The 72,089-nt window shown below is 40.7% G+C and overlaps 1 long non-coding RNA gene across 1 annotated transcript; it reads left to right on the top strand.

The window, feature by feature from the left end:
* The first annotated feature begins 29,526 nt into the window (after positions 1–29,526).
* LOC135966102 (uncharacterized) lies at positions 29,527–52,186 on the top strand. The gene is made up of 3 exons (XR_010579205.1): positions 29,527–29,649; positions 37,933–38,061; positions 52,065–52,186. It is a non-coding gene; the product is annotated as an uncharacterized lncRNA (long non-coding RNA).
* Positions 52,187–72,089: the final 19,903 nt, after the last annotated feature.

The raw sequence follows: 72,089 nt of genomic DNA, 5'->3' as shown, positions 1-72,089 counted from the left end.
CATCCATATCCAAGCCAAAAACAATTTCTTCTTGATCCATAGTCCTTTCTTCAGAAATTGCCAGAGACACTTTTCTAGCTTCTTATTCTTATATCCTCTAAGAATATACACTGAATCTGACCAATGCTATAGGATCTCATTACTACTCATCCTATAATTAAAATGACTAAATCTGAATATATGTAAAACAGAAATATTCAGTTTTATAAATATAACCAAACAGGGTTACCTTTTGGTACAACAAGAAATATCATTTTAGTTATAAATGTACATACATGTACATATGCCTGCATACAGGTACTGAAACACCTCATAATACACAGTTCACCTTTGCCATTTGCAATTCACTCTGAACTTTTCTATTCTATTCTCCTTCATCTTAAAAGCACTGATTGGGGCCCACCATCTTGATTTCATAATTTACTTCTAGGTCACAACCCCCAGATTAAAAAAACATTCTCTTAATCCTGGTTCCCCCCACCAATTTCATAGTTTTTGGTTTCACTGTTAATGCATCCTTGGACTCTCACAATGATGTAGGTATTGTCATTGATTTTTTGCTAATTTTTGACCCACAGACACAAGATGAGAGAATAAAGAAGAATAGTTGGTGACACAAGCAACTTGATGAGGATGCAGTAATGTGTGCATGTACGTATATCTGTGCACTTGTCGCAGGCACAGTGAACTTGTCACTTCATCAGCACTAAGGAGGCTGATGGTTTTGTTCACTGTATCACACATGCACATTTAGGAGAAATTCTTGCCTGGGCTTAATTACAAGAGGAGTTGTGCTTCTGTCGAGCAACTGCAAATTTTTTTTTAATTTAAGAACACATTACCTTGCGAGAATGACCAGGTTTCCATCTTCTTGTTGCCTGCCACAGACCTTCAAGTTAAACACAAGTATATACATTCCCTTCATTTCTAGATCTAAGTTCCATTCTCATCCTTATTTTTTCTTCATCTCTGCCTATATGCCATGTTATATTTCATATGTCTTTGGAAGTTGCCTCAGACTTTTTTCTAATCTAGAACGTTAGAAGATATTAAAAAAACGAGGGCTATAAACAAAAATGGGACGCAATCAGGTAGTAAGACCATGAGCTCTACAATTAGGCTGCCTGAGTTCAAGTCCTGACTCTTTCTCTCACTAGTGGGAACTTGAAAGAGGGCATGTTCCCTGACCTCTTTAAATATGGGTTTCCTCTCCAGTTAAATAAAGGAAATAATTGTGAGATGTTAGTCAAAAGATGGTATAAACCAATGAAGAAAACAAACAAAATGAAAAGAACTGATATTTTAAAATAAAACTAAAATAAATAAATAAAGGAAATAAGAGCATCTTCCTCAGAGGGTTAGCGTGAGGATTGTGAGGTAATGCATGTGAAGTACTCACAGTTTGTCACATGTAGTAAGTGCTCAACTAATGTTATAGTAAAAACAAATATACGTGAGCTTGTATGTAACTGTTACATGAAAACACACATAGACATGTACACACACACAAACACACAAAACATCCCTCATCTAGGCAGGCATGCAGTCGGAAGAAGCATTAACAACTCTTTTGTTATTTTTCAGACTCCTGAATCAGAGACAATTTTTTTGAAATAGACAGGAAATGTTATTTATTTATGTGTTTATTTTTAGAGAGAGGGGGTCTCACCATGTTGCCCAGAGTGAACTTGAACTCCTGGGCTCAAGTGATCCTTCCACCTCAGCCTTACAAGTAGCCGAGGCTACAGATGTGTGCCACCATGCCCAACTAACACCTCTTTATCGATCTGAATCTACCAAAGAAATAGTATTTTTGTGACATCCTAGTGGCTTAGGAAGGTTCACATGACATTTTTGTTAAGTAGCTGTATTAGTCACCTTGGGCTGCCATAATAGAATACCACAGATGGTATTAAACAACAGAAACAACATATATCTATTTTCTCAGAGTTCTGGAAGCTACAAGTCCAAGACCTAGGTACCAGTAGGGTTGGTGTCTGCTGAGGCCTATTCTTGGTTTGCGGATGGCTGCCTGCTCCCTGTATTCTCACATGGCCTCCCCTCTGTGTGAGCTCAGAGAGAGATCTCTGGTGCCTCCTTCTCTTCTTGGAAGGACTCCAGTCCTATTGATTAGGGCCTCACCATTAGGACCTCATTTAACCTTAATTACTTCCCTTAAGGACCCATCTCCAAATATAGCCACATTGGGGGTTAGGGCTTCAACATATGAATTTTGGGGGACTGTCATTGAATCCATAACAGTAGTCATTGGTAGAAAGGAAAGAGAAAAAAGCACAAACAACCGGAGAGTGAGATTTTTGCAGGGTGGAAAGGGGAGGAGAAAGGGGAGGAAATGGGGTCACCTAGGGGAGACCCTTGTCTATCAGAACAAACAATTCAAAGGGAGACAGGGCTGCCAGTTGACACTTACACAGGCTTTGCTGAAAATGTCCTGGTGATCCCAGATTTGAGAATCACAGCTTCAGATAATGTGAACTCAGCTGGGGCATTTCATGAGAAGAGGCATTTTCCCATGACTTATATAACTGTTTCTGGTCAGGCCAGAAATGCCATGGGAACTATTTTTTAATGGCTCTGCTTGGCTTAGGATCAGTAAAGTATTCAATATATCCTCAAACAGTCCCACCTTGTCATTTTCTCTTGACCATTTGTCATTAGGTAGGGCACTTTTTTTTTTCAAATTTCATTTGTAAAAATCTCTAGGTAATGTCCTTGGTTTGAAATGACAATAGGGAGGAGAGAGTGACTCTCAGCCAGCAACCTGCCAACTCTTACAAAACCAGGCCGGAGTGTGTGAGTCTACATGTGTCTTGAAAAGCAGTCAAGTTTTATTATAAGAAAATCCTCCAACCAAACACCTTACTTAGAATGGGTCAGTAGGAAAGCTGATATGAAAAATCTGAGTTCAAAATATCCTTAGATTCAAACCCTAGCTAGAGCTAAGATGAACTGGCATTAAGGTACGACAAATGGCTAAATCTTTGTTTACATAAATATCACACAACAATTTAGCTGTTTCTGCCTTAACCAACAATAAAAATATAGAGAGAGAGAAGACAAAGAAGGCAGAGGAAAAATGGAAGAGGGAGAGGGAAGAAGATGAACCAGAGGAGGAAGAAGGGAAGAGTAAGAATAGAGAGGAAGAGAAATAAGAAAAAGAATAAGAGGAGGAAAGTGATGAAAAGGAAGAAGGAGAAGAGCAAGAAGAGGGCAGAGGAGGGAGGGAGGAGGGTGGGAAAAAGGTGGCAAAAAGAGTTGTGGACAAAAATCAGGTGAGGTCTAGGTCCAATTGTTATCCTTGAACTTATGGTCTTTGAACATAAGTGTGAATTTTTGACACTTCTTGGCCTCAGTTTCTGTCTGTGTATACCTACTGGCTATCTCGTATCCGAATTTTGAAGGCTTCGCTTTTGTTTATTTTTTGTTGTTCTTTTATTTCAACTTTTTGCAACAAAATTCTTTTTACTAAACAAAAGGTTTTGGATATTCATTATGGAATTCAGATGAAGACAAAGCCCAGAGGCTCACCGCCCTAGGGAGCTACTGCCCCAAGGGACCCCAGAGGGCATTGGCAGACATCTGGATGTGTCTAAGCCCTCTCCAAATGACTCTACCTTTGTTATGGTCCTTTAACAATTCTATAACAGGAAGTCTCATTCTTATGCCATTCACAGAGCCCGCGTAGTAAGCCTGCTTTCTAGGTGACTGGGCTGCCTAAATGAATTTCTTTGGATGCTTCAAGGCTTAAGATCCCTTCAACAGGAAACCAGCAGCCCACTCTATGCTGGAATTTACTGTCTAAGAAACAGCAAGATTACAGTGCAATTTCAAATGTTTCCCAAAATGTTAACAAATTAATATCTAGATGCTGAGTGTAAAATGCCCCCAGTGTGGCAGATACTTTGTCATCAGACATCATAGCAAGCCACCCATCACGGCTTCAGCTGCGACTGCTCCATACTGATGCTCTCTACCACTGCACAGCCTGACTCACCATCATATAGAAGACCCACACTGAAAAATCTGTCCTGAAATGAATGCTGGAACAGTCCTGGGAACGATTCCACCAGCACCATCGTGCGTATGCACAGCTGCTGCAAAGCCTAATCGGAATTCAGAATGCTGCAAGAAGGGACCCGCCTAAGAATTCTGTAACTCGAACCTCAGTCCAGGAGCCAAACCATTTAACCCACTGGCAGTAAACAGAAAATGATCTAAATTTAGAATGTCCAAGTAAGCACTGAAGTTCTTTCCTTCGCGTTTGATTCCAAAGAGCTATTCTGGACATCATACCATTAAACGAAGCAATGTAACTGACGAGCAGCAATGGCCAAAGTGAACTCAGTTTTGGAAATGAGTGAGGTTCTCAGCTACTCTATAGATGAGCCCTGCAGCTGCCACTCTCTGGCAAGGGACAGAATAGGTTGTACACATGAACACACATTTGAAGGGTAACTTCAGGACTCCCTGCATTTGGCTACTCTTGTTCACAGACTGTCAGAAATAATCTACTTGGGCCACTTAAAAAAAAAAAAAAAAAAGAACCCACATCAGATTAAAACCTTGTTCTCCAATAATTTACTCCAAGCACAAGGTGTTTTCAAATAAAAAGCAATTATGTGAAATCTACCATCAGGCCACAGAAAATAGAGTAATGTAATTAGACAATCATGTCTGTATTTTTCTTTTGTAGTTTAAAGCAACTCACCGACTTCAAGTATTTCAGCCCTAACTTTGAGTAGCTGCAAATATGGGAAAAGGGTGTCTGCAAGTGAATTTTAATATTACAGAAAACCTCACAGAAAGAATCTGGTTCCTTAAGATAAGGCTGCAGAGGCTAACTTTCGTATCAAGGGTCTTTGCTTTAGGCTGGAATTATATCATCTTAATGCTGTAAATATTCTTTTTTAAATCTCAGCTGATCCAAAGTTTTGATAAGTAGTTATCAAAGTCTTTGGTTAATTAAAAAATAGTAAACTAAATTTCTCCATTCCAAATGTAGTTTGGTAGATTGTATCTTTCAAAACATGTGACCCAATAAAAGGAGTCCTTGAGGGTGAAAATATTGGAAACTACTGAGAAATTATTCTAAGAAAGTAATTAAGGAAAATGTAGCTATAATAAAAATTATTCTAGCTTTGCCTGTGATAAAGAGAAGCTTAAAGCAATAAGAAAGACTAGTAATAGCAGGGCTGTTGATAAATGAGGATGTACCTAAATAACAGACATATTAATCACTAAAAGGTGCTGCAAATGCTAATTTATTCAAATGGGAAAACATGTTCAAAATATTGTGCTAAGCAAAAAATAACAGATTATGAAGCAGTTTAATGAGTGTTTTTGTCTAGGTAGTAGGGTTGTGTGTATTTTATCATTTTCATTTTATTATAATTTCTAAATCTTCTATGTTACTTTTGTAGTAAGGAAATTTAAGTTCCGGGATACATGTGCAGAATGTGCAGGTTTGTTACATAGGTATACATGTGCCATGGTGGTTTGCTGCACCCGTCATCTAAGTTAAAAATGAATTTAAAAAATAAACATCAAGATCAGTAGAGGAGGGAAAATAATGATGCTGAAGAACAGGTAGACTTAGGGTCATCAAAATTGCAAATGAAATAGAGTAACATGTGGTGGAAATATGTAGTAGGTTTGAGAAAATCCAAGAGCATTTAATCTGGGTACCCCATGCCTTTGCTCCTCTGATCTAGAATTTCTTCCCCATAACCCACCTCTACTCCCATATGCTTAAAGCTTCCTCCTACTTCTCTAGCTCTGCTTTTGAAAATTCCTGTAATTTTCAGAATCACATTAAACATTTTATTATAACTTTTTAAAAGCAGCCACATTTTATTTTCCACTCAATGTTGTTCTTTTCTAGTTATTTCCCTTTTTCCCCCTTCTAGTTTGAAAACTCTTTGTACATAGAAAATATCCTTATAGCACTGTTTTTTTTTCTGTGTACTTTATCCCCATTTGAGTCTTGCCATAATAGGGAACATAATTAGTACAGTACCTTGCATGCAGTAGGCATTCAAAAAACACCTGTCACAATTGTCCACATGACCTTTTCCTTCTTTACCAGACTGTCAATTTCTCCCTGGATAAGTCGTGTCCTCCCAGTCTTTCTACCTCCTCTAGTAACTTATGATAGCTTACATATGCAATCAGAACTCAATAAATGGTTAACAAAACAAGTGATCAAATTCAGAGGTCTGATTCTGGCTTCTTCTATGTTTACTGGGCAATTCTAAGCCATTTCTGTTTCCCTTTTACTCAGGAGTTCTCAATGGGGGGCCAGCTTGACTGCCCGGGGAACACCTGGCGATGTCTTGAGATGTTTTTTGAAAGTCATGACTAGGGAGTGAAAAAACTACTACTGGCATCCAACTGCTGCTGGATAAAGACCATGGATGATGCTGAACATGCCACAATGCACAGGGCATCCTCCCATAGCAGGAATCTAGCCCAAAACGTCAGTCGTGCTGAGGTTGAGAAACACTGCTTTCCCTCCCACTGTACATCTAAATGCCATCAGCACATCATGTGAGTGTTTTTTTCTTCTCTTTTCCTGCCCCGTCACACACATACATAGCTTTTAGAGAAAGAATCTCCAGGACTAAGACTAGAAGTGTTCAAATCTATCTGGGCCCAATTTTGTCGTCTATTTACTGATAGATAAGTCCTGCCCCACCTACCTTTGAGGGCGATTGTGAGGATAAAATAGAAGAATAAATCTTCAAATCCTTTTAGAAACAGATGGAATATATTAATAAACTCTGCCAAGATACATACTGAGGGGGAAATGGGATATTTAGTAGAACATGAATATCATTCCCTCATCAATAAACACGTTTATTTTCTACTCTGAGTCATCCAACAAGCAGTTATTAAGCACCATCCATACAGAATAAAAAATGCTACTAGACTTTTGATGGAAAGAAATCATACAGTTTTAGAACATGAAGGTGAAATTGTAATTATTTCTGGGCTCCAGGCAACTAGAAATGTTTTCATTAAGCTGAAAAATGCTTTCCTTATTTCTCTATATGAGCATGAACCAGGGTTGCAGAAAGTATACCTGAATTAAAGCCAGAACTCATTATCATACTTATGTAATCAGACAGAAATCACTTTTGTTGAAGACTTTGCTGAAGTCTTATTTATATGAACTCTGCTTCCTTTGGTTTGGCTGCCAATATCTAAGGCTCTTGAATTCCTAATCTATACATCACATATGTTGAGAGCTCACATCCAAGGAGCTGCCCAAAGACAACACCAGAGTCTTCTGAATGAAGGGGCTTCTCAGAACTTAGGAATTCAGACCTTATACAGAGTGTTTGAACATAGAAAGGCATAAGCAATTGTTTGTTTGCTTGTTTGTTTTTGTTTTTAAGTTTTAAGTTCAGGGATACATGTCCAGGTCTGTTGATAGGTAAACTTGTATCATGGGGATTTGTTGTTCAGTGACATTAAGTACATTCACATTGTTGTGCAATCATCTCTACCGTCCTTCTCTAGAACTCTTGTTTATTTCTTTTTTTTTTTTCTATTTAACTTTTATTTTAAGTTCAAGGGTACATGTGCATGTTTGTTACATAGGTAAACTTCTGTCATGGTGGTTCGTTGTGCAGATTATTTTGTTACCCAGGTATTAAGCCTAGTACCTACAGTTATTTTTCCTGATCCTCTTCCTCCTCCCACTCTCCACCCTCTAATGGGCCCCTGTATGTACTGTTGCCCTGTATGTGTCCGTGTGTTCTCATCATTTAGCTCCCATTATAAATGAGAACATGCAGTACTTGGTTTTCTAAGTTAGTTTGCTAAGGATAATGGCCTCCAACTCCATCTGTGTTCCTACAAAGGACATGACTTCATTCCTTTTCATGATTGTATAGTATTCCATGGTACCAGATTTTCTTTATTCATTCTACCATTGATGGGCATTTAGGATGATTTCATGTCTTTGCTATTGTGAATAGTGCTGCAGCAAACATACATGTTCATGCATCTTTATAATAGAACAATTTATATTCCTTTGGGTGTATACCCAGTAATGGGATTGCTGGGTGAAATGGTATTTTTATTTTTAGGTCTTTGAGGAATTGTTGGACTGTTTTCTACAATGGCTGAACTAATTTACACTACCACCAACAATGTATAAGCATTCCTTTTTCTCCACAACCTCCCCAGCATCTGTTATTTTTTGACTTTTTAGTAATAGCAATTTGGACTGGTGTGGGATGGTATCTCATTGTGGTTTTGATTTGCATCTATGAACAATTGTTTTAAGACAAACCAGGTACATTAATTCTTTATTCAGTTTCCAAAGCATTGATTTGATATGTCTGGATGATCTAAAATACATATTATTGTGTCTCAAGAAATCTAAAACTCACTAATTCTGCTATGGCAGAACCATAATTGTATGTGCATGCTTAAGAGACTTATTTTTTACATTGTGTTCTCCAGTTTTTTTTCTCAATTTATGGCAATTTTTTTTTGCAAATTGAGTATTGAAAACAATAGCCAGTGGCAAGCTCTGGAGGAAGAACAGCTGTTTTTAAACATCTATGAGACAACAAAATGCCAAACACACTTATGACAATTTTGAGTCAAAAGGGTAGCTGAGTGAATTGATAGCTTTGTCATCTGTCCAATGAGTATTCATAGAATGACTTTTATATAAATATAGCAAAAGGAAGCTAGTGAGTTACAGGGAAGGAAATAAAGAAGAGCTTGTGATGTATCTGGGAAGATACATACATGCATGAAAATGTCATCTGAGTGGCTTCCAAGATGGCCAAATAGGAACAGCTCTGGTCTGCAGCTCCGAGCGTGATTGACCCAGAAGATGGGTGATTTCTGCATTTCCAACTGAAGTATCTGGTTCATCTCACTGGGACTGGTTGGACAGTGGGTACAGCCCATGGAGGGTGAGCCAAAGCAGAGTGGGGTGTCGTCCCTCACTGGGGAAGCACAGAGGTTGGGGGATTTCCCTTTCCTAGCTAAGGGAGGCTGTGACAAACTGTACTTGGAGGAACAGTACACTCCTGCCCAAATACTGTACTTTTCCCACAGTCTTAGCAACTGGCAGACCAGGGGACTCCCTCCCGCGCCTGGCTCAGCGGGTCCCATGCTTACGGAGCTTTGCTCACTACTATCACAGCAGTCTGAGATCAACCTGCGAGGCTGCAGCCTGGCAGGTGGAGGGGCATCTGCCATTGCTGAGGCTTAAATAGGTAAACAAAGCAGCCAGAAAGCTCAAACTGGGCAGAGCCCACTGCAGCTCAGTAAGGCCTACTGCTTCACTAGACTCCACTTCTGTGGGCAGGGCATAGCTGAACAAAAGGCAGCAGACAACTTCTACAGACTTAAACGTCCCTGTTTGACAGCTGTGAAGAGAGCAGTGGTTCTCCCAGCACGGCATTCAAGCTCTAATAACAGACAGACTGCCCCCTCAAGTGGATCTCTGACCCCCCTGTAGCCTGACTGGGAGACACCTCCTAGAGACAAGACTAGAGAAAAAAGAGTGAAAAGAAATGAACAAAGCCTCCAAGACATGTGGGATTATGTGAAAAGACCAAATCTACGTTTGATTGGTGTACCTGAAATTGACGGGGAGAATGGAACCAAGTTAGGAGACACTCTTCAAGGTATCATCCTGTAGAACTTCCCCAACCTAGCAAGGCAGGCCAACATTCAAATTCAGGAAATACAGAGAGCACCACAAAGATACTCCTCAAAAAGAACAACCCCAAGACACATAATTGTCAGATTCACCAAAGTTGAAGTGAAGGAAAAAATCTTAAGGGGATCCAGAGAGAAAGGTCGGGTTACCCACAAAGGGAAGCCCATCAGACTAACAGCAGTTCTCTCGGCAGAAACCCTACAAGCCAGAAGAGAGTGGGGACCAATATTCAACTTTCTTTAAAAAAAGAATTTTCAACCAAGAATTTCATATCCAGCCAAACTAAGCTTCATAAGTGAAGAAGAAAATGTCATCTGAGATATATCACCAGAAAATGAATGTGATATGTTTAGTGAACGGCAGAGTCAGTAATGTCTATAGATGAGAAGAAAGATTACGTGAGATTTAGAGCAACAGGAAAAAATTCATAGGAAATAAAAAACTTAGCCTTGACTTGGGTGACAGGTAGACTTTGGTCAGGTGAAAAGGAAGGGAAGGAGAAATATTTTTGAGAGGAGCACTAATGAAAAAAAAAGATGCAGAGGTAGAAATTGTTAATGCATTCAAATTAGGGATCATTAAGTTATTATGATGTCCAAGATGCTATGATAACTTTCATGGACACAAAATTGAATTAACCATACTCTGTACCTTTATAGAGTGCGCATCTAGTTAGAGGACACAATTATAACTACCAGTACTACAGTACAGGTTCTCCAAAGTGAGGGGCAGACTTTCCAGGAAATGTGGAAGATGATCTTTTGGTGTACAGAAGAAAATAATAGATTTTCCAGTTACATTGTTTTTTAATTTTTATCATTTTAAGTGTATATATGTTTTATGTATAAAATGTAGTACTATAGTAATATGCTTACATACTTTAAAAATAACAATACATATTTTAGTGATGAGTGCTCAGAAATATTTGCTGATAATAGGGCAAGACCAGAAACTACTGTCATGGACTGGATGGCCAGGTCATGTCAGGACTGGGTCCCTGCTGTCATGTTACACATGCCACACTGGTAGTGTAAACAAATCCTCTGAGAACCAGACTCCTGTCATGGGGGAACATCCACAGCGTACTGGAGGAGAGGGTGAGGAAGAAGTGACGGAGAGCAATGGATATAGGTCAGAGACTGGGACTACATTTAGAAGATCATGAGTAGCTTAATCGCACAAAAGCCTACAGGTCTTATAGATTATATGCAACTACTAAACCGGGCTGCCTTTCTGACAGTGCAAAGATAAATTGTCATCTGTAGAGGAGTCATACCTCATTCAAAAATGCTGTAGAAATTGTAGCTAGATAATTAGCCTATAGAAGGCCGATATTTTTTTTTTACAAGTTCTCTGATTCTAAACTAGGTATAAGGGTCCCACTCGTTACAGTAAGCTAAACCTTCATTATTCATATCCTTTTGAAGCTTATATCCACGAACTGTAATATTTTCTATTCAAGAAAGAAGACTTCCATTAAGAAATCCGTAAGGCTGAAGTCCTGCAGCCTGTTACTTCCAAATAAGCTACACTCTGAACAGAAGACACTGCCAAGGTTAAATCATTCCTGCTGTCTACCAAAGTCCCCTTAACTTGTCAGAGAAAAGACTACAGACATATTAATGCTCAATCTTTATACTCAATTTAGCTCTTCTCCAGTAGAAAGTCAAGTTCCTTGTTTCTGTGCTTTAGCCCTGATGTGAATGCGAATGAAAATCAATTTAAAAAACACTGCTAAATACCTTTATTTTGTTACTCTGGAATATGAGAAGCACTAGAAATAAACCCTAGTGACAGAAGGAGTTCATATAGTTGGAGATGCCATTGTACGGCAGAACATCATAGGATTACTGTAATTATGTTGCACTCATATACTACTGAATTTTAGGACACAGAAACAAATCCATGTCACTTGTGGCTGCTGTTTTGCATAGTTGCTAATGTATTAAATTTATTCTATTTATTGTGTTTTAATTTTAACCATAACCTACAAGCTCATAAGTACAATTAGAATACAGACTATCACTAAAGATTGTTTTATCAGCTACTATCCAATGAGATTCTATTGGCTGCTAGAGAAGAAAAGAAATTCCTCTTCTAAGAGAGGTAGGCTGCTAATCAGCTGTGACCTCAGTAAGCAAAATGCCAACAGAAAGAGAAAACTTCAAATTATTCTAGAAAGACCCTTTGAATTTCCATGATCTTCCATGAAAGGACAATATTTCCCAAAATCAGTGAAATGCTAATAAATCTCTGGCCATCACTGGAACATGGCTAAAACTTTTCCACACATGAGTCTGAGAGTTCTGCTAAGACTCTTCACCATTGCACCCAATGAAAAGCACTCTGAGCGTCATCAGAGTTTCCTGTAAGAATGGAAATTGTTCCAGTGGACTGATTCCATTTCTCAATGTCAAACTAGAGTGAACTAGCAAAACCACAGTGGAGAAAGTGGAGAACAGCCCAAACTAGCGTTCAGAGCTGAATCAGAGATGCTTCAAATTGGTTATGTAAAATGGGACCCCATAATTAGGAAAAACATACAGCTAGAAGGGTTATTTAATGCAAATTAAACAAAGTGAATCATCTTTCAGATTTAGCTAGTTAGCATTCTCTAGACAGGAAAGCTATATACTTAAATTTTAAAAAACTAAGGAAAAAATACATACATCTCTAAATGTTCTTACCATATTGACCCCAGAAATAAGATCTGGAAAGAGTCATTCTTTCCCTCAATTTAAATATCACTTTTGCTTCATTTATCACCTGTCTGAAATTTCTTGAATGTCTTTCGCTAAGTGATAACGTAGGAATCCATTACTGCTTCTCAAAGAGAGGCAGACCACCCTAATAATCCACTAGAGGACTCAAAAGTTATATTTAGTCAAATGTATGCCCCTCTGGAAAAGTTCTGAGTTCTGCATTAGAGCACAGAATAAATAACAGGCTAGAATTTGGCATTTTTCTTAGTGAAGTTTTCATACTGTAAATTCCTTTTTCCTTCTAGCCTCAAAGCAGTTTCTTCGACAATAGGATGACAATCTAGGTTTGCAGGCTGCATCTTTCTAAGCTAGTTGCACAATTACTCGCTATTTCAGAAGAGCCATCATTTATATTAACTAGGATGGAGGAACAGATGAATTGATAGATGAGAGTAGAGATGGATGAGTAAATCTGATGAGAAGCAAGACAGATCGTGCTCTTAACCAGCAGATGAACACCCACAAACTCGTTGTGTACATACCAATGATTGTAATTGTTAATAATGTGTATTTAACAACAAAGAATCCCTCAGCTTCATTTTTCCTTGTTAAGATAAAACTTAACCCCCACTTAAATGGAACATATCAGAAACACAGAGTGGTTTAAAATTTCCAAAAATATATCCCTTAAACACCATCGTGTGGGGAATTATATTATAACTAGTTCACGGGAAAATGTAATGTCCTTTCAGCTATGGGATGATAAAAAAATATCCAATGTAGGCTATTAATAGTAAATGTGTACTGTACGTGGAATCCACGAGCTGAAAATATCTGTGGAGATAATCTAGTCTAAAGTCCCACCCAGTGCAGGAATTCCCAGTAAAACATCCTGGACAGATGGCTATCCTGTCTGTCTACACCTACCAGTAGTCAGGAAATATCTTAGAAGGCAACTCATTCAGGGCAGAACAGTTTCAATTTTTGCAAAATTTTCTTTTTAGTGAGATGTGCTGCTTTGTAACTTGTTGGTTACCTATCAGGGTACCAAATCTGTGAAAATGTTTTTGAAGAGACCCTGGCTCATAAAATCATAGTGATTGCCACTTTCTTTCAAGTGTACTTTACCCATTAGATTATGAGGACAACAACAAAATGGGAGAGTCAAAAAAGATTCTGATATCAAAGTTATGGTACAAAAACATTTGAAACTCTTGTAAAGTATGTTGCTGTGACATTTAACAGGGACAAATTCAAGGCTCTAACACAATTCAATACACTGATTGCATAAGAAGTGATAGAGCAGATCTGACTTGGCAGAAACATATGTAAAACTCTGCTTCTCTTTCTACTCAAATTTCAAATACTGAGGCTATACCTAATTAAAAATAATTAATGAGAAACTACATGTGAGTCAGTAGTGAGACATGGCTAAAAAAGTCTGAATAATCTTAGCTTAATGTTAATAGAAACATAATTTTCTTGAAGGAACGATGTGAGATTGCTTTTCTTTCTTTCTTTTCTTTTTTTTTTTTCATCATGGCCAAAACATGTCTTTGAACTCTGCCTAGAGGTCTGTCTTAGTCCGTTTTCTGTTGCTTGTAACAGAATACTTGAAACTGGGTTATTTATAAAGGAAATAAATGTGTTTCTTACAGTTATGGAGCCTCAGAAATCCAAGTTTACGGGGGTGCTTGTGGTGAGAACCTTCTTGCTGGAGGGGACTCTAGCATCCTGAGGCAGCGCCTGGTGAGGAGGCTGAGCGTGCTAACATGCTAGCTCAGGTCTCTCTTTCTCTTCTTATAAAGCTACCAGATCCCTTCCCATGATATCCCATCAATCTCTCAACCCATTAATCCATGAATGAGTTAATCCATTCATGAGGTCAGAGCCCTGAAGACCCAATCACTTCTTAAAGGCCCTACCTCTCAATACTGCCATGTTGGAGATTAAGTTTCAACGTGAGTTTTGGAGGAGACATTCAAGACATAGCAAGGTCTTTGGACAAACTGAATATGTCTAAAAGTGATCAGGATAGCAAAGGATCTGAAAACCACGTCAGAAAAGAAAAGGAAACTGTGGTTAAGGAAGACTAAAGATTGTGCTATGGAAGAAGAGTTAGCCTCAGCAGCAGAGAAACAAGGACACGTGAAAATTACAGGGAGTCAGATTTCAGCTCACTACAAGAGAGGACTTTCTCAGACAGAGACAGGAAGGCTGTTTTATCAAGCATGAAACCTCCAATATTAGTGGTCCTCTATTGGACGTCCTTATGATAGAAACATGATTGAAGAAAATCAAGCACTAAAAACAGAATCAAATGTTTATTGAATGCCTATACTTACCAGCTCCTAGGTGTCCAGGATTTACTGAACAGAACAGACATGAGTGCGGTGCTCACAGGTTTACGGTCTAATTAGAAAGGGGTTGAACTAAGAATCTTTAAAATTTCCTGGTAGCTTTGAGATTCTTTGATACTGTTAGTCTAAATGTCCTCTATAATATTATACAGAGTTGGGAAAATGTGTCATATATGACTTCATAAAACACTTTGGGGGAGAAAACCTTTTTATTACATTAGATTCCTTTTTTTAACATTGGATTCTTAATGCAACATTTTCTGAGTGCGTGTTATGTTCTGGGTACTAAGGCACCCCCGTGAAGAATAACCTACCCTAAAGGAGGTCACTATCTGTCATCTTCACCTCCCTTTCAAGCCTCATTCTCTCCACTATTTTGGTCAGTTTGGAGTCCCAATGAAAAAGACAACTGCATAATTTATCTTCCAAATCAGGACATGTTTTGAAAGTGATAAGGGTGCTCTTAATAATTGTACCAGGACAACAGGTGTAAAAAGGGACTTTCCAGACAAATGAGGACATCTGGTCACACTATTAATACACCCTCAATCCTCTTTGAAGTTGAGTGTGCAGACTGGGCATCAATTGCTTTGTCAACCCAGCTCTTTCCACCCCCTTTTTTCTGTAGAGTGCTCTTCCCTACTTTGCCCATTCCAGAAATGTGATTCCTGGTCACTCTTCAGCCACCACAGGTGGTACCAGACCCAATCAAGTCTGTCCCTGAGGTATTTTTAGAACTGGCTCTCCCTAATGGTAAGATATAAACTTGGGTACTGTTGGTGAGGAAGTGGTTTATGTAGAGAGAATGAAGTTAACATGAAGAAAAGAAGAGGTGAGGAGAAATTGAGAAAGAGGATCCTAGCAGGACTTGACTCTAGTTTCCATTTTCCTGATGCTTACCTGCATACCATCATTTCTGTGATTTCATTATTCAATCTTTTAATTATATGAGATATCTCATATTCTTCCAATATTGCTCCCTTTTTACTTTAGCTAGTTTGAGTTGGGTTTATGGTACTTTCAATCCAAATTGCACTGACTAACCCAAGATGCAAATAAATGATTTAAGTAGAAAAGGTGGCTCCCAAAAAGCTTCCGTCATTTGACTGTCACCTGTAAGTTTGGCCCTATTCTAGTAATATATTTAAGTAAGTCTGGGACTTGGTGCCAATTCACCTATGCTTTTCACTGACCCCCAACCTTGAACATCTGTTTGATAAATGTGCTCTCTCCTGGTCTGAGACCAGCCTCATCTTTGCCACCAACTTGTGTTGTTGGGCATCTTTCTTGGTCCTTGTTCCTGAGTCTCTGTTTTGGTAAGTTGTACCTATCACAGGTCCTTCCTAGGTTAGGGTCCCTCCTTGATTTTATCCATCCACAAGACTGACTCCTTCAGCTGTAGATGTGGCCTTGTTACCTGCAGAGGATGCTTCTTGGTCCTTATTGTACTTGCCCTCTGTGCAGCATTAACACTGCTGCCCAGATATTCTTTCTTGTCTTTACTTCTATGACATTAATTTATTCCCATTCTCATCCTACTTTTGTAAGTACTTCTCAGTGTGTTCTCATACCACCTCTACTTTTGTCTGCTGCCAAAACATTAGTGATTTAGGAGAGTCTACGTATTCCCTCTTTTCCTCTAAATATTCTTCCTAGATGATTTAATTGAATCTTATGACATCAACCACCAACAACAGGCTGATGACTCCTGATCGTGTTTTTCCAAGCCAGTTCTTTCTTGAGCTCTTCATTCACAAATCCAACTGTCTGTTGGACATCGTCCACTGGGTGGCCCATTAAGTGCCTCAAACTGAAAGCATCAAAAACTGAACTTGCCTCTTCCACAAAACTGTTCCATTTCTGATATCCTCATTTTCTTCGAATAGCATTACTATCCACACTAGCAGTTAAAACAGAAACCATTCTAGCTCCTTCCACTTCCTGGAATACAGTTCAGAAGTCACTTTGCCCTCTTAATTCTACCTCCTAATAATTATTGAAGCTGTCCCTATCAATTCTCACTGCCAATGCCTTACTTCTTCTCCCTTCTCTTAGTTCCTTCTCCCTTTTTTCTTTAATTATTTCAAAGGTATCTTAAATGGTTTTTATTCATCCAGGCCAGCCTTCTTAAATAACTTTTCTTTGTATTACTATCATAGCATTTCTAGAATACTCTGAAATTCAAAATTCTCCAGTGACTATTATCTACAAAGCAATGTACAAACTCCTCAGCAAGGCCTGAGAAGTAAGGCCTGAGAAGTCACTCTTGATCTGGCCTGGCCATACTCGCTAGACCTTTGTTCTAACACTCTACCAGCCAGCTATGGAAGGGCAGCCACACTGAACAGTTGGCCTTTTTCTTAATGGCCATGCCATACTGTCCTTCTATTTAGCTTCTTGAAGAGTATGTTTTATTCATCTTTGTCCAATGAAGGTTTGACACGAAGATTTTTCAATACCTGCGCTTGATGGAATCTCTGAACTGTCTATTTGATTACTCATCACTGTGTCTTAGCCACCCCATGGGACCTTCCACAACTCTATCATTCACAGACTGGAGGAAGGTCCCAATTGCTGTTAGTTGCCCCAGGATCACCTGTGCCCCTCAAATTAAGTCCTTCAGCAAGCATTGCTCCAGAACTTTACCCAGTTTCTTGCCTACTGCAGTTGTCAGTCTAGTTTCAACCCAGCTTTTTCCTAGTGAGGTCTATGTAATGGGGAAAGGCTTGACATAGGTCCTAAGAAATGTCATGAATCCATGTCAGATGATATAAGGAAAAGTAAAGGAGGGAGACTTATCTGAATGCAACTATGTGTCAGGATTTGTGCTAGAATGTCTGCATATGTTATTTGACCTAATCCTCTCAGAAACCCTGTGGAATAGACATTACAATTTCCATTTTAAAGAGGTTCAGTGAGGTTCCATAATCTACATAAGGTCACTTAGTTGTTAATTGGCAGAACAGACGATCAATCCAAGTCTGCTTGCTCTAAAGCTTATATAATTCCTACATGCCATAATTTCCTCAAGAGGGCTGGTGAATAAAATTTCACAAGTCAAATTATATTTTGATGACTTTAACCACAAAAGAGACTTATCTACTGATAAAATGTAAAATACCTAAAAATAACACAATTAGTATAATTGATCAATAACACTTCAGGATAAGTGTGTTTATTCAAGGGCAGGTCTGACTAGGGAGGGAGCCAAGGAAGGGAGAGGAAGGAAGTGAAAGAGCACAGAAAGTTTGAGAGAGAGGAAGAAGTTGTCTCAAGGTAAGGTCAGAGGGAAATTGCAAAAGGGAAGGCCTGGAACCTAAGACAAAGGGACTTTCCCTGGAGATTTAGGTGGGGTCATCTCTTCAGGAAGATCAGAGGCTCTAAGACATCCTTTTGTATAATACCGACAGGAAGCTGAAAATTTATTTTACCTCTAGGCAAAGAAGCTTTAAAACTTTGTTAAACCAGACATATATGGGAGGAAATATCCAAGAATGCAACTAGGTAGGTAGGATTCTGTTTTTCAATTTTCATTTATGTTAATTTTTTATCATTCTTTTTAATTACACATAAATTGATTTTTTTCATGGCTGTCAAGAGACTCATGCACAGTAAAGTTGGGTTCAGTATCAATTTCTATGTCTCTTTTATTAGATCAATATATCTTAGTGAAGGACAATTGATCAATATTTTAGGGGGAAAAAAAGGCTCCATTCCCCTGGCTGATTTATGTCTAATGAATTACCAAAGGCCAGTCTCTGTTTTTTCTGTTGAATAAGTCCTGGGATCTTGGACCCAGCTGCCACATTGATGCCACTGGAAAATCAAATGAGTGTATTTTGGCAATCTGTAGTGTGTCTGGCATTCTCTACTTGTACCTTTCTTTCCAGGAAGCGTATATGTGTGTGGATCCAGGGAACTAGGAAATAAGATATCGTGTTTGAAATCTGGTTTCTTAAGTAAGGAGTTCAGAGATTGCTCAATAAAAGCCGGTTATACAAAATTAGTTGATTTTCTTCTAAGTGGAGACTCATCTCTCTCTGTATGCCTTTGAGTAGAAGTTATGGTTATGCATCGCCTTTGCTGAAGCTTGTTCTGTCATTGGGTGAAAATCTCATTGGGTGAAATGTCATTATCCACTTATGAAACATACACATATCCACACTAAACCTAGAAGATTTCTGCAGAATTCCTTTAAACACTATAGAAAGCATGTCAGAAAGCAAAGACTGCAGTGCTCAGCCATCCAGGTGGAGGCATACTGGCTGCCAGGACTCAACTCTGTTCTTTGCTGCACTCCACTGTCAAATGGCTATGGGAATCCAATAGTGACTTGGTCAAAGAAGAGACAATTTTATCTCACCTACTTTGTTCTGTATCATTCTCTCACTCAACAAAAATTTATTAAGCTTCTTTTCTGTGGCAGGGACTTTTCCAGGCCTTGGAGATGGGAGTAAGAATAATTAGGTCTCCTGCTCTTATGGAGCTTACATTTTAGTGAGGGAGTCAGACAACAAGGAAAACAAGTAAATGAATTAACAATACAGTTACAGATTGTAATCACTGCTGTGAAGAACATAGGCAGAGTAATGGGATAGAGAGGGGTTGTGGGGAGGCAGATGTTTATTTTAGGAATATTAGTCAGGAAGACATTGCTGGGAAGATAACAAACAAACTGACCCTGATGGAGAAGAAAAAGCCAGCCACAGGAAAAGTCAGAGGTGGAGCATTCTGGTCTGGGACTGGCCAGTGCAAAGGTCCTGAGACAGGATGCATGATGGCATGCTTTGGATATTGCGGGGAGGAAAGAAATAGTAAAGACTTCAAAACACATAAAGCAAAAAAATCAACAGAATTAAAAGGAGAAATAGGCAAATCCACAATCATAGATGGAGATTTTAGCACATAGCAAAGTACCACTAAACGTAACCACTTAAAATTGCTAGCATGTATTTGATCACAGTTTCTGCAAGGCAGATATTCTGAAGCAGTTTAGCCTGGTGGTTTTGGCTCAAGGGCTCTGAATAGGTTGCCATCAAGGTATCAGCTAGACCTGCTGTCATCTAAAGGCTTGACTGGGGTAGGAGGGTCACTTGCTCCCTCATAGCCTCAATTCCTCACAGGCTATAAGCAAGATGGTTACACATGGACTTCTCTTTAGGGCTGCCTGAGTGTCTTTAAGACAGGGCAATTGGTCCCTCAAAGTGAAGGACCTAAAAGACAGAGGAAGCCAAAATGCTTCTTCTACCTAGCCTTCCACTGTCACTTCCATCATAGCCTATTCTTTAGAAGCAAGTGACTAGGTCCAGCCCACACGCAAAGGGAGGAAAAGAATATCAAAGAATGTATGGCCAGTTTTAAAAACCACCCCAAACAAGTTGATTTAAACACATGGTTGTGAAACGCCCTCATGGTAAGACCAAGAAAGCACTAGGAAATACTGAAGTGAAGGGACAGAGGCCTAGAATGGAGATACAAATTTGAACGTCACCAGCATGAATGGTGTTAAAGATTGGGAGATTGGATGAAATCATTGTATTAGTCAGCGTTCTGTAGAGGGACAGAACCAATAGGAGTTCTCTAGAGGGACAGAACCAATAGGAGATAGATAGATATATATATACACACACACACACATACATATCCTATTATATATCTCCTATTATATATCTCCGTATATACATATATATACACATATGAGCTTATTAAATATTAACTCACACAAATACAAGGTCCCACAATAGGCCATCTGCAAGCTGAGTAGCAAGAAGAACCAGTCTGAGTTCCAAAAATGAAGAACTTAGAGTCTGATGTTCGAGGGCAGGAAGCATCCATCACAAGAGGAAGATGTAGGCTGGGAAGCTAGGCCAGTCTAGCTCTTTCACATTTTTCTACCTTCTTTATATTCACTGGCAGCAGATTAGATGGTACCCACCCAGATGAAGGGTGGGTCTGCCTTCCCCAGCCCACTGACTCAAATGTTAATCTCCTTTGGCAACACCCTCACAGACAAACCCAGGATCAATACTCTGCAGCCTTCAATCCAATCAAGTTGACACTCAGTATTAACCATCGCAATCATCTAGGGAGAGAGAGCTTTAAAGGAAAGAAGTGCACCCAGCACTGAGCCCTGGGGCCCATTTTAATGTTTAGTGGTCTGATAAGGGAGGAAGAACCAGCAGAGAAGAGGGAGAAGGAATAGCCAATCAGGTAGGAGGAAACTAGAAACATGTGGTATCATGGAAGCAGAGGGAAGAGTGCTTTACCAATAATCACTAGTACAACAAGACTCATGATCAATAGCATGCATTGAGCACTCTTTATGGTCCCATTGTTCTAAGTACTTCACATATATTAACATCTACCCTCCTATTTAATGGAGGATAGACACTTTATGATTCTCTGTTCATAGTTGGAAATTGAGACACAAAGGTGTTAACTTTTCCACAGTCTTACCTGTAATAAGGGATGAACTGGGGAAACGAAGTTGTTGCTGGACTAAAACAAACCATGATTAAATCTGACTATCTGCCTATTCAGTACCTATGCCTATGCAGCTAAAAGTTTTTAGACCTTCTATGTCCTTATCTTACTCAGTTCTTAACAGCATTTAGCAGAGTTCATTTATGCATCAAACAAATATCTATTTGGCACCAAGCACTGTTCTAGGGACTGAAAATATTGTGGTGAATGAAATATTTTAAAATTCCCATCCTGGCCAGTCATGGTGGCTCAGGCCTGTAATCTCAGCACTTTGGGAAGCTGAGATGGGTGGATTACGAGGTCAGGAAATCAAGACCATCCTGGCTAACACAGTGAAACCCCGTCTCTACTAAAAATACAAAACATTAGCTGGACATGGTGGCATTCATGTGTCTGTAGCCCCAGCTATTTGGGAGGCTGAGGCAGGAGAATCACTGGAACCTGGGAGGCATAGGTTGCACTGAGCCAAGATTGTGCCACTGCACTCCAGCCTGGGCAACACAGCGAGACTCTGTCTCAAAAAAAAAAAAAAAAAAAAAAAAAATCCGGTTCATCCTATGGCGCTTGCCTTCCAATGGGAGCGGCAGATCATAAGAGAAATAAATAAAAGATAAAGTATGCAAAATAATGGTAAGTGCTGTCATGAAAGGAAAAGCTGAGAGAGGGGAAAGGAAGTGTGTCTGGGGGCTGGGGGGTCATTTTAGACAGGCTGGTTGGAAAATGCCTAAAGAGAAATGACATTTCAGTAAAACCTTCAAGCGAGGATGAGCCACACAGATATCTGGCGAAAAGCATTCCAGACAGAAGGAAAAATAATTGAAAAGGCCCTGAGGCAAGTATGTGCTTGGCACATGAAAGAATAGCATGGAGGCCACAGTGGTAGAAGTGGAGGAAGTGAGGAGAGACTATCTAGAGGAAAGGTGGGGAACAGGTTCAGCATGGCTAGGGTTTCATAAGCACCATGTGAACTTTATGACTTTTATTCTGAATGATATGGGAAAGACATTGGAAAGTTGCAAACAGAAGATTTACATGATCTGACAGGTTTTAAGTGGGTCGCTCTGGCTACTGTGTTAACAACAGACTATACAGGAAGCAAGAACAGAAGTAGAGAGACCAGTTGGGAAGCTGTTCCTCATAATCTAGGTAATACATGATGATGGTTTGGCCAGGATATTAAAAGGTGAGTTGATAAGAGTAGTTAAACTTGGCTGGGCCCAACGACTCATGCCTGTAATCCCAGCACTTTGCAAGGCCGAGGTGGGCGGATCACTTGAAGTCAGGAGTTCAAGGCCAGCCAGCCAACATAGCGAAACCCCTCTACTAAAAATACAAAAATTAGCTGGGTGTGGTGGTAGGCACCTGTAATCCCAGCTACTCGCAAGGGAGGCTGAGGCAGGAGAATCGCTTGAACCCAGGAGGCAGAGGTTGCAGTGAGCCAAGATCATGCCATGGCGCTCCAGCCTGGGCAACAGAATGAGACTCCGTCTCAAAAAAAAAAAAGAGTGGTTGAACTCTGGAAATATTTTGAAGGTAGAGCCACAGGACTAGCCAATGAATTAGATAGAGGGCGTGAGAGAGAAAAAGAATGACTTTAAGAGTTTTTGTCTGTGAAACTCAATGAAACTCATTTCTTGAGACAAGGAAGATTGCAGGAGAAGCAGGTTTTAGGGGAGAAAATAAAGAGAGTCATTTTGGACATACTAAGTTTGAAATGCTTATTAAATGTCCCTGTGGATAAGTTAAATAGGCATTTGGACACATAAATGAATCTGGAGTTCAGGGAAGAGGTCCAGGATATGATATGAAATTGGAAGTAATCAGAGCACATAATATGGAATTTAAAGCCATGAAGCTGGATGAGACCACCAAGACAGCAAGAGTGGAATGCAAAAGGACAAGTTTCCTGTGCTGACCCCAAGACTTCTCCAGTATCTGAGGTTCGGGCAATAAAGAAGAATCAGAAAGGGAGTCCCACAGGAGCTCCCAGAGAGGTGGGTGGAATGCTAGGCAATCACGAGGTTTTGCTTGGCAGGTGAAGCAAATGTTTCAGGGAGAAGAGCATGATAAAATAAATACTCAGGTAATGTCAAGTAAGAACACTGTTTGGATGGAACACTTAGAGGCCAGTTGTCGACCTCATAAAAACCAGTTTTGGAGTGGTGAGGAGAAAGCCTGACTGGAAAGGATTCAAAAGAGAATGAGAAGAGCACAACTGGAGACATCGAGTGTAGCTTATTCTTTCAAAGCAATTTGGTATAAAGGAAGAACAGAAATGGAGTGGCAACTGGAGGAGAAATGAGGCCAAGACAAGTTTTCTTTTTTTTTTTTGAGACAGGGTCTCACTTTGTTGCCCAGGCTGGAGTGCAGTGGCATGATCTCAGCTCACTGCAACCTCCGCCTCCCTGGTTCAAGCAATTCAAGAGTTTTGTTGTCGTTATCTTTAATGGAAGAAGTGATGCATATTTGAAAGCTGCTGGGAATAATCACACAGAGGGGAAAACATTGATGATAAGAGATGAAAGGGCAGAATTGCCAGGGCCATGTGATCGACTAGGCAAGAGAAGATGGAATTTAGTGCACAAATAAAGCAGCTGACCTTAGCCAGGCCCATGGACACCTGAGTTAACAGGACAGAATATTGGACACAGATTCAAGTAATGAGTCTATTCGCTTGTGTGCACATGTGGATGTCTCTTAGATTATTTTGGTCTTCTGTAAAACGGGAAAGTAAAATAGGAAGCAAGGTCATCAGCTACAGTAAGAATGGGAAGGTGCTGAAGGTCCAAGGAGAAAAGAGAAAGTATGAAATGCTCAGAGGCTTGGAGGGTGAATAAATAAGAGAAATGGAGTCTAAGTCCCGGGCAGCATTAAGGACTTGCTAGTAGTTAATGATCACAAATTTAAAGTGAAGTCAATCAACATGTGTGTTTTTCTCCAAACCCCTTGAGCTCTACCTATACAGGTGCCAAATAGGTCTAAGAACAGTTTTCAGTAGAGTAGTAGCAAAAGAAGTCAAATTGGGATGACTTTAAGAGGAAATAGGAGGTGAGGAAGTAGACAGCCCAGATTTAAACAACTGGTTCCGTAAGTCACTATAAATCACAGCTAAGAAGGTTGGGCATGGTGGCTCACACCTGTAATCCCAGCACTTTGGGAGGCCAAGGCGGGCGGACTACTTGAGGTCAGGAGATCGAGACCTGGTCAACATGGTGAAACCCTGTCTCTACTAAAAATACAAAAATTAGCCAGGTGTGGTGGTGCATGCCTGTAGTCCCAGCTACTCGGGAGCCTGAGGCAGGAGAATCGCTTGACCTGGGAGGCAGAGGGTGAAGTAAGCCGAGACCGTGCCACTGCACTCCTGCCGGGATGACAAAGTGAGACTCTGTCTTAAAAAAAAAAAAAAAAATCAGAGCTAAGAAATGACACAATATTTGGAAGGAAATGTGGGATTGGGAAATGTAAGGTATTTTTGTTAAAGGTGGAAGACACTGAAGCCTGTTTGTACACTGATAGACTGATCCAGAGAAAAAAAGAAATTGACAACATAGAAGCAAGAAAGACTCATGGAAGGGATAAAGTCCCTCAGGAGGGGACAGGATATAGAACACAGACGTACAGGAACTGGCCTCTGACGTGCATAGGTGGAGTAGATTTATAGGGAAGATTGGCAGGAAGATCAGGTTATCTGCTCTGAGAGGTTTTTGTTTGTTTGTTTGTTTGTTTTTGTTTTTTTGAGACGGAGTTTCATTCTTGTTGTTCAGGCTGGAGTTCAATGGCGCCATTTAGGCTCACTGCAGCCTCCACTGCCCAGGTTCAAGTGATTCTGCTGCCTCAGCCTCCCAAGTAGCTGGGACTGCAGGAGCACGCCACCAGGCCTAACTAATTTTTTTGTTTTTAGTAGAGACGGGGTTTCGCTATGTTGGCCAGGCTGGTCTCAAACTCCTGACCTCAAGTGATCTGCCCGCCTTGGCCTCCCAAAGTGCTGGGATTACAGAAGGAGCCACCACACCCAGCTGAGAGCTTTTCTTTTCTTTCTTTTTTATGATTTGTTTTTCACTGACAAATAAAAAAAATCACATGTATTTATTGTGTGCAACATGTTGTTTTGAAATATGTTTACATCATGAAATGTCTAAATGAAGCTAATTATATGCATTACCTCACATATTTATGGTGAGAACACTTAAAATCTATTCTTTTAGCAATTTAGTAATTTTTAAGAATTCAACACATTGTTATTAACTGTAGTCACAGTGTTGTATAACAGATCTCTTAAACTTATTTCTCCTAACTAAATTTTTTTGTCCTTTGACCAACATTTCTCCCAGCAATCCCCCATACCCCCATCACCCAGTGATCACCATTCCATTCTCTGCTTCTATGAGTTCAACTTTTTTACACTCCAAATCTAAGTGCGATCAGGTTGTATTTGTCTTTCTGTGCTTGGCTTATTTCACTTAACATAATGTCCTCCAGGTTTAGCCATGTTGTCCCAAATGACCAAATTTCCTTCTTTTTAAAGGCTGAATCGTATTCCATTATGTAGATATATCACATTTTCCTTAGCCATTCATCTATTGATGGACATTTAGGTGGATTCCATATCTTAGCTATTGTGAATAATGCTACAATGGACATGGGAGTGCAGATATATCTTTGACATGCTGATTTCATTTTCTTTACATATATACCCAGACTGGGATTACTGGATCCTATTTTCTTAATAATAAGACAAAGTCATTCATTGAGAAGAAGAGGGGAGATGTGGCCAGTTGGAAGAGAGAGCAGATGGTATGAAATAACTATCTGAAAGAATAGGCAAGTACACTCACTATGGAAGCACAGTAGAATTCCTGGTCATTGTCAAGTGTTCATTTGAGGTTTATTATCCAGAATTTAAGGTTAAAACATCAATTTAAAATTAATCAGTCTGGTTCTGTGATTTTCTTCAACAAGTAGCTACTGAGCAGGTGGAGAGTTGAGTTCACCAGGGAAACCTACAAGCCTACAGGGCTTCATCCATTTACAATATCCTATCTTTAGAACCAAGGAGGGGTGGCAGAAAGGAGAACCAGAGAGTGACACTATGTGGTATTCAGACTGCTGATCCCTTTAAATGAGTTTCTATTTTAAGAGCCTGGATGTTAATAGTGCTTAATTTAATCAGCTTCTTACAGGTTAAGAAGGAAATTGAAAATCTTAGTGAGTACTGAGACAAGTTTTCATCAGAAGGTCAGACTAATGAGCTAAGAGTGTTATAGGGCAAAGGAGGATGACTTATCTATTTATTGAAAAAGCAATTATGACCCTGCAGGACAAATTCTTTGCCCTGGACCCCGTTTACCTGGCTCTTATTAGGGTCTGCTTGTTTCTTGTCTTGGGATCTTTTCTTCCCACGTGCTATCATTTCTTAGATTGGCCTGCAGAATCATCCCAGTAGCTCTGAGTTCAGTCCAGACCTTAGGACAAGGAGATTTTAGGAGCTCTTGTTCAGAACTCAGTGGATTCTAATCTCCTTACTCTGGCATACGAGCCTTTTACATAACACAGCTTCAACCTGCGTTCTCAGGTTCATTTCCCACCACGACAGGCTGGTTGTAGATCTTTGATGACCTCTACCTTCAGCAATCCCCCCTCTCCACCTGTGACATCCTTCATGGCCTTGTCCACCCAGGGAGCTATTATTGTTCCCTCCAGGCTCCTCAAATATTCACTCTTCAAGCTTTCTCTGATTCTATTCCTCCTTAGTTTTCCCATCAGCACTTAATACCTGGCTCTCCAAGTACTTATCACATCACGTTGTGATTCATGTATTTGTCTACACAATGTTTCTTCAGCGACTATGTCAAACATATCTCTGCAGGCCCAGCACTTAGCACAATGCCTTGCATATAATGAGCACTTATGTTTGATAACTAACAGCATCAGATCCAATTTGCTATGAGAAAAACAACAACTCTAGAAAAACAGCTTCTACCTTTTTCTTAAAATAAAACCCCCAACTGATTTTAAGATCTATAGCAGTTTGGCAGTTACTATAGTGAAGCAATTAAGTTTTGGGGTTTTACTCAGAGACCTGAGCTTACATCCCAACTCTAACACTTACGAGTCAAGTACCACTTGAAGCCTCAGTTTCCTCACATGTTTAACAATGAACATAAGAGAATGGATTTCATAAGCTTGCTGTATAAATTCATGGAGACAGCGCATGCAACGTGCCCTCTCAGTGTTTGCAGTGCTTAGCATATAATGGGCAATCAACACTAGTTGTCATGATCACTTATTATGAACTGTAATTCTCTGGAAGCTAGATTCTTACTGATTTATCTCCGAATCTTTGTCTTGAAATCTTCACTATTTTAGTTCCTCAATAAATGCATCTCTGCCTTGCATTGCCCCTTTCCCTCCCCAACCCCCGGTTCAAACTACCACCCCAAGATGAGGGTAGGAGCCTAGCACCTGGTTAACCAACCTCACCATCTTCACTGCTGGCCTGGATCTCTCAACACTACCTTCCAAAGTTCCCTAATGTCATACTCTCTTCCTGCCTCTGCAGACACCATCATCTCTGGTAGGGTGTCCTCCTGACTCCAACTTTTCCTGGGCTTCTCTCCCTGGCAATTTGTATTCCTTAGCCTTCCTGGTTGCTTTTCCTTCCCTCCTCCATTGAATCTACTCCCTCTCCAATATCTGCCCCACCCCCAGCTTTTCCACCTCCCTCTGGGTCTGTACTGAGTGTCAAGGTTAACCCTATTTCCCATTTGTGGCCACTATGTACGTCTTATATTTGCTGTGAACACTTTTGCTGAATCCTATCACTGCCCCCAAGAGAGTGTGCTGACCTAGCTAAATTTCTTGAGATTCTTTTCCAACAAGGATCCCCAGATAAACACACATATTAGATTATACTACACTTTGTTACTTTTAACCAGAGCTATCTAAATAATCCAATCATCTCCTCCCAGCTGGAGCTCAGAAGTGAAAGAATTCTGGCTGTAGTAGATGGTAGTGAAAAAAAACAAGGGCTTTGCCTTTTAGTCAAATGATCTTCCCAGCCAGAGCTTTAGGCCTATGTGATATTTTGACTAGAACTCTCCACTACCAAATAATCTAGGGAAATTACGTAGATTTACAGCAGATGTAAATATGTGGAAACAAGGAGAACTCCATATTCTAAATGTTTACGTGTTTCCCAAACCTCAAAGTTAGAAATGGCCTTAGTCTATTCATTTAAACTAAAGTCTCAGTCAATTGAAATGGCAAATTTAGCTAAGACAGACAGAGGAGAGAGAAACAGAAAAAGAGAGAGAGAAAGGAAAAAGAGAGAAAGGAAAAAAGAAAAAGAAGCGAAGCAAAGCAAAGCAAAATGGGCCCAAAAGCTGCCCTGGAACTGACTTCTAGATAAACAAATTACCCTTAAAATAGAGCTGCCAAAAGTCAATTAAATAGTCATTTGCTTCCGTACCATCAAATGTGTTAACCACTTATCTGTAAGACTATTTTTCCTTAATTTTTACTCTCTCAGAATTTTGTATAAATTTGCATGGACTTGTAAGAAATCACTTCATACATAATAATTATGTCCTGATTATATAATTACATTCTATAAAGCAGACATTTCTAGACCTAAGGACCTCTATAACCTGAAATAAAATACTTCTACTACCAAAAATGCATTTCCTGCAAAACAAAAGGGAGTTATTTTTATTTCCTAAGGGGAGAAATCATAGGGCAATAAAATTATTCCATTCATCCTATTAGTGGTTAGTTAACCAGATACGGGAAAGGAGGTGAGTGCTTAGGGGGAGAAAAATCACTGTTTACAACATTTTGAGTGATGGTTCCTTCAACAGTCACAATTCTCTTCCTCCATGTTAAAAAAGGAGCGGAGCCGAGAGGGACCGCATTATGCTTTCTAGACTTGCAAACGATGCCATCCAGACAACGTGGAGAAGGTTGGGGAAAGAAGAGCCCAGATCTCTCCTAAGGCTTCAGCTTAAAGCTTCCATGTGGATTGGAGTAGAGATTCACTACACATCTGCATTCCAGCAACCCACTCCCACGTTTAAGCTGCTATTCCCAAGTGCCTGTTACTAAATATAGCTCCTGCCTTTCAGACTGACAGGAGAGCTCCCGCTGTGTACACCCGGAGCTGAATCTTCACACACTCCTAATATGGTTAGCCCTGCAGCCTATCAGCCCTTGAGCACAGAAGGGAAGCAGTGCTGCCTTTACAGGCTTCCTAAGGTTAACCCTTTCGTGGAAGACAGGATGGAAGACTGACCACTGGGAGCTGCAGATTCTCTGGTTACAAATAATAATGCAAAAAATCGACATGATCTGGAAACCAGGATCCAGTCTGCTTTCCAAATACAAATACTTATGGATGGTAAGCATTAGATGGAAGAAGCAGGGCAAAAGGAACTGCCTGAACCCCATGGGTCATTGATATGAAACAGGTAAAGAAAAATAAAAGCGGGAAAGAAAACGTTCTCAGGTGGGTGGTAAAGGCAATAGAAACAAAGGGACTGACCAGTGTGTGCCACCTCTTCCCCAGAGACTGTTCTGTGGGAGCAGCTGCTGCCCAGGACAAAGAGGAAAACAGGTGTCCCTGCCTACTTTACAGCAGATCCCAATAGAGAGCACAGAATGGGTTCCATGGGCCACTCAATATGCTTCCCAGTATTTATGAGACCCCACCACCCCAAGGACAGGGACTGTAACTTCCCAGCGGGGTATCCTTGCCTGCTGCCTAGATGGAGCTGATTTATCAAGATAAGGGAATTGCAACAGAGAAAGACTTTAATTCATGCAGAGCCAGCTGTATAGGAGACAGGAGTTTTATTATTCCTCAAATCAGGATAATTTAGTAGGCGAGGGGTCAGAAAGTGGCGATTGCTGATTCGTCAGGTCAGAGATGAAATCTTAGAAGTTGAAGCTGTCCTCTTGCTCTGAGTCAGTTCCTGGTTGGAGTCCACAAGACCAGATGAGGTAGTTTATAGATCTAGGTGGTGCCAGCTGATCCATCCAGTGCAGGGTCTGCAAAATATCTCAAGCACTGTTCTTAGGTTTTACAATAGTGATGTTATCCTGAGGAGCAATTTGGGAGGTTTAGAATCTTGCAACCTCCAGCTGCATGACTCCTAAACCATAACGTCTAATCTTGTAGCTAACTTGCTAGTCCTACAAAGGCAGTCTAGTCCCCAGGCAGGAAGGGGGTTGGTTTTGAGAAAGGGTTGTGATTGTCTTTGTTTCAATGTTCAACTATAAACTAAGCTACTCCCAAAGTTAGTTCAGCCTACGCCCAGGAATGAACAAGGACAGCTTGTAGGTTAGAAGCAAGATGGAGTCGGTTAGGTCAGATCTGTGTCACTGATCTGTGCCACTGTGTAATAATTGTCTTAGTTATAATTTTTGCAAAGGCAGTTTCAGGACCAGTCTATATTTCAGAGTGCTGATCAGAGGCCAAATGTTCTGGAAGAAACAATAAGAAAGCACCAGCCAGGAGTTAGGCAGTGAATGCCCCTAATAACTCGCTCAAGTGTTAGGGTGAAATACTAAAATCCTCTTCCTGCCTCTAGAAAAAAGAGAAATCTCTGTGCCGGCTTCCCAAAAAGAGGGCTGTTAGAACTGGTGAGTTCCTTTCTGAGAGAGAGTGATGTGTAATAAAATGAAGTGAAGTTTCCAGAGGCTGTTGCTCAGTGCACAGATTTTTGCTGCCGCTTCTCAGCATTTCACGGGTGTCCATAATTTGGTAGAGAGGTTATATGAATGGAAGATGGAAAGGGTAAGGATTTTTGTAAAGAGCATCAAGTATTTATTCCCTCAAGGGTTCAAATGTGAGTGCTCTTGAAGGTGGGTCTGGTCCTGCTCCTCACTGCAGGCCAACGAGGCTGTGATTATTTGCCTTCTGAAGCCCTATGTTAGACAAATGGTTTTCTACATTTTTATCAAGGCCAGAATCCCAAGAAGCACATCAGAGGTAATTCTAAATTAGAAGTGACAGAGGTTGGGCTTATCTGTAACAAAAAGCATGACCTAAACTGCTGGATATCATCCTATTCCTAACGAAAAATGGTTGGGCACATGCAATGAATTTCTCTGCCGTCCAGCCCCGCCCAGGTTTGTGTCTGTTCCACTTATTACTGCCTCTCTTGGGTGGCCAAGGACCCCACCTTTTGTCCCATTCAAAAGCCAGGGTGGTTTTTTGAGTGGGACAGGTAGATGGGAGCTCAGCGGAGTCTCAAGTTGCAGACAGGTATTCTTCTGCTGAGGACTGAACCCCAGGCAGCTGTGGAAGAAAGGCTGCCTCCTGGCACAGGTGAGAACTGCCTCAAAGGCTCTTTGCTTGGGTAATGAAAAAAGAAAGACGGCCACCTGCAGCTTTGGCTTGGCTTCCATGTGGCTCTTGGCCACTGGCCATGCTCTGTCACCTCTGTAGTCTTTTCTCCCCTCCTGGTAACCCAGATCTGGCCCTTCAAGGGCACCTCCCACCTAAGTCTTTCTGTGTTCCAAGAGGTAGGGTGGGCAAGATCTCCTACCCTACTTCCGCCTCTCAACCCCTCCCCCACAACAGACACATGGTTTTCTTCTTCGCCTTTGTTGTCGCATAAACCCGCAAGTGGGACACTGAGTTCCTCTCAAAGCCTTTACTTTTAATCCAAATGAGTCCCACAAATAAATAAGAAACAAACCTGTAATTAACCATTTATTTCCCTTATGGTTTTAGATACAGCAATCCTAATTCTTCTTGGATCAATGTGGAAGCCTCTAGCAACTACAAAAAGTATCAGGAAATATGAGGAAGGAAGGAAAGCATAGAAATTAATAGATAAGATCTTGTACTATCTAATAGACACTGTTACAAAAGGAATAAATGGCATGCAATTAGCAGAAAACAAACACCAAGAGGAAGTTAAAAGCATGACTTTGGGCTGGGTGTGGTGGCTAACTCCTATAATCCTAGCACTTTGGGAGGCCGAGGCAGGAGGATCCCTTGAGGCCAGGAGTTCGAGTTTCCAGTGATCTATGATTGCACCATCGCACTCCAGCCTGGGTGACTGTGTGAGACCCTGTCTCTTCAAAAATAGAAAATTTTAAAAAAGACTATTTTCAATAAAGCTTAGATTTAAAAAAATGCTGTGTCAGAACTTGTTTCAATACCCATATTTGTAGCTCAAATGAAAAATTTAAAAAGAGGTTAAGGGATACTTCTCTCAAGTTCTTTCATTGGTTACAGTTAACCTCACTAAATCATAACCTCAAAGCTACAGCCGAACTTTAGCCAGCCTTCCCTACCCCACACAGGGTTGGGGAAGATATCTATAGCAAAGGTTGGTACTGCTTTGGAGCTTTGCATGTCAGGAGTACCAGGTTGTTTAAAAAATGTGGACCATGAGCCTAGCATGTTCATATTTGCAAATGGTTTATATTAGAAATTAATATTAACAAATAAGGTTTCTTTACTTCATTCAACAATTATATTTTGAGTTCTGCTCCGTGTTGTTCTTTACTGTTAGCCTGTAGAGACAATGTCATAACTAAAGAGTTCCTACTCATTGGAGCTCTTAGTGGAGGAAACAGATAAATAAAAAGTAAAAATAAATACTGATTTTCATCATTACTATGAAAGGAATAAATAGGGTGATACGATGAGTAAGAGAATACCTGCAACAGGGGCATTATTTTAGAAAGTACAGTCTGAAAAGAAAGACCTCTCTGAGAATAGTACATTTTGAGTTAAGATAGGCCTGGAAGTACAAAAGTCCTGATACAAGAGCCAGTTTAGGATGAGGACCTGAAGCAACATCAGTGCATGGCTTGAGTCTTTGACAAAACGAGGGGAAGGAGAAGAGAAATAAGGTTGGTCAGTAGGGAGGGACCAGAAAAGGCCACAAAAAAAGTTGACATTTTAATTCCAATTTCATTGGGAAGGCATGGAAGAGATTTTAGCAGAGAAGGAATGTGGTTTGAATTCCAGGTTTAATGTCAACAGTTTCTAAATTGTGCTCTAATTATTAATAACCACAGCTTTATCACCAAAACGATGACCATGCAGACACCCAGAAAACTGTGGCGCACCTGCGTATCATCTGAGCTAGCCACTCAAGAGGCTTTTCCAAGTTTAGCCTCTTAAAGTTTGAAAATTCTGAATCATGAGGAACTGCGTCATTTTGGAAGTTAACCTGTATCACAGAATCGCAGGTAGAAATGCTCCTTTCTTCTCCCTCTGGGTCAGGAGCTAGTGAGTGTCTTCCTCTCTGATTATATCCAGGAAAATAAACAGCCCCCACGGCCAACCTAGATAGATGAACTGACCCACCAGGTTATACAGAAAAGCAGTCACCAAACTTTTTGGCACCAGGGACTGGTGTCATGGAAGACAATTTTTCCATAGACTGCGTCAGGGGGAGGAGGTGATAGGTGGGGGGCTGGGGGAAAGTGAGGGTGTAAGGGGAGTAGGGGGAGGGATGGTTTCAGGATGGAACTATTTCACCTCAGATCATACCAGTCATTAGATTCTCGTAAGGAGCACACGACCCAGATCCCTCACCTGTGCAGTTCACGATAGGGTTTGTGCGCCTGAGAATCTGACGCCCCCGCCGATCTGACAAATGAGAATCTGACGCCCCCGCCGATCTGACAAATGAGAATCTGACGCCCCCGCCGATCTGACAAAAGGTGGAGATCAGATGGTGTGCCCACTTGCCTGCTGCTCACCTCCTGTTGGGTGACCCGGTTCCTAGCAGGCCAGGGGCCAGTATTTGTCTGTAGCCCGGGGGGTTGGGGACCCCTGATACAGAAGACCTGTTACCCTGATCTTGGTACCATATTCCAGGCCTAGGAAACTACACAGGTGAAGACAAGCAAGCTCCCTATTTCAGACATCAGGCCTGGGAATGGACTGTTTGTAAAATGGTCCATGAAGAATATAATGATTTCAGCAGCTGTGCTTTGGGTGAACTTTCTTCCTTCCGATTTTGGCTAATATCTTGATGGCTTTTTTATAGCTTCTGATACCACAGCTCGTTAGCACTTAGTGAAAACATCTATACTGAATTCTTACCTTCCTGAGTCTGACTTAACTTCTGGTGACTTGGGGGTGAAGAGAAAGGGGGCTGACAATATTTAATTTGGAATGGGCTGAGATATATTTTTTGTGGGTCGATATTTTCTCTGCAGAATTGACCACCTAAATGTTCAAGAGCTAAAAATGGAGAATGACATGCTTCCCATGCCATTGGCAAGGCCTCGAGGGTCTCAGTAAAACATCACTTAATATTCATGAGGTTTCTTTCATGCATGCCCTCCTTAGTCTCAGGCTATAGAGCGGGTTAGGTGGAGGTGCTTATGAAGTGCTCTCTGATGAACAGAAGCATAAATCTCGAGTTTAATTAGTAATGCTATTCAGCTCCAAGACAAGCTGACATGCCCTTTGTAAGACTTTGAGTTGGTAAAGCCAGGGGATCAATATCAGTTTAAAGGTTGTTTCTCTCTATTCACACATAGAACACAACAAAGGAAAGAATTCTTCTAGGAAGAAACAGCAGAGAGATCAGTCTCTTCAAAAGTGGGTGAAGACGTAGACAATGACCATTTTTCACAACAAACATCAGCAGAACCATTATGTGTTTTAAACACAGATTTAATGGGTGGGTTTGTGTGAATGTGTGCATTTGGCAAAGTTCTCAAGAGCTGTTCTTTCTTCATGGGGCAAAAAAAAAGAAACTCAGCAAAGGCCAAGGAAACTATTTCAGCTAAGAAAGGAACTGCAATGGTTTGTAATGTAACTCATGAAATAATTGTAGCCAGAGCCAGAAAATGCAGTCATTGGAAAAGCCTCAGTAAGAGTAAGACTGTGAGGGGCCCCAGACAGCTGTGCTTTCATCTTTACAGTCTCTACTACAGGATAATGACATTATGATGACTTTCAAGACCTATATTTCTTTATGAAAGAAACTATTAGCGAGAATCAGAAAATTATAGACAGGCCCTAAAAATGGAATAGAAGGGGAAGTTCTTTTGAGTTTACTTAGAGAGAAAATAATTAAACTCCTTTGAAATGATCTTTTATCTTAAAGCACAAAAGAGGCCCTTGGAGAGGGAAAAGACCGTGGCCAGGACACATGGTCAGATCAGGCCTTCACAGGCCAATTGCTGAAATACATGAAATTAAAAGCCATCGATTTAATTAGGTCACCTTAGCACTTTGATCAGGGAGACCATTTACCAAGTGTGACGTTGCTCGATATTTGGCTATTACAACAGAAAGAAGAAAAGTAGGATCAATCGTTGAAGAAGAGCTCATGGACATGTGCAGAGACAAAGTGTTTAATGAGCCAGCGAGTGTTCGCTGTGGTTGCTGGGGTCTGGATTTGCATTTGCTCTCCTCAGATGCCCTTCTCTGCCTTTCTCTGTCCTGTTCTGTACCGCAGAAGACGGCTGACTCCTACACACTGTCTAGGCTACTGGACCATTGGCTTTTGATTGGAATTGAGACTAGAGAGTGGGAGGAAAGACAGATATGGGTATTTTCCTCTGCTCTGTCCTCTACTTTCACTGCTAAGCTCTGACAAGGCGGCGTCTTCTTAGGCCCCTGTCTCCAAGCCTCTAGTTCTCAATGGACTCTGGGAACACCATTCCGCTGCCTTTCAGCTCTGCAGTTGATAATGGTTTTCTGCTCTTGCCAATCTCTGGTGGCCTCACCATCTGTCTTCATCCTACCCACACCTTTCACAATAGCCCCTCTTAACGTTTGCTTCACTCAGACCTCTGGAGTTGAACTGTTTTTTTCTGCCAGAACACTGACTCATATAGTCCTAAATACCTTGTCACACACAAGAAAAGACAACAATTGTATTCTAAGGCAAATGGCTACAGTATACCATTGGTACCTTACTTAAATGCAATGCCTTCATGTGGAAAATAATGTGACATTAGTACAGAACTTGGATTGGCAGTTTGTTGTTTTTTCGTTGTTTTCAGCAGGGGTCCATGTTCTTTCTATAGGCATGACAGAAGTCTGGGCCAGAGCTCCAGATACCAATTATAAAATTTACATTACTAGGAACCCAGAAAGATAAAACAAAACAGCGGAAGTTAGTTGTAGCAAGTTTTCTGAGTAGTGTTAATGTTATAGTCTTGCCAATGCACCGCAATGTAGCAGTCTCTTGTTGTTTGAGGTATACCAAGGTTCTTTGCCTCATGACCAAGAAAATTAAGGAGCATGGACACAAAGGGTGAGGCTGGAATGAATGTTTAATAAGCAGAAGAAGAAAACTCTCCACCAAGGAGAGAGGGCCCAAAAGAGGGCTGCCAACTATGAGGCTGAGTCCAGGGTATGAACGGACTGGGAAGGGGAGGAGTGTGCTGACTGGTCTGCAGGCTGTTTTGGAGAAAGCACCACTTAGAAAGAGGTATCATAGTGTAAAGAACCAATTGGAGGCAGAGGTGAAGGCTTGGCTTGGGACCTTATCCTGGGACCAATCAGAGGCTGAAGTGATGACTCAACCTATGTAAATGAAGACTTAGCCCGCAGCCAATTACAGAAAGGTAGGCATATGTAAAATAGGTGAAAAGTAAGAGACAAATAGGTGAAAATAAGTGACTATGGCATGCCAAGGAGAGAGAAATGTGTCCAAATAAGGGTAGAATTTGTTCATCTGGGTTCACCGAGTAAGCATCTCCATTCAAGGATGCAGGCTCTTTCTTATCTGGGGCCTGCAGTTTGATTTTCAGGCTGTTCTTTGTTTGAAGGAATTTTTACCAGGGACTCACCCTAACTGCCTGCCTGACGGGTTTCTTACTTTCTCTTTTCTCATTAAAAGAGTTTAGGACTCTACAAATATTTCCCAAAGAATCATTTATAAAGGAATAGGGGCATCGTGCATTTGTTTTCCCCCAGCTATAAGAAGCTAGTCAAGACAAGAGACTGGTACGTAGACAAAAGAGAGATAGAAGAGGAGAAACGGGAAGACGAGGAGAGAGGAAAGAAGGAAAGAAAGGGTCGGGGGTGAGGAAAAGAGAGAACTATAAATTCTTTCTTAAATTTCAGCTAGGGCTAGTAAATTTTCTTTTTTTGAAAACTGAATAATTTTATTTGCAGAATTAATGGCAGGATTTTTGCTTTGTAGAAAGGGCCAGCCTACATAGATACTTAATTTATAACCTGGAACTGAGAGGCCTTTCCTGAACAACTCTATCTAAAATATTTCACCCTCTCCCATCCTTGGTCCTCCACCATAATCCACTGTCCCATGATGTGTTTCACTGTTTTCACCAGGCACTTGGCACCACCTAACATTACACTGACGGTGCTTGTGTGTTTGTGGATTGTTGCTCTTGCACCTGGAATACCAGCTCCATGAGGCCGGGTGTTCCGTGTGCTTGTTCACCAGCGCCAGGTAGACAGTGGGCATCAAGGTTCACGCGAACAGGGGAAGCCAGCAAGGCTGGAAACCTGCAGTGGTGGTTTCTCCTGAAAGGCATGTGGATGAATGATGTTGACCAAACAGCTGTGATGACGTTTTGTCTCAGGAAGTCTAAATCCAGGACACTTACTTATTCAAAGGCATTTCTCTCCAAAAATTACTTTTTTGTGAAAACCTGTTTCAGGGCTTGATTCACGTGTTGTTCGTGGCAGAGAATGAAGTGTCTCTTTTCTCTTCCTCAGTGCTGTGTTTTCTTCCTATGAGAAGAAAAAAGAAAAGACTCCAGATGCAGAGCCTCAAATTGTCGGCAGATTTTTTGAAACTCCCCTGGAATTTGTATTGGTGATACCGAGTTTGGTGCAGACTGACAAGTGAGTAATCTTCTATCTTATCGCTTTAATTTCAGGCTTCAGAGATGCCCAGCTCTGTTGTTCAAAGAGTTTTATTAAACATTTGTGAGGAGGGGAAAGCAGTCTCTGGGCCTGTCTGATTTCATTATCTCTGACAGAGCATGCAGATGGAGTGGAGCCAGTGGAAGGCCACAGACAGCCATTCATGGCACCACGCTAAAGCAAAGGCCTCTGGAGCCTCCCGGCACTGATCATACATGTTCTGATCTGTTGGGATCTTAGTCCATGTTCCATTGCTTATAACAGAATGCCTAAAACTGGGTAGTTTATGTAAAAAAAAAAAAAAAAAATTGACTTCTTACGTAATGCAGGCTGAGAAGTCCAAGGTCACAGGGATACGTCTGGTGAGATGGGGACTTGCTGGTGGGGCCTCTGCAGCATCCCCAGCAGCACAGGGAACCACAGAGCAAGGGTGCTCAGCGCGCCGGCTCGGGTTTCACTTCCTTTTACGAAGCCAGCCGTTCCACACCTGTGATAATTCATTAATCCTTTAACCCATTCATCCAAGGATCTACGAATAGATTAATCTATTTATGAGGGCAGAGCCCTCATGACCTAAACACCTCTTAAAGGCCCCATCCCTCAACACTGCCACATTGCAGATAAAGTTTCAACATGAGTTTTGGAGGAGACATTCAAACCATAGCAGGATTTCTCACACATGAATTCACGTATGAGAAGCATACATGAATCTCAATACATAACCCAGCGTATGCTTCTCAGTTATTAAACTACAGCAGTCTGGTCAAAAGACACAGACCTACTAATCCCCAACCTTCAAATTGCTTCACTTAGTACAGTTTCTGCTGTTGCTCATCTCACTAGCAAAACTGCATTCTCTGATAATTTTTCCTATAAGTCCAGATTGAGCGACAAGCTGCCAACAGTTCCTCTGCCAGCTTCGATGCATAGTTGGAATCTAGCATTCCATAAAGACATTTGGATTGCATTCGGACAATGTTTGAATCATCCTAAGTATAGGTACAGACCTCACAATACTCTTAAAGGCAAGGATTGGTCCGATAGCACCCACTGAAATGGAGGTCCTGGGGAGGGGACAGACTGGCTTGCGTGTCCCATAAGAAGCAGCACTAGGTCATATGAAGGCAATTAGCCCAGCCAAACAATCTGCCCCTTCCCATACATATTGTTCTAGTTGCCAAGAAGGGTCTCCAACTTTAAGGGTGGCCATACTGAAGGATGTCCAATGGAGTTTTGTAAAGAATTGGGATGAATAAAGGGCTGGAAGGAGTGCACTGGTAATACAGAATGGGCAAGAATGCAGAATGGGCAGGTAGATAGTCAAGAGCCCCAGCCTGGCAGTCTGCATTTAAACCCTAGCTCACTGACTGGCTTCATCCTAGCCTTTCTCAACTCTCAAGAAATGGTAAGCTCAACTGAGAGCCTTATAAAAATGCCCATGTCTGGGCACAACCCCCAAAACAATTAAAATAGAATCAAATTAGAAGCTCTGCTACTACCTGAAAGTTCTAGCAGAATGCATAAGGTTGCATGATTCAAGATATTAAGTGTGGGAAAACCGTAAATGCAGAAAATGCAAAGCAGATGAAGAGGTTGAGTTTCTTTGGTTCCCCTGGCTACACTCACTCTGAGAGATGGTGGTAGCATTGCTAGAACCAAAGGGTTTCCAACCAAAGAGAAAAGTACAGCTAGGGTGACCCAGGATAGGCAGGGTCACGTCCTGCTCAGGCTCCAGTACTCCCTAGCTGCCTTGAGGTCTTTGGATACTCCCTGGCCTGCGCTCAGGCTATAAAACTACCTCATCCACCTAAGGCCAGGCAGCACTACCTCTGATTCTTTGTTAAAATCCTACTGACCACCAAAGATAAAAACAACACCACTTCCTCAATCGACCCCTTCCATCTTATCTAAGAATTTTGTTCTTGCGTAACCTAACCCATTTCCTTGCACAAAGAAAGAGGATGGCTTTTTTTTTCTTTTATGTTAGAGACCGTATTAAACTTGGCAGTGTACAGACTTTCATTCAAGGATTCACTGCCTGTAACAGTCGGGTTGTGCAGGGCACTGTCCATAGAGCTACAGGTGATAGCCTTGGCCCTAAGGTCCTTGAGGTAGACACAGATTAGACAAGCATGCTACAGACACAAAGTGCAAATGAGTGAATTAATAGACACACACACACACACACACACACACACACACACGCACGCAGGAAGCCATTAGCATGGCAAAGAAAGGAACATCACAGCAATAACAAAACCAGGAGAAAACCCATTTTCTTTTTCTTTTCTTTTTCCTAAGTGAACTCAGCAAAGGTAGAGAATGACCCATTTTAACCTAGACAGTGATCAGATGGTTCATGTAAACTGTGATTTTCACTGCTTCTTCTCCAACCCAAGAAATAATGGTTTTCTTTGAAGAACTGATGTTGTACTCTAAATGATACATTGGGCACTAGAATTCAGTGTTCTGTTTCTCTGTAGGATAATAATGGAAACTGGAAACATATCTAATTCTCAAGTTACATAATTAGTAACTTTACACCATGAAAAATTAAAAAAGAAAAAAAAAATGTCCTGCTACAAGATAGCATCTCAGGAGGTAAAGCTGAAGTTGTTCTGTAGATTTAAAATTATTTAGTATGAAGGCTTCTTTAGCCCTGAGTTATTACTGTTTTCTTCTTCTGTTAACATTGCCATGATTGTTATTATTATTATTATTATTATTATTATTATTATTCCTGTTGATCACTGTGAAGAGGAAATATCACCATAGAAGCTTGGAGGCTAGAGAGTGGGAGGGAGAAGGGGAATGGCTCTGACACACAGACTCAAAACCACAGCTCTCTGCATCTCCTGAGAAGCCTTTCAAAAAGGTGTTTTCTTCAAAGGGAAGAATTTAGGATTAGGTTTTCTATTTCTAGTTTTCATGATACCCAGAGAATGACACAATTCACTCTTTGGTGAATAACCCCATGGAAGGCAGAGCAGACCAAATAAGAAAAGAAATATGAAGATTAGCTAGAAGACACTGCATCTGTAATGGGATAAATCTACCAGTCCCCTTTTCTTCTCCTTTTGGTCCTCCAGGTATGTAATTATTATTTCTTATCCACAGACTCAATGTGCCTTTTTCCAGAACATGGAATCTTAAGTTGACTTAATAAAGTTATACTTTTGATCTCAAATCTTCTTAAAAGTTGGGTTTCAGTTCACTGAGCACGTCAGGGGATTCACAGAGGTCTATACCACAGTCAGTCATAATTAGGAAATGACTTGAGCAACAACTGGAATCAGGACCTTTTTTTAAAAAAAAAAAGTATTTCCCCTGAACAAAGAGAAGTTCCTCCTTCGGTGAAATGCATCTTTGTAGACCTAATGGCTAATTTCTTGTTTTCTTAAAGGGCATTTTATCTCCTCCCTGGAATCTCGATCAGAGAAGTAGGGTCACTCCTCCACCTCATTCTCCCTTCACCCCAGACACACACACTTGCTTTCCAACTCTTTGCTGCTGAAGGTGTCCCTTTGGCACACACAGAAGGGGAGAACAGCCTCTCCAAGCATATCTGTTAAAGTGAGAGGAGCAGGGTCGGCAACTGCAACCACAGCAAACAGTCTACATCAAGAGTGCACAGTCTTGCCTCATAGGTGAGAATTTAGGCCAATTCAAATATTTCCAAAACACCTCTCAGAGCCAAACGCTCAGCCCCGTGCACTTAAGTAGCAAACACTGCAGTCCTCAACTCAGGGATGCAGTCCTCCCTGTTCATGTTTGATTAGGTTCACATAAGAATATTGACACTCCCGATTTCAAGTTACTAGTAGGTCTAGTCTCTGAGATTTGCAGAACTCCATACCGTAGCTGTCATTGAATGCAGTCTGTACTAAACTCTTAATCATAATCATTAATGTTTCATAGCGCCAAACAACGTACAAGTAGCTTTTACATCCACTGTATCTGGTGCATAGTAGGAGCTGTGAAATGAGAAATGGATGAATGCGAAATGACATGATTTTTAAGAGATTAAAATGACCTGCCAATGCTGAGGAAAAGGGGGATGATGAGAACTCTCCCTGGTGTTAGAGTGAGCTTCACTTTCCAGAAGAAAGTTCCAAACATCTATATTTATGACAATGTTCCATCTAGATTTCCAAAACAGTTCCCATTTTGATTAATTTGGCTTCTTGTTGCCATAAATACCCTTGTACTTGCCATATTGGGTACCTTGTATTCTTAGTTTATTGTCAGCATAACTAAGACTTGCTGCAATTTTTGCTGCATAACCAGGCCTCTTAAACATAAAAAGCAGTCCTAGGTCGCTCTCAGTTTCTAGGCTGCAAGTATACTATACATATATATGTGTGTGTGTGTGTGTGTATGTGTGTGTGTTGTGTGTGTATGAAGAATGCCAAATCAAGGTTACAAAAGTTGCGAGATGATTTATACATCAGCATTAAATAATTGAATACCTTGAAGCCCCCCAAAATACAGTGTCATTGTGCTATTCATGTGAAATTTATATAATTCTGTGTATGCACACACACACACACACACACACTCACCCTCTTTGGATGGTGTGGTTTGTGACTGGGTCACCAGTTTAATGATATATAAACATCTTTTGGTTGTATCCTTGGATTCCCCATATTTCTGGCTGGCTAGAAGTTCATTTGGATATCATACTAAACACCTAACTGGGAGATCCTGTATTGATACTAAATGCCCTTCTGGCTGCCAGGTGAAAGGCCTTAGGGTGCACGCTAATAAACCAGCCCTGAAGAGTAGTACAGGTTCCGAGTAAACTGTTCTGCCTAAGGGGAGACAGCACATTCCCAGAAATGGACTGGGAGCGTTGTCTGAGCTCTGTCCTTTGCTGTCCTTGCTTTGAGCTCACAGTTTGGGAAGAGCTGGGAAAAGCCCTGTGGCCTGGAAACAATTTCATAGGCTGAATCATTTTTAAAACTAACTGGAGAGTTGTTAGAACCTCTGCTATGGGCTCTCTGTTCCACAGTACCTTCAAAGGGAGTGATGGGTAAAGCGCAAACAGAATCAGCTTTCAAAACCTCCCTGGCTTCCCATCTGCTGCTTCTGCGGGCTTCCTGTGAGAAAAGGGAACCGCTGGCCTGTGGGAGAGGAATCAACTATTTCCCAAAGCCACTGGGAGAGCACTTTTCAAAGGCAAAAGGAAATCTTCCCATGAAGCTGTTAGTTACCAAGTCCGCACTGAGCAAGACAGTGGTGGTGAGTTTTAGGGATGTTTTAAAGCCTAGGAAGGGAGAGTTTTACTTCTATGTCTGTTAGCATTCATAATGTGTGTCCTCACAGGCCCTATTCCTGGGGCACCAGTACTTACAAGTAAGGCGTGGTGGCTCATGCCTGTAATCCCAGCACTTTGGGAGGCTGAGACAGGTGGATCACCTGAGGTCAGGAGTTCAAGACCAGCCTGGCCCACATCTCTACTAAGAATACAAAAATTAGCCAAGTGTGGTGGTGCACACCTGTAATCCCAGCTACTAAGGAGGCTGAGGCAGAAAAATCGCTTGAACCTGGGAGGTAGAGGTTGCAGTGAGCCGAGATCGTGCCACTGCACTCCAGCCTGGGCAACAGAGCAAGACTCTGTCACAAAAAGAAAAAAAAAAGGATTTTCTACTAAATTAAGGGACAGAAATATAACATGGCGACAGGTTAAAATAAGACTTAGGAACTCCTGTATGTTCCTTCTCTCCCAGCATCCTCCACGAATGCAGGGATTGGTGCTGGCTTCATGAAATATCTTTCCTGTATTAGGAATGCTGCCCCTCCCCTCTGACTCTATCCTTGTCGACAGCTGTCCAGGGTCTGGGCCACTTCATTTGGTAAAGCCTTGGGTCAACTTATTTAATCACTCCATATTCATTTTAGTGATTAAACCATGGCGAGAGTGAAAAGTAAGGGATAGTGAGAGTTTAAATATTGTTGCAGCTCCATAGAGGCAGACATCATTGAAAAGTCTGAAAATGTTATATTAGCCATGCAGTCTGTGTTTGTGAGCTTTCTCTCATATGCCTACTCATAGCATTGAGGAGTCAATAAAACTGCTAGGTATCTAACAATAATAACAGTTTTTATTGAGCACTCGTATGTGCAAGGCAAGGTGTTAAATGCTTTTTATACATTAATTTATTTAACTCAGTCAACTCCTGAGAAGCTTGTATTATTTCTTCCCCTTTTGCAGATGAAAAACTGAGGCTTAGAAAGGACAAGTGACTTGTCCAAGGCCACACAGGAGTGTTGGTGAACTCAAGATTCAGATTCACGCTACTTAACTCTAAAGACAGAGATGAGAGAAAAGGAAATATGTGCCGAAATTCTCACGGCATTTACCACCTATTCCAGTCATCTGAGACTTAGCATAGTCTCGCATGTGTCAGTTATCATTTCAAGTTTTATAATCACATTAAGATTGCAAATTCCTTGAGGTCAAAGACTGAGTTTTCTACTTCTTTATATTCTTCAGAGTCCCTAACATAGCAATTTGTACAAAACAAGCAATTAATATGTGCATTAATAAATCTAAAAGAGGGGAGTTAAATTATTATCAAGTGAGTTGAAGAAAAAAATGAGCCTACTAAGATAAAAGAGAATGAAGATGAGGATGTGTCTTCCCCATTTTCCAGGATATGGGTCATTCTAAAAAGACAAATTCAGGGCCTCTCTCAAGCTCCAAAGGAGGGAACTATCCTAGGTTCATTAACTTTCTGAAATAGCTACCTTGAAAAGGAAGAGGGCAGTGGAAGCCTCCCACAGCCTCCTGAATATGTCAGTGGGAAATGATTCCAGCAAAGCTCCCATGTAAATCAAGCTTGGCTCCCCAAAGCCCCAGATTCATACAATTTCAGAGGCTCATCCCTTTAATCTTTCTGCTCTCTCCTGAGGGCTTATAACTTCTGCAGTGGCTGGAGGGGAGAAGGAGTCACAGAAGCTCAGCCCTGATGCAAAAGTAAGCGGAAGACAGACTGTGAGCCATCAGGAGTGAGTAAGATAAGCAGCAGAATCCTCTAAGCAAAACTCCCAGGCAGAAATGCCAAGGACCGAGGTCCCAGAAAGCTTATAGATTCCAATAGGCTTGGAAAGAGAAGCACCCTTACGGCACAGCCTCAAAGTCAAGCAAAAAGGCCATGCTGCTCTCATCACAAGAGGGCTGTGTTGTCTACACTGTCTCCTTTTGAGAAGTGTGTCTCCCATATGTGCACACGCACTGCATGCACACGGCTGCCCTAACTGTACTCAACTCTCTCTTGTCTATATCAAAGTACGCAGCTGTGATTCTTTTCAACAACACTGGACTCTAGGTGGCCATCGTGCTTCCTGGGGGCAGCTGCACGCAAGTCAGTATGAAGTGGGAAAAGTAACATCAATAGATTAAGATGAGTAAAACCCCCCCTCTCTTTGGTCTTCTGATAATTCAGCAGTAACTGTTGCCTAGATTTTGGTATCTCTCCTTCATATGTACAAGTAGGATGTGTTACTCTTTAAGACAAAATTCTGGGAACGAGGGGAGGGACATTCTCTTTTCAAGATTTGTCTGGTGCCATTTTTGTATATAATCTGTGGCTAAAGCCCATCCCTATGGCTGGGTAAGTGTCCTAAGGCTGGGCCCTCAGGACACCACTTCCCGCCCGGACCTATATCCTAGCCAGCAGGATCTCCGCCAGCAGTGCACATCTGTGATCGTGGCCCAGGGAGGAGAGGGTTGCCCTCCCAAATGCTGCCTTTGTGGACAGCTTGCCACTCCTCTTGTGTGATGCCAAAGCCTAGCACTGAGCTCAGGTTTCCCTCACTGCAATGTGATACACTGCCGTTAGGTGCCTGGTGCTGTGTCTGCTGTTTTGAAAATGAAAATATTTGCTTCTAACTCCAGCTACCAACTGTTAGTAACCTTTACTCCTATCCACATGCCAGCTTGAAACTGCCACTGTAGCCTTTGGGTCTCCCTGGACTTTCACAACAGACTAGACACCATATCCTTTTAGATTGGTTTGGACAGCCAACAGCCATTGTCATGAGCTATTCACCACCACAAGCATAGCCTACTTTTTTAAAGGGCTGCAATTGTATGTCACTTCCAAGCTACCATGGGGAGGACCAAGAAAGAGAAACAAAGGATTAGAAAGTAAAATATGAGAACATAACAAACCTGTGGAATTCACTACATCTTTCAGAACATAACTGGCTAGACTAAAAAAATGTGCATGCTATCAAAGAAAGTAAATGGAAAAAATAATATCAAATATGTTTGATATTTCAATATAACAGTGACACAGCAAAAGAGGAAGACCCTATTTAAGAAGTGGTACAACCCATGGGAATTTAAAAACAGGTGAGGATGTGTAATATTTGACAACACTATCTCCAAGAAGAAACAAGACTCTAAGCAATGCAATAATGATACTGTTTCGGATATGAATACAGTAGGTCTAGCCTAAAAGCAGGTGTCACAGGCAAATATTCACTTGTGGGTAGTAGGCATCTTAGCAATGAGAACAATAGGAGACATTTAGTGCTGGCATAGATAGAGGTCCCTGGTAGCCAGGTTAGTTGTTCGTGATCATTACTTATCATTTCTTGCTTACCAAGAAAATTATCAAAATATGAGTTTGCTCTGTGATTTAGTCAGGGTTTGCCACAGACACAGAACCAATAGGATATGTATATATATTCATACATATATATATATGTGTGTGTGTGTGTCTGTGTGTGTGTGTAGAGACAGAGACAGAGAGGAAAATGAATTTATTAGGGGAATTAGTTCACTTGATTATGGAGGCTGAGAAGTCCCACGATAGACTGTCGGTGAGCTGAAGAACGAGGGAAGCCGGCAGCGTGCTCAGTCCAAGTCTGAAGGCTTTAGAAGCAAGGAAGACAATGGTGTAAATCTCAGTTCAAGGCCAAAGGTCCAAGAGCCCAAGGGTCCACTGGTGTGAGTGCTGGGGTCCAAAGATGGGAGAATCTGGGGTCTAACCTCCATGGGCAGGAGAAGATGGGCATCCTGGCTCTGGAAGAGAGAGCAAGAAGTCATCCTTCCTCTCCTATTTTGTTCCATCTAGGCCCTCAGCAAATTGGAGAGTGCCTACACACATTGAAGGTGGATATTCTCCACTCAGTCCACTGACTTACATGCCAATCTCTGCAAGCATCCTCACACCTGAGATAGCCCAATCATTCTAATCAAACTCCAAGTCAACTGGCTTTGCTATCAAAGCAAAGAAGCTTTGTTCCCTAAGAGGAACAAGTTTAGTGCCCACTGAAGTAGTGAGAATAAATAATGTTTTGCCAGCTATCTGGGTGCCTCTTAATCTGGCCAAGTTGATACTCAAAACCAGCCATCACACTCTGGCACAAAGCAAGCTGGGACCTCAATACCCTGTGTCACTGGGGAGGACTTAAGAGTTTTAAGTCTAGATTTGATGGGGCAGTACTGAAAGAGAGAAGGGACTAATCCAGTCAATCCTTCCTGAGCAGCCGAACTGTCAGAGGTACAATGTAGAGAGGGCATGAAATGTTCAGACAGAATTCAGCAACCCTGATACAGAGGGGTCCATGGTAGAAATCAGGAATCGAGTAACAACCAAATATAGCAAGTGGCACCACATTTCTAGGCATATAAAGAAAGACTAACACCTAGAATGTGTAAACAATTTGCCAGGCTCTGGGCTAAGGGTGTGACGCTACCCAGTGAGAGAGGTACTATTTTTATCCCCCATTTCTAGATGGATAAATTGCAGTTCAGAAATTGTAACCCCATTGGTACTTGCCAAGTAGGGATATAAACCAAAGCTCGAGCATTTCACCCTGTACAGTCTGATTCTTCAACATTCGCCCCACCCCTTCCACATTAGATACCTGCAATAAAGTTAGGACTGGTTTTTACTGGTCTTAGTCAATCATGGTGATTCATTAACCAGTGGTGGTTCGGGAACTTAGACCAGTCAGCGTCTAGCCTTTCCCTACTAAAATTATTGACTCAAGAAGAACATATGACTTAAATTGGTTCAAGGAAATGAACAGGAACAACTTGGGCTCCAAAGATCAGTGAGAAATGTTGATTTTCCCTCCAGAAGTGAACAGAGAAGCACATGATACTGATTGTTACTCAAAGCCACCATACTACTAAGTAGAGCATTTACCTTAGGATGAAGTCTTCCTTGTGGATTATTGTGTGGAGAAACAGAAGGACCCTTGTTTATTGATGACATAATTAAACAGGAGGATCAACAAGATTTGTGGCTGTCCTACCTCTGGATTTTGTTTTGTATGAGCCAAGAAATATCCTCTCTGTTTAAATTACTTTGAATTGAGTCATCATTTCCCTGCAACTGAAAACATTCTAACCAATATCTACTTCATGGGACCTCCTCAGAAAAACAAGGAAGGAGTAATCAAAACCCATATAGATGATATCCTTCATGTGAGCCATTCCTTAATATGCCCTTTCATAGACGAGAAGGGTAAAGTCCAGCAAAGTTGAGCAATTTGTCTTAGGTGACACAGATAGTAATTGATAAGGCTGGACTGAGTTCCTCTGAGTATCTGACACCAAAGTCTGTATGATTTCCAATATGCACAATGAAAATCTTGGCCAGTAATGAAAGGTATGCAGATCATATTCCAGTCCTATGCAGAAGTTAGGCAAAGGTTCACTGAAGATAAAATCTAATAAGTAATCTGGTTTTCACAGCAGAATACCAGTCACAGCAAGGAACTTGTGTGCTGGGCAGAGAAAGCCTCTTGTATGACTGGGCCAACGTGGCAGGAGAAGGGAAAGGCTGTGATTCAGAGGCTAATCCCCAGCACATTGGACACTGGGTGGAAGGCCAAAATGTGACCTTCAGACTCTACCAGCTGCTGTGTGTGAGGCTACTGATCACCCTTCCTGCCCTGGTCAGGAATGGCTCAGCCACCAATGGGGGAGCATAGTAGCTCAAATGAAACATCTAGAAAAGACAGAAGATGGTAAAAAGAAAAAAGGAAAAAGAAAAAAAGGGAGGAGAGTGAATCCAAAGATATTATGAACATAATCATTATGAATGTAATAAAAAGTGACTCCAAACAGTTGGTTCATCAGGATGTATCAGTCCTCTCTTGCCATTACTCTACTATGTGCAAGTTTTGATTACCTGTTTCGAGGTAAGTTTTTACATATATTATTTTCCTAAAACTGGTTACCATTCTGTCCTAATTTCTTGCTCAAAATTTATATTTGCATCTGAAAACTCAAAGTACTGTGGCACCTGACTACCTTTCCCAATCTGTTCCTGATCCAGAGCTGCACATATGGCTGCTGACGTTGAAGACAGCACTTTATTTTAGGGGGTGCCAGTCACATGGCTTCCCCTCGAATGGTGCAGTGTACAGTCTGCACAACGATACCCAGTAGTCTTGCCTGGTTCTCTTAATTCCTTATGCAAAATTCATCTAAAACTTTTTAAATATCATATTTTTTGCCAGATGTGGTGGCTCATGCCTGTAATCTCAGTGCTTTGGGAGATGGAGATGGGAGGATCACTTGAGGCCAGAGTTCAAGACCAGCCTGGGTAACATAGCCAGGTCCACCCTCTGCCTTCTCATCCCCCAGCCCCCCATCTCTACAAAAACTTTTAAAAATTAGCTGGGCATGGTGGGACATACCTGTAGTCTCAGTTATTCAGAAGGCTGAGGTGAGAAGATCAGTTGGGCATAGGAGTTCAAGGTTAGAGTGAACTATAATTGAGCCACTGCACTCTAGCCCAGGCAACAAAGTGAGACTCTTATCTCTAAAATAAATAAATTTTAATTTAAAAAAAAATTGTGTTTGTGCCTATTTTTACTGTTACATATGAGATAGTTTCACTGATGGTTGCCACAGTTGCTCAAGCAGCCAAGTGGAAAGGAAAGTGTTCTGACTTTAGTTTCAAACAAATGTAGGCTGGAATGCTGGGTCTGCCACCTACTTGCTAATTGACCGTGGCTAGGTTAACCAACTGAGCTACTGTTTCACTATCTATAAAATGACAATATCAGCCTCATAGTATTAATAGAAGGATATGTACTAAATGAGAAAAATGTGTCAATGTATATTTTTGTTGTTACAATTATTCTTATTAATATTATCAAAGTCCCTAACATAGTGTCTGCAATGGAAGAGATTCTCAATAAATATTAATTCCCTTATTGAATTTCAATGTCAATTTCAGTCCCTTTTCCTGGCAGGGGATAAACTTAGTCCAGCAGATGTCTGTATCCTAAGTGAGGAGGACAAACATTTTGCATTTTGCAAATTGCATCCGTTGAGAAGTTCTGGGTTGGGGGAAGAGGGAGAGACATTCTTTGGTCAGACATTTAAAAAGTACTGCATTCTATCCCTGCTCTTAAAGATTCTCATTGCTCATTCGTGTATTGAAAGCCTTGAAAAATCTCACTTCAAACAATATGAATGTTTTACAACATATTTCTCTAATTTGATCATGAATTAATTTTTACATTAGACAAATTAATATTCATTAATGTGTTCCACAGAACATACTTTGGGAAGTGTTGGGTTAGGGCTAGAGACTAGGGAAGTTGAATATCCTCAGGGTAAAGATTGGTGTGACCAAAAGATGACACTAACCAGATGGGTACCAGATGGGCACAAAGTTCTTCTGCAAAGCAGAATCATATAAGGGACTGAGGTTATGACTTAGTAAGTGTATATTATTCCCTCTGAGCAAAACAGGAGGAGTGTGAGGAAGGAGATGGATGAAAGAGGACAAAAAGGGAGAACAAAAGCATCCATCACTATATCAAGCATTTATTGAGCAACTACTATGTGAAGGATGTAGAGATGAATAGCATTGTCCCTGCATTAAGGACATAAAGAAAACAGAGTAAAGAGAAACAGACAGAGAAGGGCCATAGGAAAAAAAAGATAATAGATTTAAAAGAAGGAAAGAAGATATACTTGAGGAAAACTTTGTCAAGATGTACAGGTGGAAAAGATTCCAGTCTGTTCTGCCTCACAAAGGCTGGCTGGGCACCCAATCTTTAAGAACATGGCAATGAATTGATTATCTCTTTTTTAAAAGTGAATCCTGCCAAAAGATTAAAATTTTGTTTAAGAAGATTAACCATAACTAAGTAATTATATTAGAAAATTTCGGTTATTAAACTGGGCAGCAAATTCTCCAAAAGCAATAATGAAATAGAAAACTATCAATTAATGTTTATGATACATTTCTGAAGCAAATATGTACAGGCCCTAAAACAGCTTACACATGATTCTAAAACTAGAGAGGATCTAAAACTCTTCAAGTATGCCATTGGAATATGCATTGCATTCTGTCATCTCATTTGCAAAAAAAATGTGAACAAATTCTCTTCTGTGAAGGAAGATGAAACAAGGAAAAATAAATGGAAAATTAGAAGCTGCACTCAGAGGCAAGCTCAGCACCTGGGAGGCAAGCTTTAAAAAACTCTGAAACATGAGTGTTCTTCTTGGAATATTGGAGCTTGTCATTGCCCCCTGCCTGCCTGTCCTTCTCCCTCCTCTCCACCAACATGTACCTTTGGTTTATCTCCAGCTCACTGACCTTCTTTATTCTTAGAAAAGGAAGGTCTCAGGTATAGGGTTTGATGCCGTTTGGGTATTTGTCACCACCCCCAAATCTCATGTTAAAATGTCATTCCCTCTTGAACCTGGGAGGTGGAGCTTGCAGTGAGCCAACAATGAGCCACTGCACTCCAGCCTGGGCGACAGAGCGAGACTCTGTCTCAAAAAAAAAAAAAAAAAGAAAAAAAATGTAATTCTCAGTGTTGGAGTTGGAGCCTTGTAGAAGGTGTTTGGATTACTGGGGTGGATCCCTCACAGTGTGGTGTTGTCTTCATGATAGTGAGTTCTCATGAGATCTGGTCATTTAAAGGGTGTGGCACTTACCCCCCTACACTCCTCTCTCTCTCTCTCTCCCTCTCTCCTGCTTTTGCCATAGGAAGTGCCTGCTCCTGCTTCACCTTCCCCATGACTGTAGGCTTCCTGAGGCTCCCCTAGAAGCCAAGCAGATGTTGGCACCATGCTTTCTATGCAGCCTGCAGAACTGTGAGCCAATTAAACCTCTTTTCTTTATAAGTTACTCAATCTCAATCTTTATAGCAATGCAAGAATGGTCTGATACAGGGTTTTACCCCCTAAATATTCTTTTCCCTTATGCTGATTTTTGTATTGGGTTAGCCCCTCCTTTCTGCTTTCATACATTCATTTTTCAGCAAATATTTATTGAGTTCATACCGCACACTGTGCTTTGAGTGTGGGGGCACTCAAGGCATCTGCGAATCCCTCCAGCTTTATTGAAATAAGATTTATTTTCTCTTCTCAGTCATCATAGATTTTATCGGTTTTTATTTTGCATCTTGAAAAATACCTATGGTGTTTTTACTACCTCAGGAAAAGAAAAAGACACACTGATAAATTGTGTGTCACAATGACTGTGGCCGGTTCCATTGACTACCATGCTTCAGATTCTGCCACTTTTTTTGACAGGTATAATGTGTTTCCTGTCTGAGTTGTTGGGATTTTGTTGGTGGGACTATAATAACTTGGTGTGGGGGAGGGTGCCATTTCCCCTCTTTCTTCTGTTTTATTCCAGCATGAGTTTGTGCACAGAAGCGATAGATGAATCCGTAGATTCAATGATGTGCCCAGAAGGAGCACACAGCAGGGAATGGCGAACTTTTTCTGCAGAGGACCAGAGAGTAAATATTTTTGAGTGTTTTTTTTTGTTTGTTTGTTTTTGTTTTTGTTTTTGTTTGAGACGGAGTCTCGCTCTGTCACCCAGGTTGGAGTGCAGTGGCGTGATCTCGGCTCACTGCAAGCTCCGCCTCCCGGGTTCACACCATTCTCCTGCCTCAGCCTCCCAAGTAGCTGGGTCTGCAGGCGCCCGCCACCACGCCTGGCTAATTTTTTGTATTTTTTAGTAGAGACGGGGTTTCACCGTGTTAGCCAGGATGGTCTCGATCTCCTGATCTCATGATCCGCCCGCCTCGGGCTCCCAAAGTGCTGGAATTACAGGCGTGAGCCACCGCACCCGGTCATATTTTTGGTTTTGTGAGAAAGAATTTCTGTCACATCTAGTCAGTCCTGCCATTGTAGGGCAAGAGCAGCCACAGCCAATACGCAAACAAATAAGTGTGACTGTATCCCAGTTAAACTTCTTTAATGGACACAAATTTGAATTTCATGTAATTTTCCCATGTCACAAAACATTATTATTTATTATTTGATTCTTTTCTGTAAAAACCCTTATTATAGAATAGCAGGTGAGGGGGGCTGATTTGACCCACAGGCAGTAATTTATCCACAGCTGTTCTAGGGAAAAGAGAATAATCTGTGTGTGATCAGTGTGTGAATATTGTCTGTGTCACCTACCAGTCAGGTCCATGGGAACCAGTCTAATATATTTGGGCCTTTATTTTCTTATCTGAAAATGGAAATAATAAGTTTGACCTTACCTGATAGTTACATAAAGGTTAAATGAGTCTAGCAATACAAGTGAGGTATTTTCTAGGAATAAAAGAGGCTGATGGGCTGGCTGGAGGTGAGCTGAAGGAACACATTGGTGGGAGGAAGGAAAAAGACATCAGGAAACAACCATTCCTTGCCTGAAATGTAATGGTTGCTTACCTAATGACAGCTATTATTGTTATTACTATTATTCAAAGAATAATAGAGAAAGAGAAGTAACAATTAACAACAACAGATTCAGAGGAAGGAAAAGAAAGAGGAGCTAGAAAAATAAAGTAAGAAATAGTGACAGAGAGAGGAGGAAACAGCCATGACGGCCTATTGTTCCAAAATCCTCCCCTTGCTCTGATCTCCCTCCCAAACCTCAGAAATGGGTTTTCCAATGACCTGGATATATTCACCATTATATCCTGCTGGCATCTCAAATTGAGCATGACCCAGGTGAATTTATCTCCCTCTAATCTTAACTTTGCTTTTCTCCAACAGTTTCCATTTCTATTAATAATACCTCCAAGCTTCAAACAGATAGGTCGTATTTGATTCCTCTTTCATTTTTACTCCTAGTCTTTTTGAGTTTACTTTGAAATGTTTCTAAGGTCCATATTCTCCCAGCCTTGACACTCACAGTGTCTCCTTAGACTCTCTCTGTAATCCACTGTCCATGACAACTCTGTCATCAAGCTCTCAGTATCTACTCCCACCTCCAATACATCTTACCCGCAGTTTACCCATAGGGGATTGTCCCAGTCAGAACTAAGGCACTGTGCTGTGTCCCCATCACTGCAGAATATACCCTCCTTAATCAGAGGATCTGATCCTCCAGGATCTGCCCCAAGAGCCCATCTGATGTGATTTCCAACAAAACTGCTAACTACTCCATGTGTACCTCAATTCCTTGGTATCTGCTGTTTCCTCCACCTGGAATGCCCTTCTCTTCATTGCATTTCTAAATCCTGGGAATTCCTCAAGCCCTAATGTAAATACTTCCTTGTCCAGGAAGCCTTCAGCTGAAAGTGATTATTGCCTCCTGTGAATGTCTATAGCGTTTGTTTATCTGTATTTCTTTCTTGTCAGTCATCATTTGCTATCTTTGTGTTAAGTGTGCATATGTTTTATCATTTGTAAAAGACCAGTGGTTGTCAAATAGAGACAATTTTGTCCTCCAGGGAATATTTAGTAAGGTCTGAAGATGGTTTTGGTTGCTACAACTCAAGACGGGGGTACTACTGGCATCTGGTAGGTAGAGGCGAGGCTTGCTGCTAAAGATCCTACAATGCACAGAACCCCCCCACAACAAAGAAATGACAACAGTATGAGGTTGAGAAACCCTGGACCAGACTCTAGGTCAGCAGTCCCCAACGTTTTGGCCCCAGGGACCAGTTTCATCAAGACAATCTTTCCACAGACGAGGAAGCAGGAGATGGTTTGGGGATGATTCAAGTGCATCACATTTATTGTGCATTTTATTTCCATTATTATTACATTGTAATATGTAATTAAATAATTATACAACTCACCACAATGTAGACTCAGTGAGACTCCTGAGCTTGTTTTTCTGCAACTAGACAGTCCCTGGGGGTAATGGGAGACGGTGGCAGATCATCGGGTGCTCGATTATCATAAGGAGCCTGCAATCTAGAACCCCTGTATGCACACTTTACAATAGGGTTCGTGCTTCTATAAGAATCTGGTGCCGCCGCTGATCTGACAGGAGGCAGAGCCCAGGCGCTAATGCGAGCCATAGGGCACAGCTGTAAATACAGATGAAGCTTTGCTCGCTTGCCCACCGCTCACCTCCTGCTGTGAGCCCCAGTTCCTAACAGGCCACAGACCTGCACCCGTCCACAGCGGAGGGACTGGGGACCCCTGCTCTAAGCTGTTGAAGAAAGGGGTCCATAACCAATTCCCTTGTGTTTCCTACAGTTCCTAACTCAGTCTTCTATATGATCATTGATGAATACATACTTGTTGAATTAATGAAACAATAAGAATTTTTAAAGAAAACATACAGAGCTAAGGGATGACATCCTCTCCATTTCCAGTGGTATATGGGTGTCTGTGTACAGTATATCTTCTTCATTGCAGATGAGGAGCCAGGGCTTTCCAATATCTGCACATTTTCATCTCTTGGTGCAGAAAGTACAGCTGACTGCCACAGAGGGTCTCCTGAGCACTGTTAGTGGATGATTCAGGTTTTGAACACGTCTTTCAAAATGACGATTCTTCTATAAAACATGTAAAATGATGCTTCATTTTCTTCTAGCGTTTTAGCATTCTTGGCAAATAGCTCGATTCTGAGAGAGTTGCATGATTTTAAGCAAAACAAGATCCTGACACCATGCAAAGTTGGCCTCTGTCCTTCAGCAAGGCATGCAGTTCAGACATCCCAGACTCACCTTTTGAAGACTTTCAAAGATTATGTTTCTGAGGTTACCGTCAACTTGCATATTGTTTAAACAACCATTTATGTTTAAAGAAAAAAAAAAATCCATGCTTGGTTTTTTCCTAACTTACACTCACTGGAGTTTAAGCCTGCTTTTTAAAAATCTGCTCTGAGAAATAGAGACTCATTCATGGTACTATAATACAAATCATAGTAACAAATAACAAAAAATTCTTTCGGATTTATAAAGTACCTTCTACCATATGCTTGCTTTCCCATGTACTGAATGAACAATGCATCGCCCCCGCGGTGCCAGGGCTGCCCCAGACTCATCCATTTTCCTCCCCTCTGTTGTTTCTTGGCATGTTCTCCACAGTGGGAACCAGAAAAATAGGAGGAGATCTTTACCAGTCATTTTTGCTAAATCCTGGTTTTAAGTAAAGGTTAATTTCAGATGTGTCGATAACCTAGGGACTGCTTAACTTCTCACCCACTAACTTTAAACACCACAAGTTGTTGGTAATCAGACTTAAACACAATTATATCTTGAAAAAATCTGAATTTGTTAAAACATTTTTCAGCTCCCAGATCTCATTTATTTCCTATCAAATCATTTCCCAAGTATTTTTTACATTTCACAGGAAGTAACATGTTTACATTGGTATTTCTAGTACAGAATATGATATTAAAAAGTAAAATATAGACTGGGTGCGGTGGCTTATGCCTATAATCCCAGCACTCTGGGAGGCCGAGGCGTGTGGATCACAAGGTCAGGAGTTCGAGACCAGCCTGGCCAACATAGTGAAACCTAGTCTCTACTAAAAATACAAAAAATTAGCCGGGCGTGGTGGTGGGCGCCTGTAATCCCAGCTACTCGGGAGGCTGAGGCAAGAGATTTGCTTAAACCTGGGAGGCCGAGGTTGCAGTGAGCTGAGATCACACCATTGCATTCCAGCCCAGGCAACAGTGTGAGGTTCCATCTCAAAAAAAAAGTAAAATATAAATAATTCCATGATTCACATATTTAAAAAGTTTTTAATGCAAGAAGGATTAAGTCTCTATAAGAATTTCTAACCCACGTCTTCATAAAACTATGAATTGTGTATACCATTATTGCAGTTTGCCTATGAAAATGTAAGTAAATTTCATATAAATTAAAGATAATTTTCAGTATCTTGGTGACCTCGATTCCTAAATATGAAAGCCTACTCCCTTTTAAATGAAATTTCTATTCCCAAAGTGTCACTTGTGATGGCTCTGCCTGTGACTGAGGGTCAGTAAATTTGAGGCTTTTGCTAAGTAACATTGTGAAGCTGTAGCTCATAAGAGAAACTGATAACCTAGGGAGAGGCTAGGTGTTTCTTTTTATATACAAGTCTGCAAAGCAAACTTTTCTGAATTTGATCTTGATTTGCTTCTCTTAAAGATGTATTCTTCGGGAGGCTGAGGCAGGAGAATGGCGTAAACCCGGGAGGTGGAGCTTGCAGTGAGCTGAGATCCGGCCACTGCACTCCAGCCTGGGCGGCAGAGCGAGACTCCGTCTCAAAAAAAAAAAAAAAAAAAAAAAAAAAGGTGTATTCTTGCCAAAACTAAAGGAGGTTTTTCACTTTTTTTTTTTTTTTTTTTTTTTTTTTTGAGATGGAGTCTTGCTCTGTCACCCAGGCTCAATCTTGGCTCACCGCCTCCCGTGTTCAAGCGATTCTCGCGCCTCAGCCTTCCAAGTAACCGGGACTGCAGGCGTGTGCCACTATACCTGCCTAATTTTTGTATTTGTTTTAGGAGAGACAGGGTTTCACCATATTGGTCAGGCTGGTCTTGAACTCCTGATCTCGTAATCCCCCCACCTCGGCCTCCCAAAGTGCTGGGATTACAGGTGTGAGCCGCCGCGCTCAGCCTGGTTTTTCACTTTTTATTTCAGAGTTGCTAGCTAAGGTTGTGTATGTTATATGCATAGGGTGCCATTTCACAAATATTACCACACACCTTCCAGCACCTTACATGCAGTATTATTTAATCCTCTAAACAACACTATGATATAGATACTACTATTATTCCCATTTTATAGATGCAGAAACTGAGGCTCAGGGATAAGAGGCTCGCCCAAGTTTATATAGCTATGCAGTGCCAGGGCCAGACACGTATTCAAGCCAGGTATGTCTAATTCCAGAGCCTATATTCTTCAGGCCTTTCTGGTCCCATCAATCTTGGTACCAGGATAATGTAATTAGAGTCTCCGAGGTCCCTTAAAAATACGTGAAGACAGCCAGGTGCGGTGGTTCATGCCTGTAATCCCAGCACATTGGGAGGCCGAGGTGGGCAGATCACTTGATGTTAGCAGTTTGAGACCAGCCTGGACAATGTGGCGAAATCTCATCTCTACTAAAAAGACAAAAATTAGCCAGGCATATTGGTGCATGTCTGTGATTACAGCTACTCAGAGGCTGAAACAGGAGAGTCGCTGGAACCGGGAGGCAGAGGCTGCAGTGAGCCAAGATCACACCACTGCACTCCAGCCTGGGCAACAGAGTGAGACTCCATCTCAAAAACAAACAGACAAACAAAAAAACCTGAAGAGGTTGTTTTAACATAACTCTATAAAGACAAAAGAAATAACAATTGAGATAAACTGAATTATATTTTGGATGAATTGTATACATATTTTGAGTTTATTAAAATATATATATTCATATGTGTGTGTGTATATATATATGTAATTATAATTGCATAAAGTTTATATTTTTATATACATATATAATATTCATTATTCATGTTACAAGCCCAGGATTTTGGTTCCAGTCTTAACACTGTCATTTGATGTTTATCAAATTACTTAAAATTTCTAACCATTCTCGTTCTCTTCATAAGTAATGGAGATATTAGTAGGATGTATTCCATTAGGTTGTTATTGTGGCAATAAAAGGAGATAATTGTTTGAAATGTGGTAAAATTAAAAATAATTTTTCCAGCTGGCACCAGAGTCATACTACCAGACAGAACTATCTGGTGTAGGAAAATGATATACATCAAGGGGCTTGGGGCCAAGGGCTGGAATAATGTAAGAAAAATAACAAAAATGATCAACTTCTCTGCACCACACATAAGCAGGACTTGGAGGAAAACAGTGAAGGGAGGAGAGGAAAGAGGGTAAAGGGAGTAGGGAAGAAAGCTGCGTGGCTTGGGAGCTTCAGGAGAAAGACATCCAGAGAAGACTTTCTGAAGGGTGAGGAGGCCAAATAATTTCACAAAGAATATCAATGTCTACTGTCTGATGTTAGGTTTTCTGTCTCTCTGTGATGTAAGCTCCCTCTGTTACTCCAAAGCTTCAGAAAAGTCTGGTGCACACACACACACACATTCATGCAGAGTGGCTTGAGAGGGAAGTCAAGGAAAGGGGCCACGTGCCCCCATCTGGGTGGGTGCAGAGTACACAGAAGGCACCAGCCACGGAGACGAGGCGTGGGTGAGACAGAGATTCAGGCCGAAGGGTCCCATGGAATGTGAATCCCTAGAAAATCATAGAAATCTAAGGAGGATCCTGGGTATTTCCTCAAGATGTGAGAGGGGGGCTTCCACCAATTTCTATTAAACCTCAGAGTAACTAGAATCTGGATTACACATTTGTTCAATCAATATTTATTAAGTGCCTACTATGTACCAGGATATTTTACAGGTGCTGGAATTTCTGTGTTGAAGAAGGCAAACTTCCTGCTCTTTTACCTGACTGTCTGGGTGGGGAACAGAACAGGAGCAGGTGAGGGACAGACAGTAAACAAATAAAAAAACAAAGTAGCCGGATTGTTTCAGGTAGTGGGCGTATTATGAAAAAAATAACCAAAATGGGGACTGTGTTAGGAGTCCTTCAGTAGAGGGGTAGCGTGCCCAGGAGTAGGCATGGGGTGCTTATTTAGATCCGGAGACCAGGTGCTGTTTGACCTGGGACCTGAAGGACAGGAAGGAGCTGGCCATGGGTGGACGCTGGGGCTTTTGCTCCAAGCAGAGGGCTTGAAGGCATGTATAGAAGAGAACAGTGCGACTGACCCTAATGGGCTAGGGAGAAAGAGGCTGTAGTAGTGCCCTAGGGTTTTGCCATAAGAAAATACCACCAACTGGGTGGCTTAAAATAATAGAAATTTATTCTCACAGTGCCGGAGGCTAGAAGTCTGAAATCAAGGTGTCAGAACCAAGGTGGTTCCTTCTGAGCGCAGTGAGGGAGAATGTGTTCCCAGCCTCTCTCCTAGATTCTGCTGGCTTGCCTGTCATCTTTGGTGTTCCTCGGATTGTAGATTGATCACTCCAATCCTCTACCCTCACGTGGCCTTCTTGCTGTGTCTTTTCACATAGCCTTCCCTCTGCGCATGTCTGCAAATGTTCACATTTCCCTTTGTTATAAGGACACCAGTCATATGGGATTGGATCTACCCTAATTTTAACCTCGTCTGAATTAATTATCTCTTTAAAGACCCTATTTCCAAATAAGATCAACATTCGGAGGTAGAGGAGATTTGGACTTCAACAGATCTTTTTGGAGAGACCCAATTCAACTCCTAACAGAGGATATGGAGAGGAGTTGGATTTTATTCTAAGCACCCATGTGAAATGCCTGGCACAGTGCCTGGCACGTGGGAAACAATGAATTTTAGCATCATTATTATGCAGAGAATTTATTTAAAAATGCAAAATTTAACAGGAGAGTCGTTAAAAACACAAAATTGGATTATGTCACTGCTCTGGCTAAAATCTCTCCAATGGCTTCCTTTTGTACTCCAAAAAAATTCCAAGTCCTCATAGGGCCTTCAAACCCCCTAGGGTCTGAGCTCTTGGTGATCTCAGACCTTGTCTCCCACCAACCCCCACCTGCTCCGTCCACTCCATTCACCCTGGTCTCCTTGCTTGTCCTCAATCACCCCAAGTTGCCCCTCCCACCTCAGAACCTCTTCCTGTTTGTTGCTTCTGCCTGGAATGCTTATCTCCCAGTATTGGCAAGGCTGGCTCTGTAATGTCGTACAGCCTTCACCTCAAATACCTCCCAACCTCGCCCAGAGAGGCTGTCTCCAAGAACCCTCTTTAAAATAATGCCCACATCACTTTCCATCTCCTTCTCTACTGAACTTTTCCTCATACCTTTTACAACTACTTAAAATTATTCTCTCTATATATATATACACACACACACACAACTACACTATATCTAAAAATATGTAATTAATTAATCGTGTCTGTCCTTGCCACCATAATGTCAGCTCCATAAGGACTGGGAAAGGTAGGCTCGACGGCAGAACCTCAGCCCTTAAGAACGGCGCCTGGCACCTAGGAGATGCTCAATGTATGTTTGTTGAATAAATGAATCAAGAGTGCTGATACAGTCAGGAGTAATGAGGTGGTTGGTGAACCTATTATCATTCAAGTGCAGTCTTCACTGTGTCTGTACCTGCAGCCCATACATTTCCCACTATATTTTTGTTTCACGAATGGTAAGTCTTGGTCCCCTATAAACTTGTCTTTATTCATTGTAGAGCACTCAGAGCTGCATATTTAAAAGGCATATTTTTATCTCAGGAACATGGAGTTCAACAGTGTGTTTCTATTTTATTTTGTATTTTTCATCTCACTGTTGCATAAATCTGAGTTATGCAGGGATGGGGAATGAGATGCTTTTAAAATACACCTGAATACCTACAGATGCTCTTTTCTGTACTGCAGTGGTAAAGGGATTCCTGAGCTCCAAAAGAGTAATTAAGTCAGACGATTACTGGGAATCTAAAACATTTCCCTCTATAGCGTAGAAGTAAATTAAACAGCAATCAAATAGGAAGCAGAAATATTTATCGCAATTCGAAAAGCGACTTCAGGTGCACTCTGAACCACTCAAGAAAATTAATGAAATAGCTTTAGAATCCCATGTTCTTGTATTGCTTTGTCTATAGCTCCAAAGATTATAACACAAGTTGATCATTTATTTTATAAAACTGATTTAAGAACAAATAAATTTTGACTATTTCCAACATTCAAATCAGTCTTTGATGGAAGAAAAACTGCCATTAACAATATTCAGAAGAACATGCTATAAGTTCTTAATTACAAAGACACAGCCCAAAAATATTTTGGAAAAGGCAACATTGCTGAAATAAATTAATAGCTTTCCAATGTGACTGCTCAATTAAATGCAAAAATTTTGCTAAGATTTCTAAAATACACACACATCTCATGATAAACTTACACATACTTAGTTTGTAGTACATTAAGTTTTCCAATATACATCTTAGCCAATTTAAAATGGTTCATTACAACTTTTACAAATTACAGTAGTTATGACAGAACTATATATTCTCCAGGAAAAAGAAAAAGGAAAGATTATTTAATCTGATAATGCATGGTACTGGTCAAGCATTTTAAACTATGCAAATGGTATAAAATGTATTTCATTATTATATAACTCCATTAATTCCCTTAAAGTTCTTACTTGTAAAAAGAGGCCTTCCTTAAGGGTATTTATTCAAGAGATATCCGTGATTAAATGCCATTATAAGTAATGAAACTATTAAGAGGAAGGAGGATGGGAGGGAGGGAGGGAGGAGCCAGGGAGGGAGGAAGAAAAACAAAAACTTCTGCATGACTTAAAGATTTCTAAATCTCAGCCAACATACCAGTAATTTCAAATAGTATTCACTACAAACATTTTAGCAAACCAGATCATGAAGCCTTTAGAGTTGCATTCCCAAACTTGATTGGCAGTGAATTCAGATGCTTATCATGCATATCTCTTTTGAGCTGTTATTATATTTATCATTTGAATTTAGTAGCCAATTCACCTAGGCTGGCCCATTCCTTCAAGTCAACAGTCTGATATTTTTTTGCATGGCTTGGATAAGCAACTTCAAGTAATTTACCAGCCAATTCAGTCCAAAGAGGCAAATCAGTAATATATACAAGCTCATTCATTATAATCTCAGAAAAAGTCACACTGGTATATTATAAGTAATTGCAGCCTGGGAGACTAATAAAGGCAGCCTTAGAAAGTTCTCTGCATCATAGAATGCTCCCCTTTATTACTTTGCTAAGGCTTGTTTGGGCTTCATTCTATGTGACAAAGATTTTTCATAATGGGCTGATAAATGCCCCATGGCGTATTTCAAGGAAAAGAAGATAATGATTAATGGTAGGATAGCTTTATGCTAAGGTCAAAACCCCTTTTGTGGAAACAAATAACACACAAGTTTCTACTTACTGGAGAAGAAATGAGAGGGAGGAGGGGTTCCATTGTAGATACAATAAAACAGAGAATGTGTCTTACTCCAAATCGTTTCAGAGATGTAGACTGCTCTAGAAACCTGGAGCTAGTTATAGAACACTGGTCTTGAAATGAAACTGCCACTGGGGAGGAATGGAAACAGAAAGGCTTAAATACATTCCCTCAAAGCTCCCCAGGGCTTTTCTTTGTGCCCAAGGCATTTCTGGTGGAAACAGCCTTAAGAGACAAGAGTGTTGTTTTAAAAATTCCTCTTGTTTCTTTGGAACATTGAGAAAAATGCTTACATACTTTGGTTCTTCCACGCCTGCCTGCTTTTTGAGTAAAATTTATTTTTAAAATATTTTATTTATCTCTCACTTGGCAAAATCATTTAATTTTGCTACTCTTCTAAAATTTATGTATTTATTCAATATTTCAGCAATCTTAAATCTTCATAGCTAAATGTATTTCTTAATCATTTACACAAGATGTACTTATTGAGCTCCTACTAGGTTCTAAGGATACAGCAATGAAAAGACTGCCAAGTCCCTTACTCTTCTGAAGGTTACTCTGTAGTTAGGGGAGAGGAAGAACTAAAAATAAATAAATGAATAAACAAACAATAAAATAGCAGGTGGGGCTAATGCTGCAAAGAATCAAAGTAGGCCAGTATGATAGAGAGGGACAGGTGGCTACTGTCCCTCTCTATCATAGAGGATGGGACGGACCGGTCAGGAAAGTCCTCTCTGATGAGCTGACCTGAGAATTGAATGACAAGAAGGAGCCAGACATACAAAGATCAAGAAGAAAAAGCATTTCAGGCAGGGGGAACAGCCAATGCAAAGGCCCAAATGCAGAATGATTGTGGTCTCTTCTGGGGACAGGAAGAAGATCAGGGTGGGAAAGTGGGATGGAATGAGTTCAGAGGAATAGGCATAGACTAAATCCCAGTCCAGACATTACAAGCTATGGCTGGACGCTTGATTGAATTGGGAAACATCAGAGCAACACATTTTCATCTGATTCTAGCCTCTTGCAATTAATACTTCTAATCTGTCCCCTTCCAAAATAGCCTGCACTTCAGTGGCACGTGAATTGATTCAACTTCCTTGTTCAAAAATTGTCTTATAGACACCATCTGCTTTATAGAAAATGTTCAAATTATTTAACTTGACATTTACAGACCTCCAAAAACTTACACTAGCTAACCTATCCACCTTTATGTCCCCTGCTCCACTAATGAATACTCTCCTCTAGCCAAACCTTTTCTTCAACACTCCTTTTATTTTATCCTCTTGATTTTTTTCTCATGCCATTTTCTATTATTCAGCAAGAGCTTTTCCTCCTCTCACCAAATTTATATCCACTTTTATTCATTAAAATATTTTTGTAACTAGCAAAAGAAAACCCAACACAAAGTGGATTAAACAAAAAAAAATTTCTTGGCTCAAGAAAACTAAAAGTCCAAAGTAAAACACACTCAGGCACAGTTTGATTCAGAGGTTCATGATGTCGTTTACTTTGAGATGATCTTGGCTCTGTGTGTTGATTTCGTTCTCAGGCTGGCTTCCTTCAGAATAGCAGAAATGGCTGCAAGAGTTCTAGACCCTGCACTCAGTTGAATTGTGTTCCCCCCAGATTCCTGTCCACCTGGGACCTGAGTATGTGACCTTATTTGGAAATAGGGTCTTGGCAGTGTAATTGCATTAAGATGAGGTCATATTGGATCAGGATGGGTCCTAGTCCAGTGACTGGTGTTCTTATAGGAAGAGAGGAATAATAATAATAATAATAAGAGAGGATATGGAGACACAGAGGGAGAAGGCCAGGTGAGGACGGTGGCAGATATTTCACTGAGGCAGCCACAAGCCAGGGAACACCAAGGATTGCCATCAACTTCTAGCTTCCTTCCAGAAGCTAGGAAGATGGAAGGAAGAGTTCTTCCCTAAAGACTCAGGGGCACCTCAGAAGGTGCATCAGCTGTCAGCTCCTTGATTTTGGACTTCCAGCGCCAAGAACTATGAGAGAATAAACGTCTGTTGTTTGCAGACAGCCAGTTTGTGGTGATTTCTTACAGAAGTCCTAGGAAACTAACACAGGTTCACGTTGCTCACGGGCCATCCAGAAGAACAGAGAACCGTGTATCTGGCAGCTCCCATGCGAAAGAGCAAAAACTTCTTTTCAGAAGACTCAGCAAATTTTCCTTATTTCTCCTGTGTCCATGTCTGAATCAATCACTGCATCCAGAGAACTGCCACCTGGAGCTGAAAGAACATCTCTCCTGTTCAAATCACGCGGCAAAATGGTGGAGGAGGGATCTCCAAAATAAAACCAGGGTTCTGTTGCCAAGAAAAAAGGGAAAGAAATGCCAAGAGGGCAGCCGGCTTATGTCCACTCTACTATTGAAGACAGAATGATTTGGGTTGAAAGTTACAGAAAGCCTCTCTCTCACTGGCTTGAGCATTGAGAGAATGTACTAGATATATTGCAACATAGTGGGAAGGGTAACACCCTAATTTTAAGGATTTAAGTCACGAGATGAGAAATATGTACATGAAAGTGTTATTAAGAATATAAGGTAATTCGAAGCAGATGGAGAATAAGAAAAAAGAATATAAGGTAAATGAGAACTATTAGTATGAGCAGTAAGTGCTGAAAGAATTCAGAGACAAAGAGTTTGCTTCTGGCTAACCTGGAGAGACTTCATGGAGAAGGTATTGTTTCACACAATAGGCGATCCGGATGCAGATCAAACTCCAGGCACAGCAGGAACGGGCTCCACGTCTGCATCTCCCCTGTTCTCCAGCCTCAGCCTTCCTGCAGGTGTCAGCTTTGTCTTCATGCCAGCTCTTAATAGGGTCACCAGAAGCAACTGGGGCAACCGATGATGTATTTTTCGTGTCCAGTGGGAGAGAGTAGCAACCTGATGCCCAATTATGAAATAAATGTCTTTCCTCTTAGACTGCTTGGACCCAAACTTGGACGGAGTTTGCCTTTCCTGAGACAAGTGTGCTGCACTCCTGTGCCCATTCCTAGATCAATGCCAATTGCTAAGGAACTACCGTTTACTGACTGGCGTAAGCCTAGTTCCCTGAATGCATCATGAGGGAGGGCAGGGAAGAGATGATTGCAACCACTGGCTTGGCATTAGACTAATTAGGATTCTCCCTTGGGGCTTAAGAGGGAGTTTGCTTTCCCTGAAACAAGTGTGCTGTATGTGGGACGGTTTCTAAAATACGAAAAGAAGAGTTAATAGATGCTGGTTAGGCAAGTAATTTGGCCACCACACCATCGTTCTAAGTACATATTGGATCCTGCCTCCTCCATGAAGTCTCTCCAGGTTAGCCAGAAGCAAACTCTTAGTCTCTGAACTTTTTCAGCACTTACTGCTCATACTAATATTTCTCATTTACCTTATATTCTTTTTTTCTTATTCTCCATCTGCTTTGAATTACCTTACATTCTTAATAATACTTTCATGTACACATTTCTCATCTCGTGACTTAAATCCTTAAAATTAGGGTGTTACCCTTCCCACTATGTTGCAATATATCTAGTACATTACCTTGCCCAGAATATTTTATGCTCAATAAAAACCTGTTACTGAATTGACTTTTAACAAGCAAAAAGAACCAGGCAGCCTTTAAACTTAGCAATAGACATATAGATCCAGCTCCCTAGTTCAATTATTTCTTCTTCCTAATAGAAATCTCCCCTTGCTCATTATCTCCCAAGAGTTGTTCATGAAGACATATTGGTAATTCGTCTGTACTTAATAAAATGGTTAGATTTTGGACCTAATTAAATAGTAAGAAGCAGTGAAAATACATGACTTGGCTAATATTTTGAGTAAAAATCTGGACAAGATACAAAAACTAAAGCAGAAATACAAATTTCATTATGGAAGCTGAATACAGTAAAGGAAACAAGACCTCTCCAATTGCAAAAAGATGTTTTCGGCACTTTCTCTATTTTAATAATAGGAATCACCATTGTGCCTATCCACTCAAACTCTAGATTTTTCAGCATCTTCTAGGTCTAACCCAGCACTCACACATGAATGTTATGAGTTCCACTGTTCAACACTATACTATTACATTTGTATTCTCTCTGAAAAATGATTATATCAGATTTAGTAGCAGAACTTTTAGAATGATTTCTTAACTACAATCTCAGTGATCTAGCACTTTGATTAATAATTTCTTAACAGAATTGTGACCACTTTGAAGATATCTTGAGGACATCTGAAATTTCTCTACAAACAAAGTTCAGTAATTCTGATGGTAATAGGTACCATTAATGAAAAATGTAATGTCCTGATTCAGACATTTACTGTGGTTTGAATGTTTTTCCCCTCCAAAATTCAAGCTGAAACTTAATCCCCAGTGTAATCGTATTAATAAATGGGACCTTTAAGAAGTGATTGGGTCATGAGGGTTCTGCTCTCATGAATGGACTAATCCATTCATGAATTACTGGATTAATGGGTTAATGGATTAATGGGTTATCATAGGCTTGGGTTAGCTATCAGAGGGTAGGTCTGGTATGAAAGCCAGTTTGTCTCTCTGTGGTGCTTTCTGTCAGTTATGACACAGCACAATGCCCTCACCAGAAGCAACCAGAGGCAGACCCTCGACCTTGGACTTCCCAGCATCCAGAACTGTAAGACATAAATTTCTTTTTTAAATCAATTACCTAGTGTCATGTGTTCTGTTACAGCAACAGAAAATGGACAAAGACAATAGACAACCAAAAGCGATAGAAGAGGTCAATGTTTTCAAAAAAGTTATCTTCCAAAGAATGAGAATAAATAAATTCTTTACTAAAAAGCAGAAAGTTGAGGATCAATGTCTAGATGAAACCACCTTATTTCCCTCAATGGGAGTAGGAAAATTGGATCCACACTCTCCTATTAACCTTTCTCTAGGTTAGTGGAGATAATCAAGCCTGATTTAAGTGCTGAAAATGCATTACTCCCTATTTACTACTTGAGTAAACTTTGTTCTTATTTTATAAAAGCATTTGAGCCAAGGGTGACTTGGGCTTTAATAGTGATTCAAGTCTCCAGGAACATTTAATGTCCGCTGGCCATCTTCAAGTCACTAGACTAAGGCAAGAATACTGCCAGAAGGTTGAAGACCCAAATTTTAGTTCTAAGCATTTCCAGGCCCATCCTTCCCTCTTGTTTTCAAATTAGGTAGATACTTAATTTTTGTGTAGACCGCCTTTAAGAACTAGGGGAGGTGGTAAAGGAGACAGGTGAAAGAAGGGTATTTTAAACACAACAGCATAAAAATGGTCTTGGCTTGACAGTGACTATTTCTAATGCATCGAATTAGAAAAAAAGGCTCAATCTGAAACTAGAGAATGAGGCCCCTGGTGGATTATAAATAATAAGGCCCTTCTTACCTAGCAAGCTTTTAGAAACAATAGAATGTAGTGGCTGAGGATGCCGTAGGCCTGAGTCCAAATGCCAGTTCCACTCCTTGCTGTGTGACCTTGAGAGATTTCCTAACTTTCCCAAGCTTCAGTTTTCACATCTATAAAATGACAGTGATAATAGTACTTACTCTGCAGGATGGCAGTGAAGATTAAATTATATAACCCATGTGAAAAAGCTAGGGAAGGACCTGGAATGTATTAAATATGCCGTAAATGCGAGCTACTGTGACAATTACTAGGGGAAGCCAGCCTCCTTTGGGCCCACTCTACAGCCTCTGGCCCAGAACTGTCAGCCCACCATGCAATTATTTACAGACAGAAAGGGCTGCTTCACTCATTTCTCACTTCCTTGCTTCATTTTGCTTCTAGAATGGTTTATGTCAAGGGTTTCATCCAAAGAGATGAAAATAATAATGTCTATTTACATAACATTATCCTTGTTTTCCTTCTTCCCTCAGAAATGCTCTGGTATTATCAAATTAGTCGCATTTTGAAGATGACATCCACTAGAACTAATCAAACTCAACAAGCTTTGTTCCTTGATATTACCCTGGATCCTCACCCATTAATGTAACAGCTGCAGTATTTTAAAGGAGACCGGGAACACTCCCACTGCAGACTGTCTGCACTTGGTGACTGCAATCATGATTATTTACTGAATACTAATATTCTGTATGTGTTCTGTGCTTTAGCTTTCTAATGCCAGTGCTCATTCATGGCAGAGAATAATAAATTGGCAGGGAGGAGAGTTGTTCCTGCTTAATCCAAAATCTAGTTCTCTCTAGTTGTCTGCTAATCTTTATAACATTAAACTCTTGCTAGACCAAATTTCTGAATAGATATAGTGAAATATAACCATTTAAATCTTAAACCTCTTGAGATATTGTGGTTTCTAATAAGATATATATCTCTGGTCTTCCTCCTGGTTTCCCGGCACACGACTCCTAGAACCTCTGGGGTCTCCAGAGTGATAATAGTGTCCCTGTGTGCTAATGACATGACCAGTAGCTGCCAGCCCCTGGGTAGCTTCAGGATGGGCCTGCTCACTGAAAAGACCAAAACAGAATAAGAGGGTTAGGACTTTCAGCCCATACCCCAACCTCTGGGGGGGAGAAAGGTGCTGAAGGTTGAGTGGATCTGCAGTGGCCACTGATGGTAATCAATCATCTCTACATATAAAGTCTCCATAAAACCCCCAAAGGACAGGACTCAGAGAGCTTCCAAATAGCTGAACACCTGGAGGTTCCCTAAGGGTGGTGCGCATGGGGAAGGCATGGAAGCTCCCACCTCTTCCCCCAAACCTTACCCCACGCATCTCTTCCATCTGGCTGTTCATCTGTGTCCTACATTATACTCTGTATCAATAAAGCACTAAACATAAGTAAAGCATTTTCCTTAGTTCTGTGAGCTGCCCTAACAAATTAATCAAACCCAAGGAGGTGCCATGGGTCAGAAGCACAGGTCACAACTTGTTCATGACTGGCATCTGAAGAGAGGGGTAATCCTGTGGGACTGAGCCATTAACCTCTGGTATCTGATGCTATCTCTAGGTAGATAATGTCATAATTGGATTGAACTAGAACATACCCAGCCGGTGTCCGCAGGAGAATTCCTTGCAGAATTGCTTTGGTTGGTATGTGAGAAAAACACCCACACACCTGTTGTCAGAAGTGTTGAGTGACCGCGAGAGTACAGAGTAGAGAGCAGGAAGCAACAGTTTTGTTTTTTCCTATATCCTTGTATCTCTTGAGCATCAAACTGGGATTTGAGCATTGCGTAATCTTCTATTTCTAACAATGAAGTGCTGTTTGAATTTTGTCACTAGGTCTGAAACATACATCTGATGATGCTCTGTACATCTAAACATCCTTTGTGTTTGAGATGTTACTGACCTTGTTATTTCTTTTGCTTACAAATGTCTCCAAAAAAACAGGAGTGAAATAAAATGTCCTTACCTCCTTCCCTTCCCTCTGGGTTGTAGCTCGATAATTCTAACAATGTCTGCATGACAAATGAAAACTTCAGTATTTATGTACTTTTTGTATGTGATAGAAAACAGATAAACATTTGGTATTATTTAGACTAAGGTTTCAGATGTTTGGCTGAAATTTCATCTTTATATTCTGCTTTTTATCTTAATATCTTGGTGGAATTCCATTTAGAGCCTATATTTATACATACCATTCAAGTGGTAGAAAAAAATAATTTAACACAAGACCACCAAATTGAAGTGCCTTTAAAAATTTTTTATATTCTGTTGAGAAAGGTTTTTACTTTTTCAAGCCAACTGCTGCCACTACTGCTAATGATTATTACCCTGCTTTTTTTAATGCTGTCTAGCTTTATTTCTTTCTTCCAAGTGTAAAATGTGATATATGCTTCATATAAAAATTCAAATCGTGCAGAAAAGCACAAAGAAGACAGTAGAAATCACTTGAATTCCCCTTCTCTGAAGATAGCCACCATTTATTTATGTTTTGCTGAAGACAAAGTCTTGTCTTGAAGGTAAGATTTACATTTTGCCTTGGAGACTTCTTTCTATGAACATGTACATGTAAATGTGATTGTACATAATGTCCTAGAACTTGGCTTTTCTAGTCAACAATACTTTTGGACATTTTTCTATGCAAGTACATGTAGCTCTGCATCTGTGATTCTCATTATGTCCTTCTTCCTCTTCTAGATAAGAGTATGATGCATAAGTGGAATGACATGGAAACGTATAAAAATGGAGAGACACCAGCATCATAATTCATAATATCATATATCCACTGTACTGATATGCTACATTTTTTTTTACCTTATTCCTTCATGGTTGGTGTTTGTTTTCAATAATTTATAATTAAAAGTTTGTTGGGTCTTTGTTTCCTACAAGTTTTTAATTTTTTAACCTATTTATAGATACTACTTTTATCTTTACCCTAACTCTTATCTATGGTCTGAAATATTTTACACTTGAGAAAGCAAATTCTGATAGTGCTGGATCTGTTCAATTCTAAACCCTTTGTTGGATGCCTTTAATCTATTAGAAAGGGAGTCTGCCATTCCTTGATAACATGTAAAACTACGTATATGAAGTAAAATCTTTATTAGAATATGAAGATTTGTTCCTAACTGACTTTCCTATCTAGCAAACAATTCAAGCTAATGGAAAATCAAGCATGCCAGTTTTCTTTGGGTAATTCTGATAAATTACACAAGCTTATGCAGTTTCCTTTTTATGTTGGTAAGCTCAAGATCTCTCAGGGCATGTGGTCACTCACCATTATATTCCAGTCCTCAAAAGTTAACACTTGAAATAAGGTTCAGAAATTTACCTAAGTTATAGGATCAATCTGATTAGTTAGATCAAAATCCATTTTCAGAAAGGAAGGCAAAGAGACCTACTCGAAATTAGCATTTCAATTTATGTTTAGAAATATTCATTCTTTTGGACAAACTTC

Source organism: Macaca fascicularis, chromosome 11, assembly GCF_037993035.2.
Source record: "Macaca fascicularis isolate 582-1 chromosome 11, T2T-MFA8v1.1".
Classification (NCBI taxonomy): Eukaryota; Metazoa; Chordata; class Mammalia; order Primates; family Cercopithecidae; genus Macaca; species Macaca fascicularis.
The sequence above is the reverse complement of the archived record's forward strand: the minus strand, read 5'-3'. Positions and strand labels throughout refer to the sequence as shown.